A 60737-nucleotide genomic window follows, 5' to 3' on the forward strand; every position below is an offset into this window, starting at 1 on the left:
ACTTGTGGTTATGATTGCTTTGAAATTACAGGTGTTTTCGGGCAGACTTTGTCTTCCGTGCACACTTTATATTCCGGGTACACTACTGTTCCCTCAATATACTTGGTAATTTCAAAATTTGACTTTCTGAGTACACTGTCTGCAAGATATCATTTCGGGCACACTTTATACTCTATGAAAGTTGTTCGGGTATACTTTATAAAGAAGGTTGTTCGGGCATACTATCTCATGAAGGTTGCTCGGGCACACTGTTCATCAAAGTGTGTTTGATTGAATGTGTGATTTTGATAGGGTTTATGCTAGATTGAGTTACTTGATTTATATTTGAGAAATTCATTTGGGTATCTTAATTGATTCCTAGCAAGAATGTTTATTTGATATTTTATACTTGATTAATTGTCTTGTGATTAAGTTCTCAAGAGATCTGGTATTTCGGGTAAGCTTTCTTTATAGTGTCTTGACTTTAAATTATCTAAGCTTGACCAATCAATGTTTGTGAGTAACAAGGAATCGGGTAAACCTTATAAGATTAAAAGAAAATGTTATCAAGCAAGGTTTAATATTTTATCGGGTAAGCTTTGTGTAAGTGGAAGTATAACGAGTAGACTTTGCAAAGGTTTACTTTTCCGAGTATGGTTTGCTAAGCATAAATGATAAAGAGTTATATGTTTTAAAATTGTTTTAAAATATCAAGTGGATAATGTTACTATTTGACAGCTAATAATTCACAAAATGATAAAAAGCATTTAAAACCCACTTTCAAAAGGTATATAAGAGGGAGTTAGGCAAAATTTTCAACATTACATTCCCTCTCTCTCATTCCACTGCAACTGCTTACTCGCAATGAAACCCAAACCGACCTATCGCATTCATTCTTAATCCAAACCCTAATTTGAATCAGCCCTCTAGTTCCGACTCGGTAAGCATTAATAATGTGTTTTCCGATCACGATTAGACTATTATGGGCTTTGATTATGTATTTGATTACTAATATTTTGTTTATGTGTTTAGGTTATAAACTTGTCGAAGAACAGGTTCTTGATGATTTTTCTCTCTTTCTTCTTCATTTTTATACCTTGAAATTGCTTAAAGTAATGAACTTTATGACTAATTTCACTTTGAATGTGTTTAATTGTGTTGTTCAGATATGGCAGAAGAAGAACAACCCAAGTACTTCTTTGAAAAGAAGCATAACATGTGTGCACTATTGCAAGTCACACCTGACAACGAGCCGATGGCGAGAATGATTACGTGGATGGCTCGATCGAATGTCAGCTTTGCTTTCACTGAATGTCCTGTCATCTACAGAAATCATTCACTGGATTTCTGGAGATCTGCATAACTGGTTGAAGACATCAATGGAAAGAGAATCGAAGCAACTATTGCAAGACAAGAAATACACATAACTGAAAGAATGATAAGAAGATGCTTGCGATTGAATGATGATGACCATAATCCAATAAACTTCAATACGGCACACCTGATGAAAATATTTGAAGAGACGATGGGTTATCAGGGAACAGTCCATGATGGACAATTTCAAAAGGGAATATTCCCTATGTTGTATAGATTTCTCATTCCCAATGTGATACAGGGATTTGCTCCACGAAAGGGATCATGGACTCTGATGAGTCGTGATCTAGCAAATGCCACTGTGGGGATTATATATGATTTGCCATTCAATTTCTCAAAAATTATTTTTGATGGATTGGTATCAAACTTGAAGAAGGCTGAGGTAGATAGATTTCTGCAGTACCCAAGATTCCTACAGAAAATCTTCAACAGTGAATTACAAAATCTACCCACTATTGGCATTACACACCTACTGCAGAATCCAGGCACTTACAAAAGAATCAGAAATCCAAGTGTGGCCAATAGATTTGACTCAAACATTCCGTTTGAGATCTTGCCATGGTTGTTGGACCATGACTTGAATGTGATGCAGGTGCCTGAGTTGAGCTCAGAGGAGGTAGGAGGTGAAGATGATGTTGAGAGTGATGATGATGGTTCTGATGATGAAGATAATAATGCTGATAATGGAGATGAAGGAGGAGCTGGAGTAGCTATGAATGTTGATGCACCTGATCAGGGGGGGCAACTTGAGGAACAAGAACAACCTATTCCAACACCACCACAATCACCACCACACATTGATCAACCCATTATACCTTCACCACCACAAACTCCACCACATCAAACCACTCAATCCCCACCCCAAACCCTAACCCTAAGCCAACCTCACACCACAACCCAAGAACAAACTGAAAATGAACCATTTTCTACATCACCACCAACAACACCACCCACTGACACTGACTTATTAACCTTGTTAAAAGAAAATGCTGATCTGAAGAGAAGGAATGAGGAGGTGACAATGGAGAATGTTATGTTGCTTGAGAAGTTGGTACCAGCTAAAATGAGAATTGAATCCCTGGAGCAGGAGGTTGAGAAGACCTCAGCTGCCCCAAAACAGGGGGAGAATGAAATAATACCAACTAACTCTGGTGTGAATGTTGAAACTGTAACTGGAATAGGTGTGGAGACTGTAGACAGTTTGAAACTAATTATGAATGCATATGAAGATAGAGAGGAGAGTAGTGAGGAGAGGAGAGCTGAAGATGATGAGTATGAAGGTGATAGATCAGATGTTGGAGAACAAGATTATGATTACAATGATAAAATAGTGAATGTGGAAAGAGATAAAGAGGATGTTGAAGAGAATGTTGAGACAGTGGATGAGAGTGAAAAGATAAATGATGAAGAAATAGTGACTACCACTGATATGGTCATTGATGTGCTGAAAGAAACTCAAACTGATGAAGTTATTCAAGGGATGACTGCTACTGAGGAGCCAATCATTACTGAAGGTGAACAACCTGAAAGCTCCAAGAGGGTAGAGTATAACCCTGAATTATAAGAACTTGAGAAGGAGATTGATGACTATAGACAATATGATGATGAGGAGGAAGTAGTGCCTAAAAGGATGGATAAAGGCAAAGAAAAAGTCATAGAAGAAGAGCCTGTTAAGGCCTATACAGAAAAAGATGTTTTGTTTACAGAAGATGTTGAAGCTGTTGCTGCTGCTTTAAGGGAACAAGAAAATATTTTAAGAGAAACAAGGGACAGAGAGATACTGGCCCAAACCATGGACCCTGTAGAGTTGGCAGAGCAGGAAACCTTGATCAACCAAGCCAAGTTTGAAAAAGAAGTTATTGAAGAAGTGGCTGATCAAGAGGTGATTAAAGCCTTGATTAAGTTAAAAGAGCAAGAGGAAATTGACAATTCCTTAGCTATAGTGGTTAGCATGTTTCAATATCAAAGTAAATCAACAGAAACTGCTGAATCTACAAATCTGAATACTGAAATGATGAATGAAGAGGAAATTGGTGAGCCATTGCCTCAATGGCTGCAAAGAAATGGGCTCAACAGATTAAAGATGACATTAGACAAAATCCTGATGAATGGGAGTATGTGGATGATCCCAAGTATGGAAAGAAATACTCAAGAAAAAGGGATAGACCAGAAATATTTATGCCAGCTGAAGGTACTGAGTCTGCAAAGAAAGGAAGATGAGATAACAAGAACAAGTACTTTGTTGAAACTCCAGATGAAGATGCTAGTCCAATCAGGGCAATTCCACTACAGACATTGCAACCATGTCAAAGAATTCCAGGTGTTCCAAATGTTCCTGATGTGCCCATTATAACTGAACCAAATACAGAGCATCCATCCTCTGATGAACCCAAGATTGATGTTGTAAATGATTTAACTGAAGAGGAGGATGAATCTGAGGATTCGGATGATGATGATAATCCTGATGATGATCAAGGAAAGAGTGCCAAGACTGCAAATGTTGAGACTCCACAAATAGTTATGACTGATAAGCAGAGAGCAAACATTGAGCAGAGTTTGTTGAATGCTAAAATGAACAATCCTTTGATTAAGAAGCTAAGGGCCCTTGGTGTGAACTTTGAAAGTGTGGCTCATATGAATGATAGTGAGCTGAATCAGAGGCTTGAGGAAGAAAATTAAAAGATCAAAAGAGCCATGCAACAAAAGAATAAGGATGCTCAGAAACACAAAGAATATCTGAGAAGGCATGGATACTCTGAAAAAGATTTGAGCCATTTCAATCATGATAAACTCCAAGACCTTTACAACAGTGAAAGAGAAAAGGTGATTGAGAAATGTGTAAAGGAGAATGAGAATATTGAAAAGTTGGAAACTTTGAAAGAGAAGTTTGGAGGGATGTGTGGATACCTGGTGGAGAAAGGTTTGAAGCCTAAAATAGTTGAGAACCTATCTAGAGAATCAGTGTTGAACCAATACAACAAATTGAAAAGAAAAGAAACACTGAAGAGGGTCCAAACTGAGAGCTCTGCTAAACAATCTGAAACATTTGTTGATCCTACAGTAAAGAAAAGAAAGATAATGACTCTGAGGGAGAAACAGAATATTCAGAGTGAAAAGGAAATGACCTATTGTTGAAACCCCAACTCCTCAATAAGATAAGCCTGATCCTGAAGATGAACTAATTTTTCCTTGGGAGAATGAAGAAATGATAAATATTCTAAGGAGGATAATGATAAACCAAAGGGGAATGGATGAAGCCTCTTTTGATGCATTAGAAAAGGAAGATTTGAAAAATCTTTTCTACATTCAAAAGGCTGATTGGGAGAAAGCTCTAAGGGAAGGAGAAAACCCTAGAAGCTTTGTGGATGGAAAATTTGTACCTGCTGGTCTGTCAAACAGACCTGGTATGGCAAAAATGTTGCTCAATCTTAAAGAACTAGCTGGACAAGATGCAGTTGAACTAGCTAACCTTCCACCTGAGATGGTAGACACAATCTACATCAAAACTTTCAATCTGGGGCCAAGAAAACCCATGAAGTCTATTCCATTTAGGCCTCCAATCTCAAGAAGACATCCACAAGGTGGAAGAGGTGAAGGTGGAAGAGGTGAATCAAGTAGGTCTGCACTACAAAGATCATCAAGACCACAATCAGATGTGGATCTTCCCAGAGAACTCTATTATGATTCTGTATCTGAATGCTTAAGAGTGATTATGGAAAGCATAAAGCTAAGAGAGATAGTTGTGAGAAGTGACTTTTATGAGTATACTCAAGAACAACTAGAAAGAATGGCCACACTTGACCTGTATGATTATAGAGACAGAAACAAGATGGCAGGTAGGCAAATGATTGATCTCTCAAAGTTTTTGAAGAAATAAGCTGACCAGGGATTCCGGTTCTTAAAAGAAAAGAGAAGTTGGAGAATGATTCAACTTCACAGATCGAAAAGGTCAGAGAAGTTATTGAAAATGGACAAAGCTGAACTGTACTACCAAATAAATGTCAAAGACAGGAATCCAGTGTCAAACTTGAATGCATGCTTAAGCCTTGGAAGAAGAATGACACGCCCCAGCTACACAGTCCAAAGAAATGGCATCATTACTGAAGTTGAATACAAAGAAAATGTTGACCATTACTTGTTGAAAAACTCTGACGAAAAAGTACTGGGGATAATCAAGAAGGATGAAGACTTGAATTGCTTGCATAATGAAGATCTAATGGATATAAGGGACTTAGTCATACCAGAAGGTCATACTCATTACCGAGCCCTTGATATCTTTAAAATGAGAGCTGCATCAGTGATAACAAACAGAAGACAAGCTGCCTACAATGAAAGAAGAAGACAAGATTCATAGAGTAGGATTTTATTTGTAATGTCGTTTGACAGCTTTTGAATATGTAACTGTTTATGTAATTTGATTATGTAACTTTGACTTTAATTTGATGTATATTTTAATCCTGTGTAAGTAACTATAGATGTGTTTTGGGATAGCTGAGGTGTTCCAATCTAGGGGGAGATTGTTGAGTCAAGAAATTGACCTAAGGGGGAGATTGTTAAGTCAAAGACTTGTTCTATGGAACATATGGAAGATTGGAATCTTCTTAACCTCCTCAGAACTTGCTAAGTATGGATCCGGGCACACCTTAGACTTCCAAGCAAGCTTTTACTTAGCCGGGTACGATATTTTGTCTATCGGGCAGGGTTATCTTCTTGAAGTCTTCTTTAGTGGAAAACCGGGCAGGGTTTGCAAATTAGTGTATTACCGGGAAAGGTTCACTAGTTTATGCAAGTCCGGGCATGGTGCACTGTATCAAGCAGGTTTGTTCTTCATAGCTAAGTAAAGTTCACTTCCGAGTAAGCTTTAGGCTAACCAAGCTCATGAAGCCAAGTAATTGGAATACCGGGCAAGGTATTCATTAATAAGCATGGTCCAAGTAGGCTTGATGATTTAATGATATATCTCAAGTATCATCGGGCAAGGTTCAACTCAAGCAAGGAACAGTGCTACCAACCACACTTTGCTAATAAGCTATTCTCTAGCAAAGGGTTGAAGGGACCATTGAAGAACAAGGTTGCTCGTAAGGGTTTGTCGGGAAAAGTCTGACAAAGTTAAGAAGATTGAAGTCTACCCGGTGAGTATTTTACTTGGTAAAATACTCTTCAAGTAAAGTCTACCCGGAAACTGATCCCGAGCACACTTTTATATTACCAAGTCCTAAAGGATGGCAGAGCATACTCGGAAAGACAAGATTGATGCAAAGCCTACCCGGAAGACTTGTTTTACACTTAGGATTATTTCTGAATATGTAACTTGAGTATGTCTTATAATTTAGGGTTTCTAGAAGGAATGACAGTTGTCCAAGGGTGTCAGGCCTATAAAAGGAATAATTAGGGCACACCTGAGGACAGAGACACAACACGGAAAAATAGGCGGCTGAATACGATAATCTTTATTTAGCTACTATCGTTTTCCTAAAAGAAACCCTAAATCGATTACCTTTTGTATGATGAATATTATATAAATGAAAATCTTTTGAGTGAATCTTGTTTGTGTTTTCTAACTCTGATTATTAATTGCACCTACCTTGTTTGTTATTGATTCCGCCTTTAACAAACATTAATCTTTCTAAATATAGCAACCCGTCATTAACTCTCTTGTCGGCACATTTATATGTGTGAGTTATGACATGATTTGAGTAAGATCCAGCTGAAATCGGGGACCTGACAACATACACTTACCATTTAAGGTAAGTGTATTAACGTTCAAATTGAGTATGCACACAGCCCCGAAAACATAACAAGGAAGTGGGGCTAGAACTCCCCTGAGCTCGGTTACATTCACCGTTAATGGTTATTCCTTTCTTTAGCTTAGCGCGACTAACTGTATAATGATTACACATATTAATTAACTATCACTGCTTATATCCTATTTCTAGTTTAGTTATAACCCTCAACGAACGGGGGTACGGGGGCAGTAGCGGGGTTCTAGGGGCGGCAGCCCATAGCCGGGTCCAAGGGGTAGAGCCCCTGGCTGGGGTTAACCAAATTTAAGGTATCTTTCATCAATTAATAAAGTCCAAGGGCTTCTTTGAATTTTAATCATTCTTTCTAAGTCCAGGGAGCATTTCAGTCATTATTTAAACTTAATTCGTTATCCAGTTCGTCATCCAGTTCTTTAACGAATTAGCTCCTTCGTTATTTCTTAACGAATGGATCTTTATAACGAATTGGCATTCCATAACAAACTAGATTTCTATAGCTAACTGGCTTTCTATAACGAATTAGGGCTCATTCGTCAGTTCTCCGTTAACAAATTACATAATGAATGGCTTAACGAACTGCTTCTAATTCGTTATCTCTTCTTAACGAATGGGCATAACGAATTGCTTGTTAATTCGTTATATCTCCGCTAACGAACCAGGGTTAAGTCAGAGAATGTCAGAAACATTCTCTGACATTCCCTTACTTGTACACCTTTTTCGGCGCCGTCAACGCCGTATTAAGGGTCGTGGCCGGGAAAACGTATTTTCGCACCGTTTTACGTCCCGTTCGATCCAGATCTGAGCTAGGGTGACCCCTAAGCTCATATTTTGACCGGTTTATACCCGATTCCATCCGGATCTCATGACTTTAACGGTTGTAACATCAAAAAAATTTCGAGTTCAAAATGTCAACTTTCCAAAGTCTAGGGACCAAATCTGTCAAGATCCAAACCCAAGGGTTAAAAATAAAAATTCTGTTTTCCTGACCCATCGCGATACGCGATAGATCAGAAGGGAAACCCATCGCGTATCGCGAAGGGTTGTCTGACAGCAAGACGCGTGGCCTGCCACGTGGCCACACATGGCACACCCTTCACCACGTGGCCACACGTGGCACGTCGCTCGACACGTGGCGACACGTGGCAGACCTACGTGATGACTGGCCAAGCCTACGTCGCGATACGCGACCGGCTAGCCAAGAGGCCATCGCGTATCGCAATTGGCTGCCAGATTTGCCTATAAATAGCAAGCTAGGGTTTAATCCAATTTCACACCAAATCACACCTACAAATCTCTCTCTAACATCTCTCTAGAATCCCATATCCATATTATCAATCCACCTCGAAAAACGTGCCCCGATTCCTCGAGTTACGTGTTCGTTTCCTCGAAGTTCGTGCCACTTTCCACCGACGTATCAACCAAGAAGGTGTTTATTACTTCTCTACATCATGATGGTTAGTCTCGTAAGGCGTGCCGACAAATGGTGAACGATTAGTGTTAATCGTTTGGCGTGCCAAGGAAAGAGTAACTAGAAGAAGTGTTGATCGAGAGGGAAAAGAAGGTGAAGCAGCGTTGGAGTGCTGCTCGAGTAGTTAGGGTTTCCATAAGCCAACAAAGGTAGGCGTAACGCCGATGAAAATAATAATAAAATATTACAAAGACTTAAAACCTAAAGTCGAGGTTATACTCGATACCTCGATAAAATAAAAGAAGATATAACAAAGAAAGAATAAAAGATAAGATTATAAATAATTATAAATATGTATATATGTGTGTAAGTATATATATATTCTCTTTGTTATAAATATTATTTAAGGAATAAATAACTATTCTTAAATAATAAAGAAAAGAAAAGAATGCGTTTCTTAGAGAAGAAGAAACGTAGGGTTTTATAAATAAACTAAATGTTCATAAATTACTTTTAAAACTAAAGGTTTAAAGTAAAAGAGATTTTGAACTAAAGGTTCATCGAGGTAAAGTTTATAAAATAAGATTAAAGGTCTTAAGCCGGATTGTATATCCGACTAACGATTGGTTATACTCGTCCTATAGGTGCGAGATAGCAACGGGAAAGACCCTCGGATGGTGTTTGAAGCCGATCCAAATTGAAAAGGTGAATACGCTCCAACTTTTACAAACTTGTTTTAAACAAGTCAACGTGTTATATGAACAACTTTACATGAGACTAAGTGTCTCTAAAACATTTATAAACAAGGGTATAAATACTGGCCTCAGGCTATCGTGTGTGTTTGTATGGATCCTTTCATATGTGGTGGGCACATCACACCTGGTCACAATTACGCTCGCCTGGGGGAGTATGACCTTGTGTATACGTATAGGCACTCAACTAGTCGAACGTTGCGGTGTTTGCTAGGGGAGCCGAGTATAAAGACTTGAGTTTATAAATTGTATTGTTTTAACTTGATTATTCCTAAGCCACGTTGGGCCGAGACCTACGTAGTCTCGAGGGATGATTAAGTAAAGAAATATTTTTAGCGTCAGCATATTCACCAGCATTCGTTGCTGACGTATTTTCTTACATTTTACTGGTGATCAAGGTTAGCACTTGGAATGACGAAGTGCAAGATATCCGATGGCTCGGATCTTTTTGTTTAAACTTAATATAATGTAAATGGTGATTTTGTAAAGTAACACAAGTAATCATCAAACGGGAAACTTTTAAATCCCGTCTTTTTATATATGTAAATATTACATTTTAAATCCACAAGTTTATAAAGACTTCCGCTATTAAACGTAACTCTGATTTATTTACAATTGTGGTACCAACATATGTGTCATACGCCTAGGCCGTGGTTTGGGGTGTGACAACGGTTGAGGGTGTCGGCTCGTCGTTTCGCAATTAGATCTAGCAGGTTTGGATCCGCACAATATCATACCATCATTACCTCGGGTCGGGATCGGTTCTTCTTCTTGGTTTCGGTTAGAGAAAGAGAGAAATATGAGAGAGAGCTTAAGTGTGTGTTTTGGGTGGTGTATGGAATGGGTGAAATGAATGGTTTATGGGCTAATTAATGTATTTATGTCATGGGACATGGGCTTAAGCCCATGATTTTTCTCCTTTCCTTATTAACACAAGTTCATCACCCATATTACTTAACCCAACACAAGCCCGAATCATAATAACTCATATTTTATTTTATTAACCGAAATGAGAAAACGGGATGTTACATTATCTCTAAAGACGCTTTTTATATAAGACTTTGGATGATAAGACCATGTGTAGTCATAAAGCCCCACCACCAGGCGTTATACATCACGTGGGGCCCAGTCAGAGTTACAGTTTTTACAAAAACAGTGTGCAGTCATAAAGCCCCACCCCAGGCGTCATGCGTCACGTGGCGCCTAATCACTGTTAATTGTTTTTGTTTTTTTAAATGATAATTCATTTAAATAATTATGATATAATATTAAAATTCTACATTAAAATTATAAAAATACATTAAACTCGCAAATAAAAAGTAAATTAAAATAAAAAAAAAAATACATTAAATTAAAAAATACAACAATAAATAATAATAATAATAATAATAATAACAATAATAATATAATAAGACTACATGTTGTATTTTTCAAAAATTTTCGCTTGCCGAATTGATTTTAGAGATTGGACTCTCGGGTCGTCTTCGGATAACTTCTTTGCTAAAACCTCGATGTCATGGTCCAATTCATTCCTTTTAAGTACTTCGACGGCGCCCAAATTTATTTGAATACGTTTAGCTCCAAGTTCTTGTACATCTTTGAGTCGAATGTTCATTTCTTTGAAATGAATTTCCATTTCGGCATTCGAACCCTTTGCCAACGACGACGCAACCCCTTTCCTCTTTCTCTTTCCCTTGCTTCTTCTACCCCCCGGTCGAGGCATCTTGGTAATATACGCATAAGGATTCCCGGCTTCATTATCGCTTAGGTTGAAGTTTCGAGCGTCGGAACGGGGCATTTCTGGATCAACCGAAAACGATGTTTTAGACCTTTTTTAGGCGGACCACCTTCGGTGTTGGCCTCCATAACCGGGCCCCATTCTGGGTGAAACCTCAGGTATTGTTTCCATATGCCAAAGTAATTGAAGTTCCCCGAGACCTTATGTTAATACTCTGTCAACGCTCTTTCCATGATTTCCACGTCAGAGACACCGCTACTCCACGTTCAAGTCATCCGAGAGTGAACCGTATGGAAAACCGTGCATTTGGTGTTGATATTGTTCCATTTCGACTGTAAGGAATGGGTTCTCGATGCGAGTCCCCGCCAAGTTCGTGGAACAACTCTTTAATTTTGTGACAAAATACGCTCGTTTTTTGATAGTTCGCTAAAAAATAAAACATTACAATTTCTAAGAAATTTAAAAAATATATATATTTTAAAAACTTACCGCACTCGGCATCTTCCGATATTTCGCACCAAGAACGAACACATAGTTCGCACTAGTCGATACTCCACGTTATAGTGTTCTTTTTAGCCCGAGGTTCGCCGGCGGGTTTCTTTGTGTGTTTTCTCGGACGTCCGCGTTGGCTCAAACCGCAGACGGGTTGTGGCTCCGGGTTTATTTGTGTCTCCGGCACCATATGAACTCGGGGTGTAGTCGTTTTGGAAATAAAGGTGCCAAAATGGACCATGGTCACATGCTTTATAACTTCGTATTCCCAAGTTTTACATTATATTGTTCGTATTCCCAACTGATGTATAAAGGCCAAAGCCTCTTACGAAACGGTACCATAACATACCAGCCTACCGACCAAATCCGTGTTGCGTCCCCATCGCAACGCGCGGGCTCTACCACTAGTCCTACATAAGGCATAAGAGAACACGGTTAGCTTCACTATAATTCATAAAGAGAGGGTGCTCTTTACGACCAAGCTTCGATGTAAGAGTGAATATTTGTGTTTTGACTAACAAGAGGTAATGTGTCAATTATAAATTTATAACAACCTCTTTATCGAAACCATATATGATGTATATGTACTATTGCAATGCCCAAAGCGGTTACAGTGATGTGGTATGCAGTCTTTTAATTTGGACCAAATATTGTAATTTGATTATGTGCAGCTAGTTTAGTTTGTTAGTGGCGGCATGTAGTTTGTTCAGGAGGATCAGTTATCGAACCACAAGCCATTAGTGTACCATTTTAAAATTTTAATCTTACTATATAATAAATGAAGCCACTTGTCATTCATATAGAGTATTTGTACACATGTCAGCCAAGAAGAATATTTTGCTTATGTGGCAGCCAAAGAAGAGGTCTGCTGGTATTCAGCATAACTAGGATGCCATTAATTGTGGGAGTGCAAGTGTGTAGATTTACATGGTATTCAATTATGTTTAATTAAAATGTATAACTTATAGGCTGGCTAGGGTAGGATAGATAGCCAATCTCACAAAGGGCAAAGTTTGGAACTGCATACACGATTGTTGAACTTGATATTTGACCAGCTAAAAAAATGGTTTGTTCTTGATGTATAATGTTGAAGCTTTGGTTCGAAGTCAGGAACTTGTAATTTTAAAGTGTTGTATTTTTAACTATAAAAGGCTGTTTAGAACTTGATGATGAGTTTTTGAAAAATATTTAATTGTTCGTTACAAAAACAGTAGTTAAAAGTGTTTTAGATTTTGTTACCGTGTCTTGTCACGCGTATTTGAAAAACCTAAGGAACCCAACCAAACCATCTATTTTAGATTTAATATAAAACCTAGAAAACCCAAATCAAACATAAAAAAGTTATTAAGTTAATATCAACTCAAATAATAATAATAATAGTAATTAAAGGTTTGAGTATAAGTTAAATTCTTTTAGCTTACCAGAATGACATTTACTTGAAACTGGTAATTTAAGTTCATACATCCATGGGTTGACTGATTTTGTTTACTTTATGTTTACTTTTGATATCGATATTGTAGAGGATATACTTGTAGCTTTCGATAGGTGAGGGTTTAAGGAGACCTTACCAGCCAATGCAGCCAAGAAGGTCTGTTTTAAAGAATATTCATTTGATGCGGCATTTTTTAATTCTTTTATTTTATATAATTCGACTGTGAATGTGTATATGCAGGTTATATTAATGTGTTCTTACTGCAAAAGACATGATGAAACTGAAGTCCCAGATCCATACTATGGTGGACAACAGGTGTTTGAGAAGATAGCCTTTTCTTTACATGTTTTATCTACATTTAATTCCTTCCGTTTTATGGATATCAGTTTCGAGGTTCTTGAGAACTTGAAGTGCAAAGAAAACCAAGTGTACTTAAGTTTTTAATTAAAATTAGTTTTTTTTTTTTATCATTTTAAAGAAAATTATGTATATCAGTTTCGAGGTTCTTGAGAACTTGAAGTGCAAAGAAAACACAGTGTACTTAAGTTTTTAATTAAAATTAGTTTTTTTATCATTTTAAAGAGAAGGGCAATTTTAGTCAACGGTTGAATATTTTATAGACGGTTGAATATGTTGCTTTTTGAAGGGTATTTTAGACATTCTGCTTTTCAAAACATGTTATGTATAGCAATTAGTAGGCAAACATCTTGAGCTATAATAACGGTCCTGTTTGGGATTTCTTTATAAAATGCGTATTCAAGATAATAATTTCCCAAGTGCAAAGTTTTTGAGTGTCGGTTTGTTGTGGCAGGTATTGAATTTGCTTGTGGATGTTTTTGAATAACTTGTGGAAAGCATTTTGAAAACAACCATATCTCAAATTCACAGAACCCAAATTTTCTCACATTTTCATAAGTGTGCTCATTTTCATTTTCTTTTGAGGTTGTATAAATAGGACTCACCATGGAATATGATTGGTAAATGATATTATGAAACACTTCAACCCGTAAAAGTTTTACACGGGCTTAGAGACTAAACTGTTACAACTTTTCTATACATTGTAAAAAATATAAAACCAATAACTAGCTTTTAACATATATACCATTTCCTAAAATAAATGTTATAGTTTACATATTTATTTGATTTTCAAAAGTTCATACATATATTTTATTAATATGTTTTCAATATAATTTTTTTCAACCCGTGTACTACACGGGTATATAAACTAGTATCATATATATTGAAACCTAAGCGAGTGTTGAACTATTTGAATGTATGACATCTGGTATCCTGAAGCGTCTTTATGCCTTTTGTACCGAGTTTACCATAACTAATCAGTTTTAGGGTGTTACCATTCACTACTCATCTATAGAAACTTAGAAGTAAGGAATAACACATGATGAAGATAAAGCAATTGATTAGTAATAAGGGAAGAAGGAATCAAGGCACATCCTCTACCCTTGCTCCTACTATATTCTACTCATATGGTTCTCTGCTTAAAAAATATTCACATTACAAAAATCTAAATATTCCATTAAAAGATACCATGTTATTTGACATATTATTCACGGAATAATAAAATGTGTTAAAAATTACACTTTAACCGAAGCAAAGTTAGAGAATTTATAAACCTTGTATAAGTATAATACTCCATAAAAGTAATACACATCGTATGGATGTAATATAAAGTTATAGTTACAATGAAAAACATATCATATGAAATATATTGATAGTAACATAATAGATTAAATTAATAAAAAAATGTATTTTACAATTTCTATTTCATAGGTTATATCGAGATCTTTTATAAAAGATGTGGCTAGATGTACTTTTGTCCTTAACAAAGTTTATTTATGTGAATAAATGTGATTGGATATATACTTTGCTTGAATATGTAGTTTGCTTATTTGTGAGCAATCATTATTCTTTTACCCTTTTCTCCAATTTCACCATGCTTTATTATTATTATTATTATTATTATTATTATTATTATTATTATTATTATTATTATCATTTTGTAACTGGTCGTCTTCTAAAAGATTTAAAAACAGAAAAACATTTTACTTTTAGTAAATTATATGAAAAAGGCACACATGTATTGCACAACATCACTTACATTATTGATCTTACATATTAACCACAAATAACAACACATATTGTTTTCTAAAGACCGTTATATATTTAGACAAATGTTACGAACAATTATCACCGGTGCATAATAGTCTCCTCTTTCTCTCTCTCTATGTGTGTGTTTAAATATATCTAAACTTTATGTACCAAATAGCAAAACTCAAGATCGTTATGTATTAGAGTAATTAATCACATATGTGAATAAAATGAACACTATGCAAGCCTATGTCGCGTGCTTATTGAATTTTTGTTAGTTTACCGTACATTGTTGATGAGACGTGAACAAAAACTAATACGTGAGTGGTTATTCACATGCAACCAAATTTTTAACCGCCATTGATGAAAATAAAGTCACATAAATCATCAAAGTAGGTACGCAAATGACAAATCTGTTATGACACATGATCATTACTATTCAATATAACATATAACATGTGAAATAGATTTTCTCACTTCACAATAGATATTAATAAATAACGTAGATAGCAAAAGCAATACTCCGTGCTCAAGGCCAGTCCGTAGAATTCTAACACCTCGTGTGCGTAAATATGAACCTTTAGATTACAAACTTATATAAAAATAATCATTACTACAAAAATGAGCTTTTGAAACTTTGACCTCAAGCTCAACTTGATTTTTGTCTCAAGTTCAAGTTCAAATACTGACTACTTTCTACCAGGTGTAGTAGTAATTATGTACATAGGAACGTTTTGTAACACGTGATGTCCCGGACAACAATTGGGAGTTTTTGCAAAAAATGTGTAGTGGTAAAATGTTGCTGCAATCATTATAAATTAAATAAAATATAAATAATACAAAAAATTTGATTGGTTGGATTTTGTGGGAAAAAACTTAACTGGTTGAAGGATTAAAGGGGGTGGCCGTTGAGTATACAACGAACCTCGCCCACAACGGAGCCAAAACGAGCCGGGGGGGGGGGGGATGTGCCCAACGTTTTGGCCTCGTTTCCACCTCTATAACGAGGATAACATGAATGGTTTATATTTGTGTACCAGTAAAGTTTCAAACACGCAACCTCACCAACAAACAAAAAATATATATATTTATCTCACCAACTCTTACATCACCACTTTTCTATTTAAATCATTTATATATAAAATACTAAATATATTTTATTATATATGTAATAAGTACTTTTTTATTTTATTTTTTTTGTCTTAAAATATTTTATGCCCTATCTGCCGACCCTATCCATCATTCAAAAGTCCACCAAGCAAACCAAATCAAATAAAATGAAACCCAACCAAACATAGCTGGCTTGTACCATTTAAATCTCTATCCTACAAACTCACCTATGACAAAAATAATATCGTATCAACTCATCACTAATTTTTCTATTTAAATCCTATTATATATAATGCAACTTGTCATATGGTCAAATGGCATCATAAGTACTTAGATTGTTAAAGTTTGAGATCTTTATATTAGTTTGTGGTTTTAAGTTCGAAACATAACTTAATGAGGTTTTCTCATAATCATGGAATTCCTTTTTTGATCATGTTTATGTGTTAGTTAAGTATGAAGCGTCAAAATCAATATGCTCGTTTTGTCTCACGAAGGCTCACTTAAGTATTTGAGTTAGAGGTGTGCAAGAAATCAAAAAAAACCGAAAAATCCAAACCGAAACAAAAAACCAACAGTTTGGTTTTTTATTTTGAAAAACCGAATGATTTTGCATGTAAAAAAACCGAAAAAACCGAATTTATAGATTATTTATTTATTTTTTATTTTAAGTAATTTATTTTAGAATTTAATAAACATGTAACTTCAATAGTCTTGGTCAAATGTATAATACTCAATTAGTTAATAACTAAAAAAATTATATATACGCAAATTCATTATTTTCGGCCAATTTTCAAGCTCAAACGGCAAAACCCGAAACCGGACAGCTTCTAAAATCCAAAAACCAAAGTTTTGATTTTCGGTTTGGTTTTACCCAAAACCACACTGAACCGCATCACGCACACCCTTAAGATTTCGGATAGTAAGAGCATCTACGGTAAGAGATTCTTGAGAAAAAAAGGTGATGTGAATAAGTGAGTATGATGTGGAGAAGAGAGGGTAAAGTAAAATTCTTGGTGAAGAATGTACTAAGGCCACCCGTAGTAGGCACCATAGACGTGCAAAAAGCCCTCATAGCGCCAGGAACACCTCCGCTGGGTGCTATGGGACGTTTTGGGCTTCAATTTCTCTCTTTCTTCAAAATATTTGTGAGGTAAGAGGAAGAAAAGAGGAAACAGAACAGAGGATATATGGGATGGTTTTATGGGGTGAAATGCCATTTATTTAGCATATAAAAATACTGAAAAAACAACATATATCGGAGATGATTTAGACACTGTTGAAAAAATCATATGTATAATATTTTTTGATTTTTGTCTGCCGACCCTGTCCATCCTTGCAAATAACCGAATAATAATAATAATAATAATAATAATAATAATAATAATAAACCTCTCTCTCCAAAAAGAAAAACAAATACTAGAATTCTGACAGATCGTGTTCCCTCCTTTTCTTTCTTTATTATTCATCTCTCTCTCTTTCTAACCAACTCATCTTTTACTTTCTAGAGAGATTTAACACAAACACACACTCTCTGTGTGTGATACATCTATGGCTACTCACCGGCGGCGCCACCGTCACCACACTCACAACCGCTTCCGCTCTCTTATTCCGGCGATTTCCGCTATCTCCGCTTCCATTTTGGTCTTGTACGGTTTAATGTCTCTGCTCGCACCCTCGGTTAATCATCCGCACCATTTCACACGCCGGACGTCGACGTCGGTAATCTCGGTTACATCGCTAATGCTGTCTATTGGTTGATTGTTAGTTTGCTAGTTACTGTATGTATGTATTCGGTTATTCGGTTACGTTAGGTTTGAGTATAAATAATGTGTTAGGTTTTGTTAATTTGATGTGATTTTTGTTATTTTTATGATGATGATGATTTGCAGTTGATGATTCGGTTAATAATAGTTTGGACTGTTGTGTCATTTTTCATTTTTGAATCTGGATTGGATCTGTTTTTGTCTTGTTGTCTAATTTGGATGTAAATTTGTTTTATGAATTGCAGTTGAATGGTAATGTGTTCAGATTTGTTAATTGTTTTATGAATTGCAGTTGAATGATAATGTCGTTTTTGATGATTCGCCTGTACTTGCGCTACTGTTTACGTAAGGTTGAAATGTTGAATAATGTGTTCCGGTTAGGTTTTTTATTTTTCGTTGAATTTGATTATTATGATTGATTGCAGTGGAATGTTAATGTCGTTGTTGATGATTCACTGTTTGAAGTTTCAGTAATTTTTTTTTTCTTGTTAATTTGAAGTTTGGATTGTTGTGGTGTGATTTATCGTTTTTGAATCTGGATTGGATCTGGTATTGTCGTGTTGTTTTATTGGGATGTAATTAGTTACACAGCTGTTGATTGTTACTAGCTGTATTCGGTTACATTCGGTCGAATAATGTGTTCTGGTTAGGTTTTGAATGAATTTGATTTGATTTGAGTATAATGATTGGTTGCAGTTGAATGATAATGTCGTTGTTGATGATTCACTGTTCGATCAGGTTTCTTTTTTTTATCAATTTATATGGTTACGTTAGGTTTTTGTTAATTTGATTGTTATTATTAATGATGATTTGCAGTTAAATGATAATGTCTTCCGGTTAGGCTTTTTTTTTTCTTCTGTTAATCTGAAGTTTGGACTGTTGTGGTATGGTTTTTGGTTTTTGAATCTGGATTGGATCTGATTTTTGTCTTATTGTCTAATTTGAATGTAAATTTGTTTTATGAACTGCAGTTGAATGATAATGTGTTCAGTTTCGTTGATTTGTTCGATTATTATGATGACTAGCAGTTGAACGTTTTACTGTTCAAAGTTCCGGTTATTTTATGTTTCTTCTGTTAATCGGAAGTTTGGAATGTTGTGTTTGGTTCTGTGTTGTTTTTGTTTTTTTTTTAATTTGGATTGGATCTGTTTTTGTTTTATTGTCAAATTTGGATGTAATTTTGTTTCTTGAACTGCAGTTGAATGATAATGCGTTCAGTTTTGTAAATTTGTTTTGTGAATTGCAGTTGAATGATAATGTGGTGTTGATGATTCGCCTGTAGTTGCGTTGTTGTTTAAAGTTCTTGATAAGTTTTTTTCGTTAAGTGGAAGTTTGGATTGTTGTGGTGTGATTTATCATTTCTGAATCTGGATTGGATCTAATTATGTTTTATTGTTTAATTTGGATGTAAGTTTGTTTTATGATGTGCAGTTGAATGATAATGTGTTCAGTTCTGTTAATTCGTTTCAATTATAATGATGAATTGCAGTTGAATGATAATGTCGTTGTTGATGATTCGCCTGCAGTCACGTCTCTGTTCGAAGTTCCAGTTAGGTTTATTTCCATTAATTGGAAGTTTGGATTGTAGTGGTGTGATTTATCATTTTGAATCTGGATTGGAGCTGATTTTGTATTATTGTTTAATTTTGGATGTGATTTGTTGTATGATCGAGGGATCTAGATCAGTGGTGGGATGATGATTGATCGGAGTCTATGGAGTACACGGATGTCAAAGTTCTATTTTGGATGTAGTAATGCTAGCAATAAGTTTCCAAGTAAGACAGAATTACAGATGACTTCTTCTGGTTTTTTTATCATTTCATGTATTTTTTAGGTTTAATTTTCTTTGATGAATTACAGAAGTGGAATCAGTAACATATCCGAATCGGTACTTGTTAATAGCCACAAGTGGAGGTTTAAACCAACAACGAACCGGGGTAATTAATCCCTAATCATTTTGTTAACTTATTTACTTAACTTAAATATGTATGATTAGTGATTACTTAATTTTAAATTCGCAGATTACAGATGCAGTTGTTGCTGCACGTATTTTGAATGCTACACTTGTTGTTCCAAAGCTGGACCAGAAGTCTTTTTGGAAGGATTCTAGGTTAGTCATAGAGAAATGCATGCAATGTTGCACATGCAATGAACATGACTTAAATTTGTAACAAATTTGGCATGCAAGTTTCATATAGTTGATGGTATGGTTTCTTGTGCAGTACCTTTTCAGAGATATTTGATGTTGACTGGTTTATATCATATCTATCAAAAGATGTAAGAGTTATAAAAGAGCTTCCACACAAGGGAGGCAAGAGTTTGGTTCCATATAATATGCGTGTGCCCCGGAAGTGTAACGAGAGATGCTATCAGATTCGTGTATTACCTGTGCTTTTGAAGAAGCGTGTAAGTTATATAATCTGCAGTTTTGTTTTGTTTATTTCGTAAGTCTGCAATGTCTTGCATTGTTTGCACGTTGCAGTTGCCATAGAACACGTCTCATGGGATTTGCTGTTCAAGTTCTTATTTTCTAGTTTATACCCAATGTGTCTTAAGATCTATTTTCGATGGCTGATAATCTGATATTTACAGAACAATAAATATCAACCTTTTTAGTTATTAACCTTTTATAATATGAAAATGAATGCATGAGATTATAGTTTTAAGACCAGATGTTCTCGTTGGTAAAATACATTACTTTTTCTTTAGTTAGTTTTTAATTTGTTAGGGTACAAATATGACATCATAACATGATTATTATGCCTTGTAGAGTTAAATATTGATCCTGAGAACTGAGGTCTCTTGTAGTAGCAATGTAGCATGCATGGGCGCGTATTTTGTTTCTTGTTGGATCATGAGTTGAGTGATGCTATCTAAACTTGAAATGAACTCAACATAGCAGATTCTTTTTGTAGATCCCAGTTCCTGAAAGTTTTAAATGTTTTATTGTATTGACATATAGCATTAAAATCTTATGTTTCAAAGGAGTTTCTCAACATTATATGTTATCTTTTAAACATGCTGACACAAAATTGACCTTTTAACACAAGTTAAATGCCATTCTTTTTTATAACAGAGAAACTTTACTCTTCTGTTCATCTTTATTCTCCAGAGGTGAACTTTATCTGTATGTCTATGTTTTAATGTTCTATTGTTATTTTGTATACACATGATTCTACAGATATGAGTCAGAAAGGGGGGGAGGTCATAATTTTTTTATATAATAAGGTTTCTATATTTGAAGTTAAAATAATTTATTCTTTTTTTTTTGGCAGGCCGTTCAGCTAAGCAAGTTTGATTACAGACTTTCTAACAAGTTGGATACTGATTTTCAAAAACTTAGATGCAGGGTAAACTACCATGCATTAAAATTCACTGACCCTATAAATGAAATGGGTCAAACCTTGGTCAACCGAATGAGGAAGATGGGCAAGCACTATGTAGCTCTACACCTGAGGTATGTACCTGATATTTCTTATGTTGCTGTTCTTGTTATTTTATGTAATCCCTCCTTTAGCAAATCTCATCATAAGTTAAGAGGTAGCGATGTTGACCCATTTATTTGTGAATGGGTCAACTCTATGTTTATATGTCATTGATGTGATATGGTGCTTGAAACTTCCCTAAAAATGCTAAAATGTAGATTTGAAAATGAATTATGTTATGTTTTTGTGTGATTAGGAAACTTGCATTTCTTGTGCTAACTATAACCTTTTTTCGTTTTATAATACAGGTTTGAACCTGATATGCTTGCATTTTCAGGATGCTATTATGGTGGTGGAGAGAAGGAAAGAAAAGAATTGGGTAAAATAAGAAAGAGGTGGAAAACTTTACATGTAAGCATTTGATTCTTATGCTCAGTTGATTTCATCATCTATGCCCAAAATTAGCCCCCAAACTATCCGGGTTGGTTCGGTAACGAGTCAATAAAGTAGATTTTTAGAGCAGATCAAAATGGGTTTGTTTGTTTGGGTTGAGTTGACCCGTCAATACTTTTTGTTTAAATTTTGGCAAATAGTTGGCACTTTCAATGATTATAAATCTATTATCAAACTAATGGTCCAAAAGTCTTAAAAGAACTTAGGAGAAATTTTAAATGCTTTATACTTTGGATACTTTTAAATTGTTTTAACCTTTTTTTCCCTTTTTAGTTTACACTTTTAGCATACCTATTTGACCATTATTGACTATAGAGTCAACATAACCCAATCGACCCCTTTACAAGTAATTTGGTTTAAATTGCCTCCTCTTCTTAGTATTATTAATATGTTTGATTTAAGGTCTATTTTGTGTCTACAGTTCCAAAAGTTTAATTCAACTACTAACACTACCAAGGACTATTTCAATATCTTTTAGAGCAGAGGTTGAAAGAAACAAGTATATTTCATTTTTAAGGCACAGTTATTACCTTTACATGGAGTTTACAGTTTCAAACCGTTTACCTATAGACAAGTTACTTTGGATCTTTGTATATTTCAAGTGCCTCAAATCATAAAGAAGTCATAGTTGTTGCATGTTCCAAAAATGTTCCAAAAAAGTATTTTTCTTATGCTTACATTCTCGTAAATATTTTTTAGTATAAAGATCTATTATTAGCAACAATGTTTTGTTTCTTGATAAAATTAACACACTAAATATACAAAAATGGACAAATATATGTTTGGGTCAACCCAACCCAGTCTGGCCATTTCAACCCATACTAGTAAGACCCATTTCAGCTAAATCTTATTTGACCCATTACCCAACACAACCCAACCAGATTTAAGCAGGCTCGGCCTAACAATTTTAGATACTTTTTACAGAGCCACAATCCCGACAAGGAGAGGAGACAAGGGAGATGCCCACTAACACCAGAAGAAGTCGGTCTAATGCTGAGAGCACTCGGATACAACAAAGATGTACATATTTATGTAGCTTCTGGTGAAGTATATGGTGGTGATGACACATTGGCACCCTTGAGAGCACTCTTCCCCAACATTCATTCAAAGGACACTATTGCCACAAAAGAAGAGTTGGAACCGTTTTCTGGTTTTTCTTCTCGGATGGCTGCACTTGATTTCATCGTGTGTGATGAGAGTGACGTGTTTGTTACCAATAATAATGGCAATATGGCAAAAATCTTGGCTGGCCGAAGGTATGTTCTTCTATCTTATCAATATTATTGTTCAAGAGTATGGGCAACTTTGACTTTTGGTCAACATCTGTTATCTATTTATATTATAGGTGGCAAAAGGGGTGACACGGACACGGGTTGGGTTGACCTAATACCGTTTTATCCATTTTTTTTAACTTAGTAGACAGTCTGGAGTACTGAACATATTATTGAAGCATGGTTCAACTTCGTTAAGTAGAATAATATAGGAGGTTACTTTCAAAGCTACTTTTACCTATTTTCTTTTTCAGCTACTTTTTATTTTTAATTTTTACTCATTTGGTCTGCTGTCAATGAAATCTAACCTGTCTCACACATATATATGTGTATATACATATGCATATGTACATATATGTGCGTGCATTCATATATGTATGTATAGTATGCATACATATATACTTGCACACAATATCACAAGTTTTGACTCGTTACTCGACTCACACATTTCGACTCATAACTCGTATGTTGTTTCTTGATGTCGCAGGAGATATTTTGGACACAAACCAACAATACGCCCGAACGCTAAAAAACTATATCGTCTATTCCTAAGCCGAGAAAACATGACATGGGGCGAGTTCTCTTCAAGAGTCAGAACTCATCAACGAGGTTTCATGGGAGAGCCAAAAGAAGTAAGACCCGGTCGAGGTGTATTTCATGAAAACCCTGCCGCTTGTATATGTGAAGACACCGAAGCCAAATCAAAACTCGAAACGCTCCCTAGAAAGTTCGGGAAGACTGATGCTGACTCTGATGAAGTCAATGTTGACCAAGACACTGAAAACGAGCCAGAGTTATCTGATCAGGATGAAGATGATGATCTTGTCGGTTCTCAGTTTCAACATGTGGTTAATGGTACGAGTGTTGATGATGATCCTTTGATGTCTGATTCACCCGAGCTTGAAGAGTTGCTTTCTGACTAGATAAGCATGGGTTTAGTTTTGGCGGTTGCTCAAGATGTATGTTGACAACTAGAGCCGGTAAGATGGGTGGTTAGGTCACGGGTCAAAATGGGTCCAAGTTGAAACGATTTGTTTCTTTACTAAGTTTTAGGGGTGTAAACGACCTGAGCCCGAGCTTGGCTCGTGAGTCACTTTTTCAAGCTTCAGTTTGGCTCGTTTAGGTACGCGGGCCAGCTCGAGCTTGATGAGTGAAGGTTGGGCTTGGGCTTATGTATTAAATAAGCTTAGAGTAGCTCGTGCTCGTTTAAGCTTGGCTTGATTTGAGCTGTTAACTAGCCGATCTCGAGTAGCGCACGGGCCGGCTTTGTTTGTTAACACCCCTAGTTATATCGTTAATTATGATTATGCAAAACTATGGTATTACAAGTCTAGGGGTGTAAATGAGCCAAGGTGCTCACGAGCCACTCGAGATTGGCTCGCTTAAAGCTTGAATCGTGTTGAGCTTAAACTATCTTGAGCCTTAATATAAGCTTGTTTACAAACAAGTTTGAGCCCGAGCTTCACCTATCGAGTTCAAGCTGGCTTGCGAGCCTAAACATTAAAAAGTAATTATAAATATATATTTAAATTATTTAGCTATTTATTTTGTTTCAGTTCATTTGCCTCTTTAGGGATGAACCAAAACCCGCATTAGAAATATAAATCGAAATTAGTTCTTTCAAATTTCAAAAGCCGTTTTATACTTATTTTGACTCAAAAGACAAATCTTTCTTCGGATTTTTGGTAACCCGTTCATAAGTAAATGAGTCATAATTGCAACAACTCTATTAACTGACTAACGTCAATGCAGGTAGATGAATGGCGTCAAGGGTACAAGTCCAGAAGCATATGGTACAAGACATTTACAGCATGAAAGATCCATTTTTCTTAAAACTGTACAGTGGTTGGTTAATGCTGATGTGGGGTTATACTTATTCGACGTGGCACCGTAAGTATTCAAGGCTTCCAGTTTTTTTATTCCCAATTTTTAAAGGTGGGTGAAAGTGTTATGACTAAAAAACTTGGTAGAAACTTGCAGTTGGTAAGTTGGATTTTGTTAAATATTTTCGTAGTTTTTTTTTGTTTTTGTTTAGTGACTTAGAAATGTATTGTAAATGGTCGTTGCTCTGCTTGTGTTCTTATTTCATTGTAATAAACTATATATTTTTTATATAATATAAAGAAATATAATAAGTTATATTTCATATTTTTAAATAAAATTAAAAGGTATAGGTATAATAAAGTTCAAAGGAAATGGTTTAGTGTCAGGAATTTGGATCAAATACAAATTAAATTAACGTACTAATTGTGCGAATCAAGTAGTGTAATTATACATACAACAAAGCGTAATTATATTGTAATGTAATTACAACATAGTTTACTTACACTAGTTGTAATTATATAATTACACTACTTGTATGTATAATTACATCACTTGATTCGTAGAGTTACCGGGCTTTTATAATTTGTATGTTAACTTTCCCCTTAGTGGCTGCGTAAGTATTGTTTCAAAATTGAAAAAACAAAAATAGGGAATAATCTTATACAGTATCACGAATGCTTGTAAGTCTATCATTTACAATTTTACATAAACAACTTATGTGTGAAGCTTCAATTCCATCATTATAAAGTATGGCAAAATGATTTACACAACTTATTCATATTACAATTACATAAGCAACGATTTACATCTACAAACAAAGATAATGTTGTAAAGTTGTACTAGAAAGGAAATACAAATCACCACTGTTCTAATCTAACAATAACTTGAAGTTTATAACAATATCTTTAATAGATTCTCCACGAGCACGTCCAAGATTATCCTTTAGTACCGCCAAGAACCATCATGTGCATGTGGAGAATCGCATGCAACTTCTTCTTTCCAAAATTTTGATAATTTCACGTATACAAAGAATGAACCAACATCGTAAAATAAAACACTACCCAATATTTAAGCATAAACGATGCATGATTCAACAAGGGAGTTTATCAAACCAAATGTTGTAATGGTAAACTCCTAAGGACAATAGTCATATAACATGCGGTAATGAGATATCATCTTCCCTCATCTTCAATGGGTGAAAACTCGATCTCAAACTGATTTTAGGAAATCAACACACCCCAATTAAAATTACTATCATTTATAAGCTTAAATGTGTGACTAAATAAACCAAATATATGACTAGGAACATTTTAGTGGTTATATTTGAAGGTTTGTCAGGAAGTATATCTAAAAACTGGCGAGAGTAAGAGCCTTTTGCAATCTTCTTTTTTCTGCTAGAATTAAAAATTTACTTTCTACTAGATGTGAGAATGGAGACAATCTATCGATTTTAAACAATATTGGTGTCTTAGTAAGACAACCAACCCATATCAATCGCACACATGGTGTTGCTTTTGACATCCTACTCTACAATACACATTCTATAAATACTATAATTATTACCTTTTAATTAAAAAATAATACAATTATTTTTTAATCTTAATTAAAAGTAGTTAGCTCAACAGATCCAAGGAAAAATCATAATTACAATGAATAAAATATTTTCATGAATATAGTTGATCAAGAAAATATGTAAACATACAAGGTGCAACTTTCGGTTCCACAATCATATCCCAAAACACTTTTTCATGTGACTTAGCGGAGTGATGGATCTAAAATTTATTTATGAGCGATAGAAAATTAGTACTTAAATGTTAATTTGGCTATAAGACCGTATCTTAATTTATTGTGTAAACTTGATATTGGTTTGTTAAAGATCATGAAAAATGAGAAGAAAAAGGCTAACACATTATAAACTAACAATTTTATGACGGGATCAGAAACAACTGCTAGTTACAAAATTAGATGTCTGGTTATTGCCGTCCCTTTGACATTTTCTTAAATAAACCATATGCCTTCTCTTTCTTCACAAACCATTCGTATTCGTACAAATTTTGTTGATATTTCAATCTCATCAAATCATTTTAAGAAATTAAAATTGACTTAAGGCCGATGCAAAGTTTGAATAAGTTTTGTTACAACTTACATGCAAAGGTCAATGCTTGCTTGAGACTACATGATTTTTCAACATCGACAAATAGCATGGGTAAGGGCCAGCATCCCTTCAAGGTCTAAAAAACTAAGCCCGACAAGCGAGCCAAAATTCGTAGTTCAAGGCATTTGAAGCACGCTTTTGATCTATCTGGCCGATGGAAACAACACCATCGATAATATGCTACCAAAATCAATTCCCGTCTATTTTAACTGTCAAACTGAACTCTTTTCACAATATATTATGTCGTTTCAACAAAATGTCATAAGAGCATTCCTAGCTATGGATGAGCAAATTCGATACCGAAGTTTTGAGTTTGGGGATCGGTATGGTACCGGCACGGTACCGGTATTTTTCGAATTTTTACCTTCGGTACCGGTACTATCCCGGTACCGAACCGAATATTTCGGTACCGGTACCAAGAATTTGCAATTTTTGGGATCGTATTTACCGGTACGGTACCAAGCTCATCCCTATTCCTAGCTGTGACATTCGTCAATTTTGGGTTCCGATTCGTTTTCGTTTTATAATAGTTTGCCGACCCGTTTTGTAAACCAAAACCCTCGATATATTCAAAATGATGGATTTTATGTTACAATATTGTTTTACACTTGTTGGGTCTTGAAAACATTCATTTCGATCTTTAAAACGCGTAAAAACCACTTAAAACGAACCGCATGGACTAAAATTGTCGTTTTTGAAAGTTTGTAATATCTGGCCACACCCCATCACGATACGCTATTGGGAGGCTCTTACACCATCGCGTAGTGCGACCTCAGGGTCTGCAGGTTACGGGATTTTTGTTGTTTTGTGTTTTGTTTGATCCATTTTTCATGCAAACTCTTGTGTTTAACACCCATCTTTGACCCAACTCCTTCCTTTATATATACACTACCATTCCCACCCTTTAATCCCTGCTACAAATCCAAAAACTCTCTCAAACATCAAAGATCTAATGTTATTTTCTTAGTGTTCTTGAAGGTTTGACTTCCAAAAGTCAAACTGAGTTTAATCTTTCATTCTAATTTGTTTATCTAACCTTAATAATACTTGTTTATGGTGGCACAATCAATCAATCAATCAAGCCCTCTATATCCCACCACATAGCACGCTATCGGTAGGGTCAGGGGAGGGTGGGATGTAGGCAAGTCTTTCCTTTATCCGTGAGAATAGAGAGGCTGCTTCCAGAGAGACCCCCGGCTCATAAAGCTACATACAGGTAATCAGAGTAAACATACCTCCTACAAGCAAAGACACTTAGCAATACATAGATAGCAAACTACCAAAAAAGCAAGGAAGTTGTAACCTACTAAGAATAGGGCATAAGAATCAAAAAGCAGCATCAAACAAAATATATACATAAATAACAAGGAGCAAGGCTAGCCAACTAGACCCTAAATAGAAAGCTAAGCTAACTAGGTACCTTCCCCTAGAAGTCGCTAACCTTAATCCTACGTCTCCACGAATCTCTATCCTGGACCATATCCTCAGAGAGGTGCAACTCTGTCAAGTCATGTCTAATTCTCTCATCCCAAGTCAATTTAGGCCTGCCTCTACTCCTCTTTCCTTCCACATTGAAGGCTTTCACTACTCTAACTGGCGCTGTTGTCGGTCTCCTCTTCACATGCCCAAACCATCTCAATCTTCCTTCCTTTATTTTCTCTGATATGCTAACTATTTCTAACCTTTCCCTAAAGACCTCATTTCTAATCCTATCTAATCTAGTGTGTCGGCACATCCACCTCAGCATCCTCATCTCTGCCACCTCCATCTTGCGCTCCTGTGTCTTCTTGATGGCCCAACAGTCTGTTCCATACAACATTGCATGTCTAACTGCGACTCTATAAAATTTCCCCTTTAATTTAGATGGGAACCGTTTGTCGCACAAAACCCCAGTGGCTGCTTTCCACCTACACCATCCAGCTTGTATGCGGTGGGTTATGTCACTGTCTATCTCTCCATTGCTTTATACAAACGATCCTAATTATTTAAACTTCGTTATCTGCGGAACCACCTGGTCCTCAATAGTGATTTGGGTGTCCTCGCTATCACCAACACTACTGAAATCACAACAAAGGTACTCTGTCTTAGAGCGACTAATTCTTAAGCCTTTATCCTCTAAAGCCACACGCCACTCCTCTAGCCTTTCGTTCAAGCTTTGTTTAGTCTCAACCACTAACATAATATCATCTTCAAAGAGCATGCACCATGGGACAGGCTTATGAATCGACTTGGACAGCTCATCCATGACTACCGTGAAAAGAAACGGGCTTAACGCCGATCCTTGGTGGAGTCCCATCTCCACCGGGAAAAAAATTAGTATCTCCTACCGGCGCACGGACACTAGCTTTAGTCATGTCATACATATCTTTAATTAAGTCTATATACTTTCCAGGTACCCCTCTACCTTCTAAACTATCCCAAATTAGTCTATGTGGCACACTGTCATATGCTTTTTCAAGGTCGATGAATACCATATGTAGGTCTCTCTTTTTCTCCCTATACTTCCCCATTAATCTTCTCAGTATGTGTATCGCTTCCGTGGTTAACCATGGCATGAAACCAAATTGGTTAACCATAACCTGCGTTTCTCTCCTAATTCGGATCTCAATTACTCTCTCCCATAATTTCATAGTATGACTTAACAACTTAATTCCTCTGTAATTTCCACAACACTGTGTGTCTCCCTTGTTCTTGTATAGGGGCACTACTACACTACTCCTCCACTGGTCTGGCATTTTTCCATTCTTGAAAATAAGGTTGAATAGAGTAGTGAGCCATTGAACTCCTTCATCCCCTAAACACTTCCAAGCCTCAATCGGTATGTTGTCTAGACCAACCGCCTTAGCCTTCCCATATTCCTAAGTGCTATCCTCACCTCTCCCTGTGTGATACCTCTATAGTAGGAGTTATTCCTTTGTTGTCATTGCGCAACAGGGTTGTCTGTTTCTCGATGGTCGGTATGTCTGCCATTAAAAAGACTGTTAAAATAATTTTGCCATCTTTGTTTAATGTCTTGTTCCTTGATAAAGACACTCCCATTCTCTCTCTTTATATATTTCACAACTCGTAGGTTGTCACACCCCGACTAGGTAGTTGCGGAAGCGTAATACGGGAATGTAACAGATAACACTGGTATCATCAACATTGTTTATAAAGAAATTCATAAACTAATTTACATTATATTACATGGGTAGGTACTATGTTTACAAACTAGGTGAAAAACACATAACCGGTTTACGAGCTTCTTATTCAGTATTATATCAGCGTCTATTCACAGCTATTCAACTTTCCTTCTAACACCAAGCATGTAAGCAAATCATTCCACTTTTGCTTTACCTGAAAAGCATGTTAAAACGGGTCAACTACGTCTAGTTGGTGAGTTTCAAGTTTCACGAGTATCAATGAAATCAGTACACGAGTTCGTAAAGTTTACAGTGTGTATGTATATATGTCTGTGTATGATGTATTATACTAAGCCACAAGTGAAACCGAAACGAGCTAAAACACATGGCCTCCACTGCCCATGCACTCCCGTTGGCATTTAACAGCCACTTTGCCCCAAGTATGTACTATGTCTAACACCACATAGCAGTATGTAAAAATATAATGACAATGTGCAACTGGGTTTACATATGTTCCGGCATACCCCTCCGGCTCTGTCAGTTGGGTTTGTCAAACCGATAGTACTATCCACACGTCACCGGCACGAAGTTAATCACTTGTGTTTGTGGGGACTTGTCAAGTGTTAGTACTTAGATAATTCACATCATCACACGTTTTCAAGTATATCAGTATATGTAAACATGCTTTTCACCCCAAAAGTTCGTAAAACAGTTTAGAAAGTGGGGGTCGTGAAACTCACCTTATCGTAGTTCGCACAAAAATCACGTATCAATAAGTCAGATGCCTCGTTTATAGCCTGATTCCTATAAACGGTATCGTATCGTTAATACTAGTACAGTGTTCAAGCTAAATCGGGCTGTATAGATAATCTGGGTATAGCTGTTAGGCCCAGAACATGACCATAGTCTTAGATTGTGACGTTGTATACTATGAAATGTTTAAAACTGGATTTGGATCAGTTTCACCGTTTCCTGAGCCTAGCTCAGTTGATCGTTTATACGTTTCGGGATTAGGTAAGATCACATAAAACTTAAGTAAATATATTGATTGTTAAAATGATTTGATTTATGAAAGAATTTTAAGGTTTCGGTGTCTGGTTTGATCGCAGGGTTCGTTTCCGTTTTCACACGGGTTTGATTGTACAAAACGCGCACAATCCACCCGAATTGTCCGGAATTCTCGTAAAAAGTTCGTTCTTATCAATATCATTCAAAAATATGATATTTGACCACTTTTGACATTTTGACATACCAGTCAGTCCGTTAAACACAAAACTGCCGGTTTCGTTAAAACAATTATAATTTAAATCTTTGATTAATCATAACTAAATATGTACTTATATATAAATTATGTAAATTTTTGTAAAAATACATTAAGACATGGAGAATTTTATAAAAATATTTTCAGAAATTTTATGATTAATTATTTTTTTATAAAAATTCATTTAATAGGTTATAATCGTGTAATAAATGGCCCGTTTATATCAAACGACCTCCGAAAAATTCGATAATTTTTATAAATGGCCTCAATGTTATTACATAGCCCCTGAAAAATTTCCAGAACCTAACTCTTTTGACAAAACGCCTTTTTGTGCGTTTTTCGGCTGTTAAAATTCGTTAAGCCATGATTGCACAAACCATACTTAGACATTTCCAATGATTCCCAAACTTTACCAGTGATCTTACCATCACATATTAAACTCCAAAACCAAGTTTCATAATTTTTCAATATGTTTAGCTATTTTTCCCAAATAAACGCTCATAAACGGAAATAAATTCACCAAATATTCTCCGTTTATCGAAAAATTACCAAATTTGAACAGGGACTCATTTATATGATCCCTAATGTCCCTGAAAGTTTTCACAAGCTAACAACAAGCACGTCACAACCTAATACTAAACAGCCCCTAAACGAGTGTTACGGGTTTACCTTGTCGGTTTTCGATGAATTTTGCTAGCTTAAACGACTTTCCGGGTCTCGGGTTGCAAACTCAGTATATCTACATATCATATAACATCAAACCAAGCATAAATCATCCATGTAACAGCCTTGATAATTAGGGTTTCGGTTTTGGGTTCAAACCGAACTTTCTAACCGTAAAAACGTTGTATTCATGTTCTAATCCGCGTTTTTGACCAAAAAAGTATATGTTCCTGGTTTGTAAACATGTTTAACATCAAAACATGGTTTTACTTGATTTTTAGGGTTTTTGGATGGTTAAACATGTTTAAAACTAACTAAAACATGTTTATATGTTAATTATATGAATCAAACTTGGTTAAATCTTCATAAAACTTGACCATACCTTAGGGTTTTGAAGGGGAGCTGATAGAACAGGAGTTAGAGCTGCTTGGACTTCAAATATTATGAGTTGTAATGAATAACTAAACTTAGGGAGTAAGTTATATAAAAAGGAATGTGATGTTTGGTGGCTGGCGATCGGAATCCAAAGAAGGCCCTTAATGGGCTGTTTTGGCCCATTACTCTAATTATACAAGCCCAAACATGAAAAGCCCACTTCAAATTTAGTTCGGGTTCGGTTTTTCGCAAGAAATAAAAATCGGGTGTGAGAAATAGCGCAAAAACGAGTGTTTTTCAGCTTATTTTTGTAAAATAAGAAAAACGTACTGACTCGTTGTAAAATTCCAAAATATTTTCACGGATTGCTTAGAACATGTCATATAAGTGTTTTATAAATCTTTTTCGGCTTAACGGATGCTATAATGCTTGTTTTGATATTAACGATTGCGTTTAAGCTTATAGCGTATCGATAAACGAAACCTTTTTCGTTTAAAGAGTTTTAAACGTACCGGGGCCTAAATATCAATATGTTAGCCTCTATAACATATATATAACTCGTATATGACCCCTCAGTATGTATACGGGTCATAATTAGTATCGGTCGGTTGCTCGTTTAAGCACTACGAATTAACCGATTTATCGTTTACTTGTTACGTAATGAATATAGTGTACCTCGTTTTGTCATGAATGTCACATTCTCCCCCCGTTAAGAAATTTCGTCCTCGAAATTTAATGTGTAATCGGTTTTCTTTTTAGGGAACAGGTGTGGGTATTTCATTCGGAATTCGTCCTTTCGTTCCCAAGTATATTCGGGTCCTTGTTTTGAATTCCACCGAACTTTTACCAATGAAATTTTGTTATGTCGTAACTGTTTGGTTTTCCCGTCTACAATTTCTACCGGTTCCTCTACGAAGTTGAGCTTTTCGTTGATCTGAACATCTTCCAGTGGTACTATTGTCGTTTCATCAGTCAAACACTTTTTCAGATTCGATACATGAAACACGTCGTGAATAGTGTTCAGTTCTAAGGGTAGTTTTAATCGGTAAGCTACGGGACCAATTTTTGCGACAATCTCAAAAGGTCCGATGTATCTCGGGGCTAGTTTACCAGTCTTTCCAAATCTTATAACACCCTTCCATGGCGATACTTTTAAAAATACCTTATCACCTATTTCAAAAGATAACGGTTTTCTGCGAACATCGGCATAACTCTTTTGTCGGTCACGGGCAGCTTTCAATTTTTGTTTAACCTGGTGAATCTTATCGGTGGTTTCCTGAATTAAATTGGATCTTGAAATTTGAGTATCACCCACTTCTGTCCAACATAGTGGTGATCTACATTTTCGCCCGTATAGAGCTTCATAAGGTGCTGCTTGTATACTACTGTGATAACTATTATTGTAAGAGAATTCAATGAGCGGGAGGTGTTGATCCCAATTCCCTTTGAAGTCCAGTACACAAGCACGAAGTAAATCTTCTAAAGTTTGGATGGTTCGTTCGGATTGACCATCAGTTTGGGGATGGTAAGCTGTACTTAGGTCGATTCGTGTTCCCAAGGCTTCTTGTACTGCTTGCCAGAAATGTGAAGTAAAGTGACTGTCTCGATCGGAAATAATCGAAAGAGGTACTCCGTGTCGAGATACTATTTCATCAATGTAAATTTGAGCGAGTTTTTCGGTGGTGTAGTTGTTACGGATGGGAATAAAGTGTGCGGATTTGGTTAACCGATCCATAATTACCCAAATTGCGTTGTGTCCTCGAGAGGTTTTAGGAAGGTGTGTCACAAAGTCCATGGTAATTTGTTCCCATTTCCATTGTGGGATTTCGGGTTGTTGTAACATTCCCGAAGGTTTTTGATATTCCGCCTTTACCCTTGCACATGTTGCACATTTACTTACATACAGGGCTATATCCTTTTTCATACCAGGCCACCAGTAAAATTCTTTAACATCCTTATACATCTTATCAGCACCTGGATGAATAGAATATTTAGATTTGTGTGCTTCATCAAGTATCAGCTTTCGGAGTTTATGAAGTGTTGGAATCCAGACCCGGTTTTTGTAATAATATACTTCATCAATCTTCTTCTCAAAATTCCTTTCATTTCCATGTAGTTCTTCTTTTTCTAGCTGATCTGCCTTCAAGGCCTCATCTTGTGCAACGCGAACTTGTTCGGTTAGGCTACTTTGAACAATCATTCCGAGTGCTCGTACCCTTAATGGTCTGATTCTGTCTTTTCGGCTTAAAGCATCAGCTAATACGTTGGCCTTACCCGGATGGTATTTAATCTCACAATCATAATCATTTAACAGTTCTACCCATCTCCTTTGTCTCATGTTTAGCTCTTTCTGATCGAATATGTGTTGTAGGCTTTTGTGATCAGTATAGATGGTACATTTAGTGCCATACAAGTAATGTCTCCAAATCTTCAATGCAAAGATAACTGCTCCCAATTCCAAATCATGGGTCGTATAATTCTTTTCATGTACTTTTAATTGTCGGGAAGCATATGCTATTACTTTCTTTCTTTGCATCAGTACGCATCCTAAACCTTTACGAGATGCGTCACAATATACCACCAATTCATCAGTTCCATCTGGAAGGCTTAATATTGGAGCCTCACATAACTTCTGTTTTAACGTTTGGAAGGCCATTTCTTGTTCTTCTCCCCATTCATATGCTCGATCTTTTTGAGTTAGGAGGGTTAGAGGTTGTGCAATACTTGAAAAGTTTTCAATGAATCTTCTATAATACCCGGCTAGTCCTAAGAATTGACGAATTTCTCTTGGTGACTTAGGCACTTGCCAATTCTTAATGGCCTCAATTTTACTTGGGTCTACTTGGATCCCTTGATGGTTCACAATGTGTCCCAAAAACTGTACTTCTTGTAGCCAAAACTCACATTTGGACAACTTTGCGTATAACTTCTCTTGCCTCAATAATTTTAAGATTTCCCGCAAATGTTGTTCGTGTTCCTCCTGACTTCTCGAATATATCAAAATGTCATCGATAAACACTATCACAAACTTGTCAAGGTAAGGTTTGCAAATTCGGTTCATGAGGTCCATAAACACTGCAGGTGCATTTGTCAACCTAAACGGCATAACCAAAAATTCATAGTGACCATACCGAGTTCGGAAAGCTGTTTTTGGTATGTCTTCTTCCTGAATTCTTACTTGATGATAACCAGATCTAAGATCAATTTTTGAAAAATACTTCGCACCTTGGAGCTGATCAAACAAGTCATCAATTCGAGGTAAGGGGTATCTATTCTTTATAGTCACTTTATTCAATTCCCGATAATCAATACACATTCGAAAACTCCCATCTTTCTTCTTTACAAACAACACTGGTGCTCCCCACGGTGAGTAACTAGGGCGAATAAAACCCCTGTCCAGTAATTCTTGTAATTGGTTGGACAGTTCTTGCATTTCAGAAGGCGCAAGTCTATAAGGTGCCTTAGCAATGGGTGCTGCTCCTGGTATCAAGTCAATACGGAATTCTACTTGTCGGGTCGGTGGTAGACCAGGCAACTCATCGGGGAATACATCTGAATACTCGTGTACCACTGGGATGTCTTCCATTCGTTTTTCCTCGGGTTCCTTAACTGTTACACTCGCCAAGTATAAAGTACAACCTTGGCGTAAATATCTCAATGCCTTAAGTTGAGATATGAGAGGCAGTACCGTACCAGATTTCTCACCTTGAACAATCATAGCTTCATCATTCGAAAGAGGTATCCTAACGGTCTTATCCTTACAGACAATTTCAGCTTTATACCTAGATAGCCTGTCCATACCGACTATAGCATCGAAACTTCCCAATTCCACTGGAAGTAAATCAATAAGGAATGGGTGGTCGTTTAGGATAAGGGAACAGTCTCGGACTATTCGGTTAACTAGTATAGACTTACCGTTAGCGAGTTCTATAGTATATGGTTTTGTTAGTTCACTAACCGGCATATTTTCTAAAGGTAAGAAGTTAACAGATATGAAACTTCTATCGGCACCCGTATCAAACAAAACTGAAGCATACTGACCCGAAACTAAGAATGTACCTGTCACCACATTCGGATCATGACGCGCTTCACCCGGTCCTAATACAAACGCGCGTCCCCTAGCTGCATTGGAGGTTGATGCTTGTGCTTGGTTCTGCCTTCTCACTGTACCCGGGTTCAAATTGGGGCAGTATCTCCGAAAGTGTTCCGTACTGCCACATTCATAGCAGGCACGGAGGTTCGTGGTAGGTGGGGTTTGTTGGTTGAGTTGTGGGCGGGTTGGTTGAGGTCGAGGGAGTTGAGTTGATTGCGGTGGACGGTTAACAGTGTTGGTGGGGGTTCTACAGTTGGGGGCATAGTGTCCCGTTCTTCCACACTTTTGACAAATGATCGGTTTGCAATCACCCACATGATGAAAGTTACATCTTCTGCACTTCGGTAACGTCCCTTTATAGGTCTCTTGTTTTACATTAGAACTAGTCATGGCATAACTTCGGGTATTCGGACGAGTCCGCTTGTTTTGAGGGTTTCCTTGCATTCTTGTCCCATAATCAGTTCGTTTTAAACTTGTTGTTTCACCTGGCATCCTTATCACTCCACTTCTCATCAGATTAAAAGTAACGACACCCGTTTGAGATACAGCACTTTCTAATGTCGGGTGGGCAACTGAATTCACTATACTTCTCACAGCAGGGGTCAGTCCCCAGATATAACGTTCAATTCGCTTCGCTTCCGGTGTAACTAACCGTGGAACTAAGCGGGACAGTTCGTTAAAATGATTCGTGTATCCCACATGGTCCGCTCCTTTCATTTCCAGATTCCATAACTCGTGTTCCAACCTCTGAATCTCACTTTTAGGACAAAAATGCTCTAGCATGAGGGTTTTTAATTCAGTCCATGACATACGATTAATAGCATCTTGTCCCCTTATTTGGACTACCGTGTTCCACCACATCAGCGCTTGATCTAGAAACATACTGGTAGCAAATTTAACCACGCGGTTCGGTGGACACTCACTGATATTAATTACTGATTCGGTCTTTTCTATCCATTTGACCAGCCCGCTAGGTCCTTCAATACCCTTAAAATCAACCGGTTTACATGATGTAAATTGTTTGTATGAGTACTCCTGACGCGGGGGTTCTCGGTTATTATTATTGTTATTATCGGTATTGGTCCGAGTATTATCATTATTAGTTGTGTTAACAACCGGTACAGGGTTTGGGATATTATCAGTATTCACCGGGGTAGTAACACCCGGGGCTACATTAGTGTCCGGCGGAAGTGTATTAACAGTGACCGTGGTGGTGCTCGTAGGTTGATTAACAGTATTGTTAGCACGTATGCCTGCAGTGACTTGTGTTACAATTGTTGGTATCACTGCTTGTAGTTGACGAGCAATCATTGCGGCCACTTCCGCCTCAGACAAAGTGTTTGTTTTCTTCGGGGCCATTCTATAAAATAATCAATTATATAATAATCAATATCGTTTCACTATAATCAGCACAACTTTACAATATTACAATTTCACAACACATAACTATGCCAAAGAAAACACGTTTGTATTAATTATAATCATTACTGTACATATGCATCCAAAATTAACTCATAGGCTTAACCTGGTATAGGCCAGCGCTTGTATATGCGTATCAAAATTTGTCACTAAGTGACATGTAGACTTAACCCGATAAGGGCCAGTGCTTGAAATAGTACTAAACCACAAACAACTCCCAAGTCAGCCCAACACGCTGTAACAAAATACTGCTTGGGATATCAAAAGACTATATACATAAGACTAGACTATTATGTCCTATCCATTCTTTGCAACATGGAGCCACAACCAAACAACAGCAGCCACTAGGGCCGCATTAACTGCTAAGCATACCCCCAGTAGTATCATCGCTCGATCCTGACGCCCGTGGCTGTGAGCACTGGATCTTTGCACAATTCTGATTTCCTCCTGCATATACCTCATGTGATCATACATATCATGTCTATGCTGGTTTAGGCTATTTATCGAATGTGATTGTTCTAAAAGCTGATCAGTTGCTAAACCAAACCATGCTGAATCAGAATGACGAGGTGGCTCGGGTACCGGGGCGGGTAAACCCCAAGTAGGAATAGGTATCTCAGTGACCTGGACACGTGATGTTTCTCCCCTATGGTACGTAGATCGAGGTGGGAGAGAAGTGTGCTCGGGTGGACGCACTGAAATGCGAGCGGTCTGACGGTTTCTAATAGTGGGTGGGGGTACTGGTGCATGCTGTACAGGTGGAGTAGGGGATCTGGGTGCTCTAGCAGGTGAATGATAAGCACTAGTAGCTCCCTGTCCTGCAACATTCCTAGGGGATTCCCTAGGGGGTAGGTGTCACAACGATAACCCGATAAGTCGGGTTGATCTGCGGGTACCTCACGTGGAATTACCGCATCTGCACCTTCTTCCATTTCCTCTGGTTCCTCATCAGTTTCCTCTTCCGGATCCTCCTCCTCCTCCTCCTCCTCAGGCCCTGTTGGTAGGGTATTAGGTAAACGATCAGTAGATCTTGACATATTCCTGCACAATGGTTAGTAATAAGAATAATATCCTTCTATATTAATCATAGTAAAATACATGTAAGTATTTATACACATAAGCACAAATAATCATTTATATACACAGGTATTTATCTATTATTATATTTTATACACATATGTTGCTGTTTTTACCTATTCGATTGTTTATCGACTTCTTCTCGAATTTCCTCGTACAAACAAGTCCGTTATTACGTTCCGGACCATAATAACCCACTTGTCCATTCGTGTTCATCACGAGAATCATTCGTGTATATTATTTAATATTATTTTATCCCAGAGTTAATCGAGCCTATGGTTATCTTAGGGTATCCTAAGGGACATCCTAATTCTTTATAACCAATGGCTCTGATACCAACTTCTGTCACACCCCGACTAGGTAGTTGCGGAAGCGTAATACGGGAATGTAACAGATAACACTGGTATCATCAACATTGTTTATAAAGAAATTCATAAACTAATTTACATTATATTACATGGGTAGGTACTATGTTTACAAACTAGGTGAAAAACACATAACCGGTTTACGAGCTTCTTATTCAGTATTATATCAGCGTCTATTCACAGCTATTCAACTTTCCTTCTAACACCAAGCATGTAAGCAAATCATTCCACTTTTGCTTTACCTGAAAAGCATGTTAAAACGGGTCAACTACGTCTAGTTGGTGAGTTTCAAGTTTCACGAGTATCAATGAAATCAGTACACGAGTTCGTAAAGTTTACAGTGTGTATGTATATATGTCTGTGTATGATGTATTATACTAAGCCACAAGTGAAACCGAAACGAGCTAAAACACATGGCCTCCACTGCCCATGCACTCCCGTTGGCATTTAACAGCCACTTTGCCCCAAGTATGTACTATGTCTAACACCACATAGCAGTATGTAAAAATATAATGACAATGTGCAACTGGGTTTACATATGTTCCGGCATACCCCTCCGGCTCTGTCAGTTGGGTTTGTCAAACCGATAGTACTATCCACACGTCACCGGCACGAAGTTAATCACTTGTGTTTGTGGGGACTTGTCAAGTGTTAGTACTTAGATAATTCACATCATCACACGTTTTCAAGTATATCAGTATATGTAAACATGCTTTTCACCCCAAAAGTTCGTAAAACAGTTTAGAAAGTGGGGGTCGTGAAACTCACCTTATCGTAGTTCGCACAGAAATCACGTATCAACAAGTCAGATGACTCGTTTATAGCCTGATTCCTATAAACGGTATCGTATCGTTAATACTAGTACAGTGTTCAAGCTAAATCGGGCTGTATAGATAATCTGGGTATAGCTGTTAGGCCCAGAACATGACCATAGTCTTAGATTGTGACGTTGTATACTATGAAATGTTTAAAACTGGATTTGGATCAGTTTCACCGTTTCCTGAGCCTAGCTCAGTTGATCGTTTATACGTTTCGGGATTAGGTAAGATCACATAAAACTTAAGTAAATATATTGATTGTTAAAATGATTTGATTTATGAAAGAATTTTAAGGTTTCGGTGTCTGGTTTGATCGCAGGGTTCGTTTCCGTTTTCACACGGGTTTGATTGTACAAAACGCGCACAATCCACCCGAATTGCCCGGAATTCTCGTAAAAAGTTCGTTCTTATCAATATCATTCAAAAATATGATATTTGACCACTTTTGACATTTTGACATACCAGTCAGTCCGTTAAACACAAAACTGCCGGTTTCGTTAAAACAATTATAATTTAAATCTTTGATTAATCATAACTAAATATGTACTTATATATAAATTATGTAAATTTTTGTAAAAATACATTAAGACATGGAGAATTTTATAAAAATATTTTCAGAAATTTTATGATTAATTATTTTTTTATAAAAATTCATTTAATAGGTTATAATCGTGTAATAAATGGCCCGTTTATATCAAACGACCTCCGAAAAATTCGATAATTTTTATAAATGGCCTCAATGTTATTACATAGCCCCTGCAAAATTTCCAGAACCTAACTCTTTTGACAAAACGCCTTTTTGTGCGTTTTTCGGCTGTTAAAATTCGGTTAAGCCATGATTGCACAAACCATACTTAGACATTTCCAATGATTCCCAAACTTTACCAGTGATCTTACCATAACATATTAAACTCCAAAACCAAGTTTCATAATTTTTCAATATGTTTAGCTATTTTTCCCAAATAAACGCTCATAAACGGAAATAAATTCACCAAATATTCTCCGTTTATCGAAAAATTACCAAATTTGAACAGGGACTCATTTATATGATCCCTAATGTCCCTGAAAGTTTTCACAAGCTAACAACAAGCACGTCACAACCTAATACTAAACAGCCCCTAAACGAGTGTTACGGGTTTACCTTGTCGGTTTTCGATGAATTTTGCTAGCTTAAACGACTTTCCGGGTCTCGGGTTGCAAACTCAGTATATCTACATATCATATAACATCAAACCAAGCATAAATCATCCATGTAACAGCCTTGATAATTAGGGTTTCGGTTTTTGGTTCAAACCGAACTTTCTAACCGTAAAAACGTTGTATTCATGTTCTAATCCGCGTTTTTGACCAAAAAAGTATATGTTCCTGGTTTGTAAACATGTTTAACATCAAAACATGGTTTTACTTGATTTTTAGGGTTTTTGGATGGTTAAACATGTTTAAAACTAACTAAAACATGTTTATATGTTAATTATATGAATCAAACTTGGTTAAATCTTCATAAAACTTGACCATACCTTAGGGTTTTGAAGGGGAGCTGATAGAACAGGAGTTAGAGCTGCTTGGACTTCAAATATTATGAGTTGTAATGAATAACTAAACTTAGGGAGTAAGTTATATAAAAAGGAATGTGATGTTTGGTGGCTGGCGATCGGAATCCAAAGAAGGCCCTTAATGGGCTGTTTTGGCCCATTACTCTAATTATACAAGCCCAAACATGAAAAGCCCACTTCAAATTTAGTTCGGGTTCGGTTTTTCGCAAGAAATAAAAATCGGGTGTGAGAAATAGCGCAAAAACGAGTGTTTTTCAGCTTATTTTTGTAAAATAAGAAAAACGTACTGACTCGTTGTAAAATTCCAAAATATTTTCACGGATTGCTTAGAACATGTCATATAAGTGTTTTATAAATCTTTTTCGGCTTAACGGATGCTATAATGCTTGTTTTGATATTAACGATTGCGTTTAAGCTTATAGCGTATCGATAAACGAAACCTTTTTCGTTTAAAGAGTTTTAAACGTACCGGGGCCTAAATATCAATATGTTAGCCTCTATAACATATATATAACTCGTATATGACCCCTCAGTATGTATACGGGTCATAATTAGTATCGGTCGGTTACTCGTTTAAGCACTACGAATTAACCGATTTATCGTTTACTTGTTACGTAATGAATATAGTGTACCTCGTTTTGTCATGAATGTCACATTCTCCCCCCGTTAAGAAATTTCGTCCTCGAAATTTAATGTGTCATCGGTTTTCTTTTTAGGGAACAGGTGTGGGTATTTCATTCGGAATTCGTCCTTTCGTTCCCAAGTATATTCGGGTCCTTGTTTTGAATTCCACCGAACTTTTACCAATGAAATTTTGTTATGTCGTAACTGTTTGGTTTTCCCGTCTACAATTTCTACCGGTTCCTCTACGAAGTTGAGCTTTTCGTTGATCTGAACATCTTCCAGTGGTACTATTGTCGTTTCATCAGTCAAACACTTTTTCAGATTCGATACATGAAACACGTCGTGAATAGTGTTCAGTTCTAAGGGTAGTTTTAATCGGTAAGCTACGGGACCAATTTTTGCGACAATCTCAAAAGGTCCGATGTATCTCGGGGCTAGTTTACCAGTCTTTCCAAATCTTATAACACCCTTCCATGGCGATACTTTTAAAAATACCTTATCACCTATTTCAAAAGATAACGGTTTTCTGCGAACATCGGCATAACTCTTTTGTCGGTCACGGGCAGCTTTCAATTTTTGTTTAACCTGGTGAATCTTATCGGTGGTTTCCTGAATTAAATTGGATCTTGAAATTTGAGTATCACCCACTTCTGTCCAACATAGTGGTGATCTACATTTTCGCCCGTATAGAGCTTCATAAGGTGCTGCTTGTATACTACTGTGATAACTATTATTGTAAGAGAATTCAATGAGCGGGAGGTGTTGATCCCAATTCCCTTTGAAGTCCAGTACACAAGCACGAAGTAAATCTTCTAAAGTTTGGATGGTTCGTTCGGATTGACCATCAGTTTGGGGATGGTAAGCTGTACTTAGGTCGATTCGTGTTCCCAAGGCTTCTTGTACTGCTTGCCAGAAATGTGAAGTAAAGTGACTGTCTCGATCGGAAATTATCGAAAGAGGTACTCCGTGTCGAGATACTATTTCATCAATGTAAATTTAAGCGAGTTTTTCGGTGGTGTAGTTGTTACGGATGGGAATAAAGTGTGCGGATTTGGTTAACCGATCCATAATTACCCAAATTGCGTTGTGTCCTCGAGAGGTTTTAAGAAGGTGTGTCACAAAGTCCATGGTAATTTGTTCCCATTTCCATTGTGGGATTTCGGGTTGTTGTAACATTCCCGAAGGTTTTTGATATTCCGCCTTTACCCTTGCACATGTTGCACATTTACTTACATACAGGGCTATATCCTTTTTCATACCAGGCCACCAGTAAAATTCTTTAACATCCTTATACATCTTATCAGCACCTGGATGAATAGAATATTTAGATTTGTGTGCTTCATCAAGTATCAGCTTTCGGAGTTTATGAAGTGTTGGAATCCAGACCCGGTTTTTGTAATAATATACTTCATCAATCTTCTTCTCAAAATTCCTTTCATTTCCATGTAGTTCTTCTTTTTCTAGCTGATCTGCCTTCAAGGCCTCATCTTGTGCAACGCGAACTTGTTCGGTTAGGCTACTTTGAACAATCATTCCGAGTGCTCGTACCCTTAATGGTCTGATTCTGTCTTTTCGGCTTAAAGCATCAGCTACTACGTTGGCCTTACCCGGATGGTATTTAATCTCACAATCATAATCATTTAACAGTTCTACCCATCTCCTTTGTCTCATGTTTAGCTCTTTATGATCGAATATGTGTTGTAGGCTTTTGTGATCAGTATAGATGGTACATTTAGTGCCATACAAGTAATGTCTCCAAATCTTCAATGCAAAGATAACTGCTCCCAATTCCAAATCATGGGTCGTATAATTCTTTTCATGTACTTTTAATTGTCGGGAAGCATATGCTATTACTTTCTTTCTTTGCATCAGTACGCATCCTAAACCTTTACGAGATGCGTCACAATATACCACCAATTCATCAGTTCCATCTGGAAGGCTTAATATTGGAGCCTCACATAACTTCTGTTTTAACGTTTGGAAGGCCATTTCTTGTTCTTCTCCCCATTCATATGCTCGATCTTTTTGAGTTAGGAGGGTTAGAGGTTGTGCAATACTTGAAAAGTTTTCAATGAATCTTCTATAATACCCGGCTAGTCCTAAGAATTGACGAATTTCTCTTGGTGACTTAGGCACTTGCCAATTCTTAATGGCCTCAATTTTACTTGGGTCTACTTGGATCCCTTGATGGTTCACAATGTGTCCCAAAAACTGTACTTCTTGTAGCCAAAACTCACATTTGGACAACTTTGCGTATAACTTCTCTTGCCTCAATAATTTTAAGATTTCCCGCAAATGTTGTTCGTGTTCCTCCTGACTTCTCGAATATATCAAAATGTCATCGATAAACACTATCACAAACTTGTCAAGGTAAGGTTTGCAAATTCGGTTCATGAGGTCCATAAACACTGCAGGTGCATTTGTCAACCTAAACGGCATAACCAAAAATTCATAGTGACCATACCGAGTTCGGAAAGCTGTTTTTGGTATGTCTTCTTCCTGAATTCTTACTTGATGATAACCAGATCTAAGATCAATTTTTGAAAAATACTTCGCACCTTGGAGCTGATCAAACAAGTCATCAATTCGAGGTAAGGGGTATCTATTCTTTATAGTCACTTTATTCAATTCCCGATAATCAATACACATTCGAAAACTCCCATCTTTCTTCTTTACAAACAACACTGGTGCTCCCCACGGTGAGTAACTAGGGCGAATAAAACCCCTGTCCAGTAATTCTTGTAATTGGTTGGACAGTTCTTGCATTTCAGAAGGCGCAAGTCTATAAGGTGCCTTAGCAATGGGTGCTGCTCCTGGTATCAAGTCAATACGGAATTCTACTTGTCGGGTCGGTGGTAGACCAGGCAACTCATCGGGGAATACATTTGAATACTCGTGTACCACTGGGATGTCTTCCATTCGTTTTTCCTCGGGTTCCTTAACTGTTACACTCGCCAAGTATAAAGTACAACCTTGGCGTAAATATCTCAATGCCTTAAGTTGAGATATGAGAGGCAGTACCGTACCAGATTTCTCACCTTGAACAATCATAGCTTCATCATTCGAAAGAGGTATCCTAACGGTCTTATCCTTACAGACAATTTCAGCTTTATACCTAGATAGCCTGTCCATACCGACTATAGCATCGAAACTTCCCAATTCCACTGGAAGTAAATCAATAAGGAATGGGTGGTCGTTTAGGATAAGGGAACAGTCTCGGACTATTCGGTTAACTAGTATAGACTTACCGTTAGCGAGTTCTATAGTATATGGTTTTGTTAGTTCACTAACCGGCATATTTTCTAAAGGTAAGAAGTTAACAGATATGAAACTTCTATCGGCACCCGTATCAAACAAAACTGAAGCATACTGACCCGAAACTAAGAATGTACCTGTCACCACATTCGGATCATGACGCGCTTCACCCGGTCCTAATACAAACGCGCGTCCCCTAGCTGCATTGGAGGTTGATGCTTGTGCTTGGTTCTGCCTTCTCACTGTACCCGGTTTCAAATTGGGGCAGTATATCCGAAAGTGTTCCGTACTGCCACATTCATAGCAGGCACGGAGGTTCGTGGTAGGTGGGGTTTGTTGGTTGAGTTGTGGGCGGGTTGGTTGAGGTCGAGGGAGTTGAGTTGATTGCGGTGGACGGTTAACAGTGTTGGTGGGGGTTCTACAGTTGGGGGCATAGTGTCCCGTTCTTCCACACTTTTGACAAATGATCGGTTTGCAATCACCCACATGATGAAAGTTACATCTTCTGCACTTCGGTAACGTCCCTTTATAGGTCTCTTGTTTTACATTAGAACTAGTCATGGCATAACTTCGGGTATTCGGACGAGTCCGCTTGTTTTGAGGGTTTCCTTGCATTCTTGTCCCATAATCAGTTCGTTTTAAACTTGTTGTTTCACCTGGCATCCTTATCACTCCACTTCTCATCAGATCAAAAGTAACGACACCCGTTTGAGATACAGCACTTTCTAATGTCGGGTGGGCAACTGAATTCACTATACTTCTCACAGCAGGGGTCAGTCCCCAGATATAACGTTCAATTCGCTTCGCTTCCGGTGTAACTAACCGTGGAACTAAGCGGGACAGTTCGTTAAAATGATTCGTGTATCCCACATGGTCCGCTCCTTTCATTTCCAGATTCCATAACTCGTGTTCCAACCTCTGAATCTCACTTTTAGGACAAAAATGCTCTAGCATGAGGGTTATTAATTCAGTCCATGACATACGATTAATAGCATCTTGTCCCCTTATTTGGACTACCGTGTTCCACCACATCAGCGCTTGATCTAGAAACATACTGGTAGCAAATTTAACCACGCGGTTCGGTGGACACTCACTGATATTAATTACTGATTCGGTCTTTTCTATCCATTTGACCAGCCCGCTAGGTCCTTCAATACCCTTAAAATCAACCGGTTTACATGATGTAAATTGTTTGTATGAGTACTCCTGACGCGGGGGTTCTCGGTTATTATTATTGTTATTATCGGTATTGGTCCGAGTATTATCATTATTAGTTGTGTTAACAACCGGTACAGGGTTTGGGATATTATCAGTATTCACCGGGGTAGTAACACCCGGGGCTACATTAGTGTCCGGCGGAAGTGTATTAACAGTGGCCGTGGTGGTGCTCGTAGGTTGATTAACAGTATTGTTAGCACGTATGCCTGCAGTGACTTGTGTTACAATTGTTGGTATCACTGCTTGTAGTTGACGAGCAATCATTGCGGCCACTTCCGCCTCAGACAAAGTGTTTGTTTTCTTCGGGGCCATTCTATAAAATAATCAATTATATAATAATCAATATCGTTTCACTATAATCAGCACAACTTTACAATATTACAATTTCACAACACATAACTATGCCAAAGAAAACACGTTTGTATTAATTATAATCATTACTGTACATATGCATCCAAAATTAGCGCATAGGCTTAACCTGGTATAGGCCAGCGCTTGTATATGCGTATCAAAATTTGTCACTAAGTGACATGTAGACTTAACCCGATAAGGGCCAGTGCTTGAAATAGTACTAAACCACAAACAACTCCCAAGTCAGCCCAACACGCTGTAACAAAATACTGCTTGGGATATCAAAAGACTATATACATAAGACTAGACTATTATGTCCTATCCATTCTTTGCAACATGGAGCCACAACCAAACAACAGCAGCCACTAGGGCCGCATTAACTGCTAAGCATACCCCCAGTAGTATCATCGCTCGATCCTGACGCTCGTGGCTGTGAGCACTGGATCTTTGCACAATTCTGATTTCCTGCTGCATATACCTCATGTGATCATACATATCATGTCTATGCTGGTTTAGGCTATTTATCGAATGTGATTGTTCTAAAAGCTGATCAGTTGCTAAACCAAACCATGCTGAATCAGAATGACGAGGTGGCTCGGGTACCGGGGAGGGTAAACCCCAAGTAGGAATAGGTATCTCAGTGACCTGGACACGTGATGTTTCTCCCCTATGGTACGTAGATCGAGGTGGGAGAGAAGTGTGCTCGGGTGGACGCACTGAAATGCGAGCGGTCTGACGGTTTCTAATAGTGGGTGGGGGTACTGGTGCATGCTGTACAGGTGGAGTAGGGGATCTGGGTGCTCTAGCAGGTGAATGATAAGCACTAGTAGCTCCCTGTCCTGCAACATTCCTAGGGGATTCCCTAGGGGGTAGGTGTCACAACGATAACCCGATAAGTCGGGTTGATCTGCGGGTACCTCACGTGGAATTACCGCATCTGCACCTTCTTCCATTTCCTCTGGTTCCTCATCAGTTTCCTCTTCCGGATCCTCCTCCTCCTCCTCAGGCCCTGTTGGTAGGGTATTAGGTAAACGATCAGTAGATCTTGACATATTCCTGCACAATGGTTAGTAATAAGAATAATATCCTTCTATATTAATCATAGTAAAATACATGTAAGTATTTATACACATAAGCACAAATAATCGTTTATATACACAGGTATTTATCTATTATTATATTTTATACACATATGTTGCTGTTTTTACCTATTCGATTGTTTATCGACTTCTTCTCGAATTTCCTCGTACAAACAAGTCCGTTATTTCTTCCGGACCATAATAACCCACTTGTCCATTCGTGTTCATCACGAGAATCATTCGTGTATATTATTTAATATTATTTTATTCCCAGAGTTAATCGAGCCTATGGTTATCTTAGGGTATCCTAAGGGACATCCTAATTCTTTATAACCAATGGCTCTGATACCAACTTCTGTCACACCCCGACTAGGTAGTTGCGGAAGCGTAATACGGGAATGTAACAGATAACACTGGTATCATCAACATTGTTTATAAAGAAATTCATAAACTAATTTACATTATATTACATGGGTAGGTACTATGTTTACAAACTAGGTGAAAAACACATAACCGGTTTACGAGCTTCTTATTCAGTATTATATCAGCGTCTATTCACAGCTATTCAACTTTCCTTCTAACACCAAGCATGTAAGCAAATCATTCCACTTTTGCTTTACCTGAAAAGCATGTTAAAACGGGTCAACTACGTCTAGTTGGTGAGTTTCAAGTTTCACGAGTATCAATGAAATCAGTACACGAGTTCGTAAAGTTTACAGTGTGTATGTATATATGTCTGTGTATGATGTATTATACTAAGCCACAAGTGAAACCGAAACGAGCTAAAACACATGGCCTCCACTGCCCATGCATTCCCGTTGGCATTTAACAGCCACTTTGCCCCAAGTATGTACTATGTCTAACACCACATAGCAGTATGTAAAAATATAATGACAATGTGCAACTGGGTTTACATATGTTCCGGCATACCCCTCCGGCTCTGTCAGTTGGGTTTGTCAAACCGATAGTACTATCCACACGTCACCGGCACGAAGTTAATCACTTGTGTTTGTGGGGACTTGTCAAGTGTTAGTACTTAGATAATTCACATCATCACACGTTTTCAAGTATATCAGTATATGTAAACATGCTTTTCACCCCAAAAGTTCGTAAAACAGTTTAGAAAGTGGGGGTCGTGAAACTCACCTTATCGTAGTTCGCACAGAAATCACGTATCAATAAGTCAGATGCCTCGTTTATAGCCTGATTCCTATAAACGGTATCGTATCGTTAATACTAGTACAATGTTCAAGCTAAATCGGGCTGTATAGATAATCTGGGTATAGCTGTTAGGCCCAGAACATGACCATAGTCTTAGATTGTGACGTTGTATACTATGAAATGTTTAAAACTGGATTTGGCTCAGTTTCACCGTTTCCTGAGCCTAGCTCAGTTGATCGTTTATACGTTTCGGGATTAGGTAAGATCACATAAAACTTAAGTAAATATATTGATTGTTAAAATGATTTGATTTATGAAAGAATTTTAAGGTTTCGGTGTCTGGTTTGATCGCAGGGTTCGTTTCCGTTTTCACACGGGTTTGATTATACAAAACGCGCACAATCCACCCGAATTGTCCGGAATTCTCGTAAAAAGTTCGTTCTTATCAATATCATTCAAAAATATGATATTTGACCACTTTTGACATTTTGACATACCAGTCAGTCCGTTAAACACAAAACTGCCGGTTTCGTTAAAACAATTATAATTTAAATCTTTGATTAATCATAACTAAGTATGTACTTATATATAAATTATGTAAATTTTTGTAAAAATACATTAAGACATGGAGAATTTTATAAAAATATTTTCAGAAATTTTATGATTAATTATTTATTTATAAAAATTCATTTAATAGGTTATAATCGTGTAATAAATGGCCCGTTTATATCAAACGACCTACGAAAAATCCGATAATTTTTATAAATGGCCTCAATGTTATTACATAGCCCCTGAAAAATTTCCAGAACCTAACTCTTTTGACAAAATGCCTTTTTGTGCGTTTTTCGGCTGTTAAAATTCGGTTAAGCCATGATTGCACAAACCATACTTAGACATTTCCAATGATTCCCAAACTTTACCAGTGATCTTACCATCATATATTAAACTACAAAACCAAGTTTCATAATTTTTCAATATGTTTAGCTATTTTTCCCAAATAAACGCTCATAAACGGAAATAAATTCACCAAATATTCTCCGTTTATCGAAAAATTACCAAATTTGAACAGGGACTCATTTATATGATCCCTAATGTCCCTGAAAGTTTTCACAAGCTAACAACAAGCACGTCACAACCTAATACTAAACAGCCCCTAAACGAGTGTTACGGGTTTACCTTGTCGGTTTTCGATGAATTTTGCTAGCTTAAGCGACTTTCCGGGTCTCGGGTTGCAAACTCAGTATATCTACATATCATATAACATCAAACCAAGCTTAAATCATCCATGTAACAGCCTTGATAATTAGGGTTTCGGTTTTGGGTTCAAACCGAACTTTCTAACCGTAAAAACGTTGTATTCATGTTCTAATCCGCGTTTTTGACCAAAAAAGTATATGTTCCTGGTTTGTAAACATGTTTAACATCAAAACATGGTTTTACTTGATTTTTAGGGTTTTTGGATGGTTAAACATGTTTAAAACTAACTAAAACATGTTTATATGTTAATTATATGAATCAAACTTGGTTAAATCTTCATAAAACTTGACCTTACCTTAGGGTTTTGCAGGGGAGCTGATAGAACAGGAGTTAGAGCTGCTTGGACTTCAAATATTATGAGTTGTAATGAATAACTAAACTTAGGGAGTAAGTTATATAAAAAGGAATGTGATGTTTGGTGGCTGGCGATCGGAATCCAAAGAAGGCCCTTAATGGGCTGTTTTGGCCCATTACTCTAATTATACAAGCCCAAACATGAAAAGCCCACTTCAAATTTAGTTCGGGTTCGGTTTTTCGCAAGAAAATAAATTCGGGTGTGAGAAATAGCGCAAAAACGAGTGTTTTTCAGCTTATTTTTGTAAAATAAGAAAAACGTACTGACTCGTTGTAAAATTCCAAAATATTTTCACGGATTGCTTAGAACATGTCATATAAGTGTTTCATAAATCTTTTTCGGCTTAACGGATGCTATAATGCTTGTTTTGATATTAACGATTGCGTTTAAGCTTATAGCGTATCGATAAACGAAACCTTTTTCGTTTAAAGAGTCTTAAACGTACCGGGGCCTAAATATCAATATGTTAGCCTCTATAACATATATATAACTCGTATATGACCCCTCAGTATGTATACGGGTCATAATTAGTATCGGTCGGTTACTCGTTTAAGCACTACGAATTAACCGATTTATCGTTTACTTGTTACGTAATGAATATAGTGTACCTCGTTTTGTCATGAATGTCACATAGGTCCTATCTTCTACGTTTCCTGGCTTTAGCAATGATGTGCTCTAAAATATACCTATTATTATATAAATATTCCCTTCACTTTTTAGTAATTTGTGCTAGGTTTTTATCTAATATTACTCCTAACTTGCTTATACTTATATTTAAAGTTATGCAATAGACAACGAACTAAATTGGAGTACTTTGCTAAACTTGAATCCAACGAATAAATATTCATTTAAATTTTGTATAGTTAGATATTATTATTATTATTATTATTATTATTATTATTATTATTATTAATATCCACCGTGACAATGCATGATGTTTTTATTTGGATTTTATTATTATAATAATATACATCATATATATTTCAATGGTTTATTTATTGTGCACAGCAATATTCAAGAGAGATTCACGAGGGTCTAACAAAAGACTAAATATGAAAGTGTTTTCTAAAGAGAAATAAAGAAAACAAAAAAGCCCATACCGTAAAGGAGAATGAAATAAAAAAGCCTTTGAGAATAGGCGGTGGAGGATGGCACAAGTTTAAGGTTTTCTCATAAATTAAAAAAAACCCTACCAAGGAGGATACGCAGCCAGGGGGTTATCACCCTTGATTGGGCGCTGGGAACAAAAAGAAATACAAGCTCGCTGGCACGTCAAAAAAATTCAATGTCCAAGAATTAAATTAAACAAGCTGGCACGTCAAGCACTCTAGCAGCTCAAGTTTACGGCATATCTTTAAAAGTGAATTAATTAAGCTAGTAGGCTGCTCAATTAATTTAACCAGGCTAGTAGCTCAACTATATTTATTTCTTTTCGATGAACCGCACTTTATTTTTTATTTTTGTTTCATCGATTATTATGGTTGGCTAAACTTGTTATACTGTCTGGGTTTGGATGAATACTTTTTAGACTCGTTTTATTTTCAGTTTTGGATTATATATTAATTGGTTCATATTTTGGTAAAATTTTTATTTTATTTGGTGGTGATGCATATGCGTATTTGGTATTAATTTATTATCAATTTTTGTTCCATATGTGTCTTTGTGAATGTCTTTCATGTATGGTTGCATATTAGGTTACTTACTGTGTGATTGTAACTAGTTTTTGGTTTATTGTTAACGTTTTCCATAGGAACGATAATTGAGAGTTTAGAGATACCTTATATTCTGTCACTTGAGAGATCGGGAGGTAATTAAGTGTCGTCTGTTTTGGTCTTTTGCGGGTTTGTGTAGTGATTGCACCGGAGTGAGTTACCCTAGATTTCTTTAGATTCTTACAGATACGAATTATAACCGAATTAAATAAGAATACCTCTTTACGTCTTAGGGTGTTTTGTGATTAGAGAGACCGGGAGGTGATTTAATCTTTGGGTACCTTAGCATAGTTAGGTAAGGTGAGACCGGGAGGTGATCCGAACCATTTAACCGTTGAGCTTACATGATATTTAAGGTTCTTGGGTATTGTTAGAGAGACCGGGAGGAGATCTAGCGTACTTTAGTTATTCTTTAAGTTTCATATTTTTAGAATACGGTACCAATCATAAATCCAATTCTGAGAGTTTACGAGTTGACTAGTAGGATTCCTTACCTAGGTAGTTGTTTCCCCTATTTGAGTTTTAACCCTATTTGTTCGTGTTAGTTTTAGTTTAAGTATTATTTATTTTATATTTTAATAATTAAAAAAAGACAAAAAATCAATTAAATCAATTTACTTAAGTTATTAGCCAGAGTCTAGTTTAGGTGTCGCTAGTGTCTCGTGGGTTCGATATCCGGACTTCGTTAGGCTTTACTACAGTCGATAGGTACACTTGCCTGTCTAGTGGTCTAGCAATAGGAGAGTCTAGATTTATAAATTTAAAACTAGAGTGTCTAGGTTAGGTTATATTTTAATAGACCGTTTCGCACACCAAGTTTTAGGCGCCGCTGCCGGGGATACTTAAGCGATAGCGAAACTAGCTTTGATTGAACTTATTCGATTAATTGGTCTTTTGTGTCTTGATTTGTGGTGTGTCTTGTGAGTTCGTGTCATAGATTTAGCGTATCTTGTCGTGTTTAGGATAATTTAATTTGTATTCTATTTTATCGAGTCTAGTTAATATGTTTAATAGATCGAGTCAGTTTAGGATTATTTTATATCGAAGATGTTGGGAAGAGATGATGTTGGAAAGAGCTTAACAAGAGGAACGTGAAAGATTCCAAAAGATTAAGGAATTGAAAGTCAGGCTTGATAAGTTGATCGAAAGAGAAAGACTCCGTAAGATAGAGGAACTCGAAGCTAGGTTAGAAGAGATAAGTGCTAGAATTCAAAATGAGAGTTTTTTTTACAAGGAGCAGGAAACCTTCTATGAAACAGATGACTTCTGGAATAATGATGATGAGGGCGTGATAGAAGATATGGAGTTGGAGCTACATGTTTACACGGAGTTGAGAGAAGATGTCGTTGAGGAGCCACTTGACCAGATGGAAGATGACGAAGAGAATGAGCATGTACCATCTTGGGAGGATGAGTTTGGTGATGAATTGGTGGGTTTACCAGTTTTTGACGAACATGCAGAATTTGACCATGTTGGCAATCTTATATATTTAGAAATATTAATCATGGGGAAGCCAACAATGGAGATCAAAAGTCACCAGAAGAAGAGAAAGAAGAGGAACTGGCAATGGAGGAGGATCAGAATATGGTGGTAGTTGAGTCGCCACATCATAGGAATGTTAGTAGGTCTGTGGAGGAACTAGATAGTGGGTCGCCACCGAAATCGGCAAATCCACAGAAGAGGGCACGAAAGTGCTTGGATCAACGCGTTTTGAGGGTTCAAAAATGGTACATAAAGAGTTATAGGAGAAAACTGAAATGTAAGAATAACCATTTTCCTCATTATATGTCACGTATTAGGTTTGGTCCGGGTAAGTTTAAGTATTGGTGGTCCGACCCGTTTGAATGTTTTAAAATGCTTTTTAGTTTCACTATGTGCTATTTGTTTAAATATGTTGGACGGGTGGAACTAAACGGGTTAGACCAGAGTTGGATAAAAGAAAAGCCTCCTGATTGAGATTTCAGGAGCGAGTCTGGCTGAAGACTCTTCTGTAAACTTAGCGCTTCCCGGGAGGTAGCCCGGGTAGTATGTTTTTGCTTTATTTTTAAATTTTTATTTTTGGGGTTTCTTGCTTTCTTTTGCTGGCCGTGTGTTTTCTGTTTTTGCTTTCAGGTTGATTCAGGATTACTTGTGGAAGGTTGATGATACATACTTTGATTCAAGTGTGGGGAGGCCATTTGCTGATTGATTGCCGCTTTCGTTTGTAAGTGACAGCTTGGTAGAAAGCATTGGAGTATGAGGCTTTCATTCGAATTGGAGGGCATGGGACACGAATCGCGAGGCAATATCGTCATATTTACCAGGGGAGTCTGTTCCACTTTACTTATATTTGAATGTGCTTTAATTTTTGTCTTTTTCCTGTCTCATTAAAGACAATGTGACATTTAAGTGTGAGGATGAGAAACTGACGTTTTTATATTAAAAAAATTCAAAAAAGTTAAAGAAATAATACAAATAAAAAAAATTTTAAAAAATAAAAGAAATAATAATAAAAATAAATCCGAAAATTTAAAAAAAAAATAATAAAATGTCCCGAAATTTTTAACGAAAATTTTTGCAAATAATGGAAAATGATAGAAAAATTTGATATTGGTTTTTTAAAACTACTATTATATATGAGATTAAATAAAATATAACGCACTAAGCATGAGATGTGTCGGTAGGCCCAACTAGCTTTGATAGTCTTCTTTAGCAGAAATTTTATATATCTAATAATTTGAAAAACGGTGAAACCGAATTTCGATGCTTAGGGAGGATTACCATAATCTAAAAACTTTGAGATGGTAAGACTTAGATGCACTCAAACCAGCACACCACCCCATGTCCATCTTTTTACGAGCTTAGAAATAGTTATATACTTTAAGGTGATATAAAAAAAAAGAAAAAAAAAGATTGAAAAAGAAAAAAAAAAGAAAAAAAAAAGAAGTATGTTATGAAAGTTATGAGTATTCCGAAAAGTTGTTTCAAAAAGAAAATGATTGTGAGAAAGTTATGTATTGTAAAATGCCAAAGAAGCATTCTCAAAAAATAGAAAAAGAGGCCAAAGATGCACATACTAGACGAGACTTAGAGTTTACGTGTTACCAAGGGGATAGTGACTCTGAGGATACACTATTGGGGCTCGAAGGTTCTTAGTCAATAAATATTTTTTTAGGGAATATATAGGACAAAGTCCAATAATATTTAGGAATAGCTTGTACGACCTCCACAGGACCATTCATCCATCAAATTTCACCGAGTGTATCTACTTAGTACCATCAACGAGTCCTTGGCTTATGGTGATTTGTCAAACCAGTCTGCTTTGACTCTAGTTTTTCAAGCTCTCTTTGTCTGAGATGGGGTAGGTGTAGCCGTGGTTTTTTAACATAAAACGCTTAATGCAATTGAGGGCTTGATAGGCTGGTGGCTGGGTTTAAGTGGACAACAACATCGACAATCGCGGTTTTTGTGTTTATCTGTGCTTAAAAGATAACCAATATGTTTTAAAGATCAGTTTTTGAATTATGATTCCATTGCAAAATACTTTTTCAGGGACGAAAAAGGTTTAAGTGTGGGGATATTTGATGTGCTCTAAAATATACCTATTATTATATAAATATTCCCTTCACTTTTTAGTAATTTGTGATGGTTTTTATCTAATATTACTCCTAACTTGCTTATACTTATATTTAAAGTTATGCAATAGACAACGAACTAAATTGGAGTACTTTGCTAAACTTGAATCCAACGAATAAATATTCATTTAAATTTTGTATAGTTAGATATTATTATTATTATTATTATTAATATCCACCGTGACAATGCATGATGTTTTTATTTGGAGTTTATTATTATAATAATATATATCATATATATTTCAATGGTTTATTTATTTTGCACAGCAATATTCAAGAGAGATTCACGAGGGTCCAACAAAAGACTAAATATGAAAGTGTTTTCTAAAGAGAAATAAAGAAAACAAAAAAGCCCATACCGTAAAGGAGAATGAAATAAGAAGGCCTTTGAGAATAGGCGGTGGAGGATGGCACAAGTTTAAGGTTTTCTCATAAATTAAAAAAAAACCCTACCAAGGAGGATACGCAGCCAGGGGGTTATCACCCTTGATTGGGCGCTGGGAACAAAAAGAAATACAAGCTCGCTGGCACGTCAAAAAAATTCAACGTCCAAGAATTAAATTAAACAAGCTGGCACGTCAAGCACTCTTGCAGCTCAAGTTTACGGCATATCTTCAAAAAGTGAATTAATTAAGCTAGTAGGCTGCTCAATTAATTTAACCAGGCTAGTAGCTCAACTATATTTATTTCTTTTCGATGAACCACACTTTATTTTTTATTTTTGTTTCATCGATTATTATGGTTGGCTAAACTTGTTATACTGCATGGGTTTGGATGATTACTTTTTAGACTCGTTTTATTTTCAGTTTTGGATTATATATTAATTGGTTCATGTTTTGGTAAAGTTTTTATTTTATTTGGTGGTGATGCATATGCGTATTTGGTATTAATTTATTATCAATTTTTGTTCCATATGTGTCTTTGTGAATGTCTTTCATGTATGGATGCATATTAGGTTACTTACTGTGTGTTTGTAACTAGTTTATGGTTTATTGTTAACGTTTTTCATAGGAACGATAATTGAGAGTTTAGAGATACCTTATATTCTGTCACTTGAGAGATCGGGAGGTAATTAAGTGTCGTCTGTTTTGGTCTTTTGTGGGTTTGGGTAGTGATTGCACGGGAGTGAGTTACCCTAGATTTCTTTAGATTCTTACAGATACGAATTATAACCGAATTAAATAAGAATACCTCTTTACGTCTTAGGGTGTTTTGTGATTAGAGAGACCGGGAGGTGCTTTAATCTTTGGGTACCTTAGCATAGTTAGGTAAAGTGAGACCGGGAGGTGATCCGAAACATTTAACCGTTGAGCTTACATGATATTTAAGGTTCTCGGGTATTGTTAGAGAGACCGGGAGGAGATCTAGCGTACTTTAGTTATTCCTTAAGTTTCATATTTTTAGAATACGGTACCAATTATAAATCCAATTCTGAGAGTTTACGAGTTGACTAGTAGGATTCCTTACCTAGGTAGTTGTTTCCACTATTTGAGTTTTAACCCTATTTGTTTGTGTCAGTTTTTGTTTAAGTATTATTTATTTTATATTTTAATAATTAAAAAAAGACAAAAAATCAATTAAATCAATTTATTTAAGTTATTAGCCAGAGTCTAGTTTAGGTGTCGCTAGTGTCTCGTGGGTTCGATATCCGGACTTCGTTAGGCTTTACTACAGTCGATAGGTACACTTGCCTGTCTAGTGGTTTAGCATTTGGAGAGTCTAGATTTATAAATTTAAAACTAGAGTGTCTAGGTTATGTTATATTTTAATAGACCGTTTTGCACATCAAGCAATATTGAACACATCATGCTCCCCCTCCTTTATTTCCAGACGTGCATACATCCGTCTATACGCTGTGTTTTTTGCCTCTGTCACCGCCTTCTTCGCCTCTCTCCTAGCGTTTTTGTATTTCTCCCTCAACCTCCAATGCTCCCCCTAGTTTGTGCACCTTAAAATATCCCAATGAATCTGTTGCTTATCCTTGATCTTGCTCTGCACATCCTCATTCCACCACCAAGATTCCTTGTTCCCAGTTGTCCTGCCTATCGTTACCCCTAGCGTCTCCTTTGCCACTTGAGTGATGGAAGCTGCCATATCCTCCCACATCTGGTTTGAGTCCCCAACAAGATGAATTTTTGTCGTCGAGATGACCTTGTCCTTGAACAACGTAATGTTGACCACTTGTTACCTTTGGTAGTTACTTCTTCGGCTCCGGTCGATGAGGTTTCGGACCTCGTAAGGAAAGGCTTCATAGAGAACTTCGTGTTCTTGATATATATATACTTATCTAACTTTATTATTGCTTACTAACCATGCTAACTTCTGCTCATTTTAGTTTATTTACAAGTTCCATGGTTATGAGTTTGAGGGTCTATGCTTCGGTTAACCGTAAATAGCTCTAAAATGTAAACCGAACTTTTGATTACTAGTTTTGTTAAAATAGTTTTTTAAACATATTTAATGTTATATTTGAGTTTCTAAAATCATTTTTACAAGTTCTTTGATATTGGGCATGTGGAAACCATCTATGAACTTATTGGGAGATGGAAACCGAACCAAAACTGAACTCTTGTTTAAAGACTTTATTGTTAACTTTTTGGTTGTAAAACTTAATTTTATTCAATTATAAATTATTATACAAGTTATTGGATACTTGGGCATGTGGAAACTATCAATGAACTATTTGTGAGATGGAAACCGAACCAAACTGAACTAAACCGATTTTCACTTGCTTAAAACACACAAGTGTATTTTTAGCTATCAAGACTTGTATAAATCTTCAAAAATACTTTACAAACTGATTTTAATTATTTTCTTAAGTATTTGGAAATGTTGGATCTAACTTGATCTCAAAACAAAGTTTGGACCGACAAAACCGAACACTCGCTTAACGAACGTTATTAGTTATAAAACAATAGAACTACATACTTGGTTAAGTCTTATTAAATTTTATTGATTTATCTCATAACATTCATTATCTTGGAAAGTTGACGTTGGGTTTGACCAATTGTCAAGACCCAAACCAACAACCCGAAACACTCGTTAAAACCCGTTTTAGTATCTTTATCCCAAAGGGACTTTCATTCTTGCATTTAACCCACCTTATTACTTAACATAGGTTGAGTAAACATTAAGGTTAGATAGTTTAACTCGGTTTCAAGCAAACTTACATTTTAAAGGGTTATTTTTATAAGTTCTTAAATATTTATATTTTTAAACCTTAAACTTTAAATTGTTTGCATTTATTTTCATTTATTTTATTTTAAGATTTGCTTAGAAAACCTCTCATATACAAGTCTTCCTTTCACCTAAACCTTGCCCGTTAAACCTCATCCTTTCGGTTGCCCATTATTTTACCGATCAAGTTTATAACTTGAATGTGAGTACTTTCATACCCCGTTTTCCATCTTTTGTTTGGGGTGACATTTATCAAACTAAATGCTTTATTTACTTGAATCTTAAACCACAAACGATATTGTATACTGAAGAAACACGGATCTACTCCCTTAGATGGCTCCTAGATCCAATAAGTCAACAAGGTAGAATACGGTTAGATGCTAATACGATATGAACCCAATTGCCTAAAGTCCAGTGACGAAGACCTGCAAAACAAACACCGTGAGCTCGTTACGGGAAGGACAAGAGGGGGGGTCTTCTCGTAACCACCCTCCGACGTGAGAATAAGTACTGTTCTATAGAAGATAAGTACTTAAGTAAATTGAGAGAGTACAGTGGGAGTGAATGAATACCTCATGATGATCGAGAGGGTATTTATAGCCGAAGGGTGTGGGTAAGTGATTGGGCCAGCTGTCCTTTTAGAAGATGCCCTTATAACCGCCTGGACACGTGTCCTTATATGATAGGTCCAGTTTATACGTTGCATGTGCATGTATAACAACCTAGACACGCGTCCTTCTGATGTTGGTTAAAGGGTAATATTAGCCATGTGCATGGTTATAACGGCCTTGCCAGGTGTTACTGGCTGATTGGCCGAAGGGTCACATATTGCCCAAGAAAGCATCTTAGCAGATCTTCTAGAAGGTAATTAGTTATCGACAGCTGTCCCGGAGAATTACCTCGTGGTCATTTACGCGGAAGGGTATTCTTTCTTGCGGATGACTTTTGAGGGTGCCAGGATGCTTCCGCATGTGCCCTGAGGTTGTTTCTTCCTCAAGTGATTTATGCGGATTGTTTATATGCCCTGCGGGTGCCTTTTAAGGGACTTCTGGTTGACCCACGAGTGTTACTTAAGGGTGTTTGGGTCTTTTTGGTACCCTACCTCTATATGTACTTTAATTAAATAAATGCTCGATTTGGTGTT

General features: G+C 36.7%; 1 protein-coding gene across 2 annotated transcripts; it reads left to right on the plus strand.

Moving 5' to 3' along the window:
- The first annotated feature begins 17672 nt into the window (after positions 1–17672).
- Positions 17673–25169, plus strand: LOC143603800 (O-fucosyltransferase 6-like). Of its 2 annotated transcripts, XM_077080496.1 has the most exons (10): positions 17673–17872; positions 19406–19465; positions 19598–19691; positions 19777–19853; positions 19938–20026; positions 20139–20322; positions 21192–21373; positions 21650–21752; positions 22719–23050; positions 23553–24341. In XM_077080496.1, exons 1-10 carry the CDS (start codon positions 17702–17704, stop codon positions 23986–23988), a joined length of 1728 nt encoding a protein of 575 aa, XP_076936611.1. In that variant the 5' UTR covers positions 17673–17701; the 3' UTR covers positions 23989–24341. The 2 variants fall into 2 exon arrangements, 1 of the variants encoding a protein (XP_076936611.1); XR_013148138.1 differs by lacking the exons at positions 17673–17872; positions 19406–19465 and adding an exon at positions 24818–25169 and having other exon boundaries at positions 19548–19691; positions 23553–24045.
- Positions 25170–60737: the final 35568 nt, after the last annotated feature.

Source organism: Bidens hawaiensis, unplaced genomic scaffold (genome assembly GCF_021521415.1).
Source record: "Bidens hawaiensis isolate Kalapana, Puna unplaced genomic scaffold, B.hawaiensis_p1.1 tig00062769_1, whole genome shotgun sequence".
In the NCBI taxonomy this organism is placed as follows: Eukaryota; Viridiplantae; Streptophyta; class Magnoliopsida; order Asterales; family Asteraceae; genus Bidens; species Bidens hawaiensis.

What these genes read in the sequence shown, in the direction of transcription:
- LOC143603800 (XM_077080496.1), top strand. Translation starts at nt 17,702, where the DNA reads ATGGCTACTCACCGGCGGCGCCACCGTCACCACACTCACAACCGCTTC. An exon ending in CGTCTCTGTTCGAAGTTCCA is followed by an intron (nt 19,466 to 19,597) that starts GTTAGGTTTATT and finishes CGAGGGATCTAG; the next exon opens with ATCAGTGGTGGGATGATGAT. An exon ending in AAAATCTTGGCTGGCCGAAG is followed by an intron (nt 23,051 to 23,552) that starts GTATGTTCTTCT and finishes TTGATGTCGCAG; the next exon opens with GAGATATTTTGGACACAAAC.